The sequence below is a fragment of the Botryllus schlosseri genome, chromosome 2 (genome assembly GCF_051294905.1).
Source record: "Botryllus schlosseri isolate E-star chromosome 2, Bs_hap1, whole genome shotgun sequence".
NCBI lineage: Eukaryota > Metazoa > Chordata > Ascidiacea > Stolidobranchia > Styelidae > Botryllus > Botryllus schlosseri.
This window is the reverse complement of record NC_137237.1, coordinates 33,756,130-33,828,218: the sequence shown is the minus strand read 5'-3', so window position 1 is coordinate 33,828,218 and position 72,089 is coordinate 33,756,130. Positions and strand designations below refer to the sequence as shown.

Below are 72,089 nucleotides of genomic sequence, written 5' to 3'. Positions count from 1 at the left end.
AAACTTTTGTAACGAAGCTGGTAACATTTTTGTGATTGGCAAGGTGCATGCTCGTTTATTGTCGATTTTTTATGCTGTCAGCGCCGTGCATAGAGTGGTTTGGAATTGAAATGCAAGAAATTTCAACAAAGATGTTATAATTTCGTGAAATTGTAATATATGAAAAAGGTTCACAGTACAGAACCTACCAAGGTTCGTTTGCGAACGTGAACCTCTAAATTTCCGAGGTTAACGCACAGAACGCGAACGTTAACCTCACGTTCACACCATCCTAATAAGTAGCCTACTCCAGTGTTCATGCGGATCCATACGTATACTCTGAAATTTGAAATGCGGCTCCAACATCCAAAAAGGTAAGGAACCACTGACATAGGTGGTTACTGACACTCAACGTTCAAGATAGGAACACATCCCACAAACAATTAGGCCACAGTAGCTCATGTGGAACGAATATACAGATCACTGCGAATGGTCGATGCGCACGCTTGTCTTTTTCTGTTCAAACACGGCCACGCGCAGATTTGGCAGAAAAGGTTACGATTGAAACGCACTGTACCCAGTTCCCATGACCTGTACACATTTATAAATACAGAAAATATTTCATCACCGTCCACCGGTATATCTCCCTGAATAACTCGAGACAGCTTCAAGTCGAGACATGACGCAAAGGGTATTTCGGAAGTACTTCTCTGTCGCAGTCACTCTACCTGCGATGGCATTTCAATTGTAGGGAACGCTTGTTATAACAGATTCGAAAGGTACGCGTCAATGTGTAATGATAATCCGACCGTGATCATGAGGATTATTATTTCCGCGGGATTACGTGCGGGAAAGGCTGAGGAAATGCCACAATTGACGATCCATTCAACCGCTCATTCCCGCAATTCCAGAAATTAATATCATCAAAATCAAATCCAAATCCTGCAATCACCCCACATGTCCATTGTCCATATATCCTAATACTACGCGCAGAGCCCAGTATTCGAACGCCAGCATTTATGACGTCATAGCAGTTGGAAAGTTTGAATCTGTATTTTTTCGGCCGCATGAAAATGCAGGGTTGTAACCAAGTATCAAGGTTCTGAGTCATGAGTTTACCTTACTTTTATGGTTTTAAATCGAGTGATGTCGAGTCATGTTAATTGTTTTCAAAACTAGGCCTGTAATACCTTTTATTTCCTTGGAATTTGCTACTTCTACATGCACTCAAGGTTGCATTTACGTCATTCCGATTCATACCTTTTTATTCGTTGCGGGCCAGACATGTTAAATCCAGTCAAATATTTCCACTATATAAATCCATAGCTTTGCTGTACTCTCCCAATACCTTCATTAGACTGCAATCAAATTGAGCAAAATACAATGATAGTCCCGTTGAAAACGCAGTTACAAACCACAGGAGACATATTTACCCTGTATTTTCAATTATCAATGTCAATCCAATTTGACGTCACGACGTGACGGCGTGAAGTCATGGCTAGAAAAACGAATAATAAGAACATTTTTTAAACATTTTTGTTTTTAAATTGAATATTGTTCTAAATGCAACCCTACGTAAGTCCCATTAAGACAGAATTTATTTAACAGCGCGACGAAATATGTTTACATTTGGTATTTATATTATATTTTTCAGAAGCATTCTATTCTTTGAGTACTAAAACGTTCGAACCACAGTTTAGACCCGGAGTTTTGGTATATGTGAATTGCTGTAGTTTCGGTCCATCTCGCACTGAAAACTATGTAGTATTCTATGTGCAGTGTGCACTTATCGTCCTCTCGAAATTTGGTATCGATGTCACAGATCCGTTATTAATGTGCTACTGGGGTCCAGGGCAAATGGCATATTTATAATAAGTTTGGCATTTGCTGATACACCTGATACACTTGGAAGTTGCAAATATCAACTTTTAATCAAAATCTGATGGATAAAACAATCGTTTTCCATTCAATTAGCATTGGATCGCGAGACACATCTGGCACGCGCAGGTCGTATGTTTACAATGAACGTACAGAAAATTAATAGCAACTGCCACCAATTTACTACATATGTACCAACTACACGACTGCTCAATCGAACACGTCACTATAGTCTTGGTGAAGTTGATGGGAAAACAAGCGTGCTTATAGATTGCACAGAAGTATGATGGATCATCCGCTGTTTACAGTAACCAGACCTACGCCCTGAACTTGAAGCCCCCAATATGAGACATAATTATCGGGTATTGTTAAAACAGCTGGAATATTATCTCGAAATGCAATGTACCCAGACCCGAATGCCGTTACGATACTGGAATTAGAAGGGGAACGCATATATTCCAAGACATGATGGAATTGGGAAATTATGACACTACGAATTTTTATCTGTAGGTTGTGGACAACACAAGGAATATGATTTTATCATGAATGCACAATTTTATTGGATTAGCATATCGCAAGTATGTTCAATAATGAAGCTGTATGACCTAGCAATTACAACTATAAGTGACAGTCAAATTTGTAAGGGCAATTTCTCAGTTCGCATTAGCATGCATGCATTTGACAGAGTCTTTAAAATGTGTGTATGATAGTTAGGGCTGGGCACAATGATTCGAGTACTCGAATCTGTGTCGAGTACTAATTTTAATGATTCGAGTCGAGTAGTAAAAGACGATTTTTTTCGAGTACTGAAATTATGCGCACCTCGCTATACTGAAAGTTAACGTATCAACGAGAATTGTAGTTTCGATAACATTTTTCATCGCGGAGGCCTTGAAACCTTGATTAGCCGTATCGCAGCATACGAAACATATAGTGCTACGAACGTTACCGGAAATAACACATTTCCAAGTCCTGATCATCTGACAACATTGTCCCAAAGTGCAATGAAATCGATATGGACGAAAAACACCAAAGTATCTTTAATGTGATGGTTAACAGGCATATTGTAGTCTTTGTGGTGGCATAAAAGATGCATATTTAAACCTTGACATATTCAATTATGTTATGAAGTCATACTGAGTGATACTCGAATACTCGACTCGAAGCAAAATACGTGATTCAGAATCGAATCACCAAGGTACTCGATTTTGCCCAGCCCTAATGATAGTGCGTTTGGGCAATGAGTTAAATGAAATAACATGTTATGTCCGTGCAGATATCATCTACAAAACAAAACGATCGTTGTGGTAAAGTGATGCCAACACAATAGTGCATGCTGTCAAATCCCAGCAACGCATCAACTTTTCCGTCCAACAACGAATCATGTATACGCCGATCTCATCATGCAGTATCTCATCATGGGTCAAGTGGGCCTACTATCGTCGTCGTCACTTATGAGTTTACGCAGTAAATCTGTGTGGGAAATTGTGTGTTGATCTTTACTGTCAGCGGCATCTGTTCAAAGAATCGCTTGTCGTATACGCGGCGAATAAATTTTACAGGTGTTCACGAATTAAATTGGTGAAATTCGACAAGAACATCTACAGTAATACCGTCCTGATACTGGACAAGATAATCGCATAAGGAAATCAATTTTGCAAATGTTGTTTGCGCTATTTGTCGGGATTCCCAAATAGTTCGTTCTTTCGGGAATTTCGTTAAGTAGACTGCTTGCAGTGTCAACGTAGATGCCATTGAGGAGTTGACATGGTATGACAAGTACGGCATTTCGATTGAGTGCGTCATTCCGAAATCCTTTATCGCTGCCGTGATCAGATATGATTCAAATCAGCTCATCACCCATTCAAATTATGGGGGTATTTGTAGAGATATGTTTTCTTTGTTGTAACACCGCCACACACGGGTATCGCGATTTCACGATCTCCACTGACGCTATACGCGTGCAATTGCGCACAGTGCAGCTATTTGCCTGAGTTAAATCGATACCCGTTATGTAACATGGTGACTATACTGTTTTATTGCACAGTAGAACGATCCACTTCAATTGATAATAATTGCAAGTTATCTTTCGCGGATTAATGACTCATTAGCGGACAAGTCTGCACGGCGTAGTCACGAGACTCACTGACTGCGTTGTAATCTCGGATGTGGTAATATCATCCTTACAGATGCAATGATTCCCAGAGTTTAAAGGCTATCTTCTGACATAGCGTAACCGCAACCCTAACAATCATTCAACAGTTAGCTGTCCATCACTGCGTCAAATGTTACTGTTCTTACGAACATGTCAGGCTCTGTCGATTACATGCCGTAGCCCACAAGCTTTTCTCGTAAATGATAAGATGTTGGCAACCGCTTTTTGCATGATTCATGTAAAGTCACGACTCATTACCGTTACCTAGTTAGGACAGCAACAAATGAACACGCCTTAAAACATCACATACTCTGAATCCAGACGAAAGGTGGTTCGAATGCGAGAAAACATTTCTGACAGATTCGTAGATCAAGAGTGGCTTGCCGAAATTGGTAAAACGCACACCTGTGCAGTAACTGCGTTGACACGCTTCAAAATCTCGGGGAGTCAAACTCCTTTTTGTGGATATAATTGAGTCACATGCGTTCGACCCTCATGTACTGTTATTTCGCTGTAGAGCTGTAGAAGTTATAAAGTTGTAACTACGATTGTAAGTCCGGGTAAATGAATCGCCACATACTGTACATATATTTTCTTGGAGATCGGGACAAGGACTATATTGCATCATTTGCAAAGCTAATTTTAGACCTTCAAATCCTAATCCGATACTGAAGTTGAGTTTGAAATAAAAGTTCAGATCCAAAGACGTAGTACAATCCGTATTGCACTAAAATCCCTGTTTTCCAAATGACCTATTATTGAAAAAAATCATTCCAACGTGGCGGGAATATTCCAAATCTTTCATAGATTTCTCGTTCATATCAAAATCCATTTTAGAAATATTCGTACAATGAAAACAGTCATAATATCTTCAAACCCTTAAATCCGATCCTTCAAATCTAAGCTCATCGGCTCATCTCAGATCAGTTGGCGTGTGAATATTGGAAACTCAGGGGATCATGGTAATCGTAATCGATTACGACGGATACAGCAGTCGTAATCGCAATCGATTACATTGATGAAGCAATCAACCCTTATCTATTTGCGATATCACGAGGACAGTGGAGTCGGCTCATTTTACCACAGACTCCGACTCCGACACCTAATATTTTCTTCGCAAAAATTCGGCTACGACTCCAAGTCCGATTCTAACTTTTCTGTTTATCTACTGAAAAAATAATACGTTTATTGCAATTTTAGTGTGTCCACGGAAATAAGTTTCGTATTTGACTGTCGCTCATGTGAAAAACTTGGTAACTTCTGTAACAGCAACGGCACTTCTTACTAATTTTCGGGAACATTTGGTTCGATTTTACAGGATGCCTATTTGGAGTCGGAGTCAGAGCATATTAACAAACTCCGAATCATACTCCTGCCTGTATGTTTTGCACCAACTCCGACTTCAAAGGGTGATACAAAATTTATGTGACTTCGAGTCCATCTCTAGAAAATATAAAAAATCTCCGATCCGGACTCCAGGACTCCGACCCCATATTTCTTTTGGATATCACGTCTGAATAACGTGTTGTTTGAAAGGCCAGAATTTTGCCTGCACTTTCCAGATTTAGCTAAGCCATTCCTTCCCGATTCAAATCTCACTTCCTGTCATATAATCTTATCTTAGTTATGTCTAGGGAGGGATTAGTTTCCGAATCGAGCATTAGGCGTAGAGCTGAGTATTCGAGTCATAAGAATAGGGATGATGTTGAAAGTTTAAATATGTACCTTTTATACGACCTTAAACAATATAATGTCCATTCAACACCGCATAATTTGATAGTTTTTCGACTGTACCTATTTCATGTAGAAATGCTGTGGGTTAATCACGACTTCACAAGTTCCGCTATCGTGCGTACCTTTACACTACATGTTTTGGATGATGTAATTCGACTAATAAATTCTTCAAGGCTTCCAGGATGAATATTCGAGTACGCCCACATTTACACCAGTGTAAGTTGATGTTGGTTGCTATTAAGAACTCGAATATTCACCCATACATCCCAAACCATAAATATTACGAACAGAGATTACGGATAAGTCAGGCATCGTATGTGTTATGCACCTACAAAGAAATTTGTGCGGAACAGTGTCCCTGAAAAATAGCATACTTCTGCGTGCAAACAACAACCATGACATGCCGTTTTGTAGTTAATCCAAAATATATCACTCGTCGTTATTTTTGTTACGACATCTGCTTTGCTTCCCATTATGTCATGCTTTGCGAGCATCCATTTCTTTTGATGAATTTCCAACTGCGAATGGGCAATTCGAAGAAACGATTCGACATTGATTCGAATCATCACTTACTTGTTTTAAGTATGCCTGGGCAAATCAAATACCTGAGTAATTCTATTCCCAGTCGAGTGTTAAGCTTTGAGCAAAGTCGCGTACGATAGCTGTTTCTAGTATAAAAGTTGGGTGATTGCAACCGTTGACAGTATACCATACGCATGTCGGTGAAACTTCAACGGTGGTATTATGATCATTCGAACAACAAAAATCCAATTCACTTTTGATAAAATGTCTAAATGACCAAAATGCATCAACAACAATTAATTTGTCTAAACATAAAAAAAAACGGTGTGAGTAATCGTGACAAGTAAAACTTAGATTTTGCTACATACCGAACCGAACGCCACTGCTCGACATTTGATTACCGTTGTAAGGATGTATATTTGGCAACCATATTCGACCAGCATTTGTTTCTCCTAAGCTGAAATCATTCATACATAGTTCGAAGAGTGCTAATTTTGTCACCCGGAAATATTTCACAATATCGATTGCTTGTACAAAATTTTGCTACGCCGCGAAAGTATTAAGAGGAATCGGGATAGTATTTGATACGATAAGCCTGTTTCCCGATCAAATCTGCCGTATTCAATATGCCGAGTAGGCTATACCTATTTTATGCATCGGTGTAGCGACATTGTCGACTGTATAAAATGGACACTCGCAAAAATCAGAAGATTTGTGTCATAGAATCATCGCCTCACCCCGTACTACACTCATAATTCTTGTGTTTTGGAGGTTTCCACAGCACAACGCCATGAAATAATTAGCGGAACCAGCGTAAGTTTGCACAGATAGCATGATTCGAAGCCGGCGAGAATTACCTACAATCATTCTCTCATTTTGGCTCATTTATCCGACAATAAAGAGCCCATCTGCTATATGCGACCCTTTCGCTTCCACACACATGCCGCAGTACCTACTGAAGTCCCGTGAATCAGCCCCAAGAGAAATATATTCCCGTGCTTTAGTCAAATACATGCTATAAATAAAAGATACTCTTGAGAATACCGAATGTCAACAACATTCCAGGTTATATTGAGTAAATATTTGTCTACTCATGCTTATAAACTATATACAAGTGGTTGTGTCGATGGGTCGCGTATCCTCTGAAGTTATGACAGGCATTTGAGTGTGCGGTGCAAATAATATCAGAAAGACAATGATCTCTTGATTTCGATAAGGGTTAATGCTTCATTAGGCATATACGAACCAAGAATGCATGCCATTCTACATTTCCAGTTTATGAATAATATATCAGGCGTGTGCACTGTGCAGCCTGCCGCCGTCGGGCCAAATGCGACCCGCGAATAAGTATCACCTCCGGCTAGTTCGGGACCCGCGAATTGACTTTCAAATTTAGCTTATAGTCTTGTAATTTTGAGCTACATGTAATGCCAATCGGACATCAGAGAAGGGACACATTTAAATAAAATCATTAACATATGCAATATGCATATATGCTGACTTCCCAGATAAACATATTAAACAAAATTCATTGAATTGAATAACATATTCATATGGCAATAAACTCGAATACATTTTCGGCTGACACTCGTCTGGGGTAATTGTCAGTTACTAGTAGAGAAATGGGTAGAAGATTGTACGTCAACAATCGTATCGCCAAATATGTAAATTTATAAAATAACCTTATAATATTTTGTGCGCGTTGTGCGATTAACCTCCAGGTGTACATTATTAGTATGTGTATTTTGTATATTACGATATCGAATGCTGTTGATGCGGATCGTTATCACCGTTACCTTTTCTAAATGAGATTCAGGGCGTTGCAATTACCAGAGAGCCTATGTGTTGGAAGTACGCAATTGAGTTTAATCACGCTAGTTTGAAATGGGTGAAGGTGGACTGAAGAATATGGAAGATTAGGCTCTATTCCTATATTTTGATAGTAAAATATTATATTTTTAACATGATTAGAAGATATAAACCTATCCCGACATCAATTCATGTCCGCAATATAATTTGATCTTTTATCGAGTCGTAATGTACATTGTACATGTCCGTACAGTTGTACATTGCAATACATGTATAGTTCAACTATAGTATGTCCGGTTTGTTGTGTGCTCTTAGCGATGTATTCGTGACAACCAATCTTTTCCATATATGCACCTAGTAGCGGAGAAATAAATGCTGATGTCTGCTGCCCCCATGCTTGAAATATACGCTGTCATAAATATGGATTGGTGTGACTAATTGTAACTCATGATGCGTAATTTTCGCAAGCACCACGTCGGAAAGTGACATGCTAATTGAGCTGCACAGTGCACACGGTCAACACTGGGAACGATAAAGCGGACACCGTCACATTCGTAAACGTGATTGTATTCAAGTTTTCGTTCACGTTATGTCTTAGCATATAGTATCGCGTGGAATTGTGGTGCAATCAGAAGTTGTTTGAGTGCGTATATCACGTGTGATGCTTTCGCCGAGATAAACTCGTTTGATTCATCACTCTACAATTAAGTATGATTGATATGATCTATAAGAGCATGGGGCAAGGGAGTAGCCGGTTTGCTGTTCAAGATCGAACGACAGTCACCTAAATGCATATCGGAGACAAGCGATAAGCAAGCTTTGATGATGAGCATGATTGCAAGACGTCTGCAAATCAAATGCGCTCACACTCTGATCAGTCCCATCTCTGTCTATTGTAGGATGTCTGTAATTGTACAGTATAATGCACACTGCACGATTGCACATGCACAGCAATTAACGGGGATAATTATGGGGCTGGGACCACGATTCGAGCACTCGTACTCTTCGACATTTGGCGAGATTGCGTAGTGCAGCGGTTCCCAACCTTTTTGGACAGGCGCCCCCCTTGGTGACGGTCAAAAGAATTGCGCCCCCCGATCCCCCTCCCTACACCCATCGTCATGTCAGAAAGAACACATCATCTAATACAGAGGTAGGAAACCTCTTTACGAATCACGGCCACATTTCGATTATTTATGTAGCCCAAGGTCGCATTCCTGGGCATCACCGTAATGAACTAACTGGACGCAAAATACGTATGTTAATCTCCCCATATCCATGCCCGGTGAACTCCGGACTATTCTACTTTTCACAACGGTCTATTTTTACGCGCCGAAATCACGAGTGGCAATATTATGAATAGTTGCTGGAATTGCATATTATCGCGCCGAGCGCGAAAACTTTTCAGATTCACGAATGAATTCCGTAATTAATAGTAGCAGTATTACATATTACTTTCAAATATTTATCCTTTCTCCGCCCATGTGATCAGATCCACCGGTAGGGTTCATGGAGGGAGTGCATTTGAAAATTTAGGGCAAGTTATAAATGATAATGCCTCTACGAGTGGGTCAATTGTTATTAGTCACTTTGTTACATGCTGTAATTTCTTGACCCCCATCAGGATTGTCGATTGTATCGGTAGTGGAAATATAATGAAATCGCCTAAATGTACCATCAATAAATTTCTTTTGCGAAGAGCACAAGATTCCGATTCCTGCTCAGAATGAGCAGGGTACAACTATATCAAAATCGAAAAATGAAGTTATGTTAAAATTGCGCGGATCGTGAAGAAAATTTCAAGATTAATTAAAATCTCCTAAAACATTTGGGAGTGAATTCGCATTAGGCGTCGACGGCCGCACAAATTCCCTTCTACAGCCGCAGGTTGCCCATCCCTGGTCTTATAGTATACATATGATAGGTCTTACGCCAAGTTTAAATCCGCATTCCCGTTGTTGAGTATTTAACATTTCTGACAAATTACCTAAACTTGTTTGAAAATAGCAAAGAACATTGAACAGGACATCATTTTATTTCAAGGTAGGTTGCACTGAGACTAATCCTAATGGTGGTAGTGGCTACATAGAGCATGGCGTCGTTCTGTACTACTGCCATGCTAAATTTGATAAGTTTTGGAATTGAATTAGATTCTGTTGATTTAGGGTAGCCTAATTGAGGGCGAAACCGGGCAACCTATATTGCATCCAAGTCTGTCTTAGGCAGTGCAGTTCGTCAGCTATTAACAACAGCTATCCACCGCACCGAGCTTCAGGCTACTGCCAAAGCTATGAATTAATGAATGACTTACACGTGTGAATTGCTCTAAATCTTGAAAGAATATCAAAAATTTGCTCAAATGAAGTTGAAATCAGCCTATCCTCCATTGAGCGCGACTGCTGGAGTTTGAATTTGGTGAGCATTCTTGCATACGAAATAAGTTTCATCTTCAACAATCGTCTTCTCAGAATGGTTGTGAAACATATGTCTAGTCAGAATTCATACTGACTTTGTCTATATCTCGCGCCTCCCTGAGAGCCTCCCGCGCCCCCCAAGGAGGGTGCACCCTCCAGGTTGGGAACCACAGGCGTAGTGGTATAATCCACAGCTACAATACCAATGGGTTACGGGTTTGCGTGCGGTCGACTCCAGAATTCGTACCTAAGTGTTGGAGGTTTATAGGCTCCTCCCCGTCATCTCATCCGTGCGAGCGATGTCTTATAAAAGCCTAGTAATGGGCCGTGCTACAAGTTGGAAGATACGGTCTGGAAATGAAAAAAATTAGCCTGGCGTAAATGACCAATGACTATAGTAGGCGACAAACACCATGAATACCACAAACAGAAACAACAACACCATAAACTTTTCGAAAGTTGTATTTTAATTCAGCGTATGCCCTTGCCCATCTTACGTACGCAAAAGAATGGCTGCATACCCATTGCACACGGCTATTGGCTACTTGCTCGTCGTAACCGTAATCTTCAAAGCGATCGCAGATCAATGCTTATGATACGGACTAATGGCGCGTGAATATATTCTGACCGTAGACACTTCGCTTTTCATAGCGCAAAAATCACCGCCGCTTACGGCTTATTTGCAACTTCATTCTTTTCAATGAAACTCGAATCCTTTTAAAATGAATTATCCCGGAATATTTTAAGGGCGCTTATTTGTACTCTACCATGCCACTCCGATGAATCCGTATCGTACCCACAATATTGCCAGCGAGGCCGCGAAAAATCTCAGCTAATCGCTCACATCTGCCATACGCGCTGTATCCATATTTATAGATGCGGTTGAAAACGAGAAATATTGCGGTCTTAATACGAATTATATGTAAACCACTCATCGACTTGGCTTAGCGGTTGGGTCGCCCGCGATTTAAGCCGCTGTATTTTAACGAGAACGACTGCGTCCGATAGTATTACGGGATTACGTCGGTCCGCCGTAAAATCACTTTGATTTTCAAGAACGTTTTGCTTGAGAAGGTACCCTCGTGACAATGTACTACGTTCGTTTTATAATAACCATTGCTTATCGACATTACTATAGTTACAATTGGAGAAAGAGTGGATGTGGATAGCAATTGAACAGATTGACAGCGTTCCGTTATTTGAACTGCAATCAAGACTTCGTATCAACCTCATTGATACTTTACATTACTCCGTTATGTTGTTTATCATACTTGAAGTCAAGAATCCCGTGTTAGGCGCACAGTAATGTACCCGGACAGCATCAATGCTATCCATATGTCTGGTATTATAAACGAAGCACACAACTTATCACTGCTTTATTTACAACTCGTTAGAAGTATCAAATTCATGCCGCTGAATTACAATCCAAACGTCAGCACATAACCTTGAGTATTCCGCCATTATTCCGCACGTTGACACAAATTTCAATGTGTTTCTTATCATGCGCGAAGTCACGAGTTTCATATCAGGCGTAAAGTGATAGACGGAGTATGTCAGTGCGAAGAACGGAATCGATGGTCCGAAATGTACAGGAGTGACTGCTGTGGATGATATTCCAAGTACCGTAGATAGTAGCGGTCATTTGCCGGAGTTTTATCAACGGGAGTCGTCGCATTCCGGGATGTAGCTTCGACATTCCTACCACCCGAAATGTATCTTAATCTCCCACCATGATGGCGCTTTGGCAGCGGCCGCAGATCAAAGTTGTTCTCGAGAGCACTCGAAGCCCAATGAATGGCAAGCACGGTTTAGGCGTCGATTACAATTGATATCAGACTCCAAATTGCGGGTTGGAATTCTAGTGCTCCTTACGCGCCTGGTTCGAGCGTGGGAATGGCATTTGGCTTGATGCATTCTTCTGTAAAACCAACGGTACAAATTGTGCGTCTGATATTCGACGCGAATCGCAACCTGGTCTGACCGCAACGTGTGGTTGATAAATCCTGCCACGATAGTACACATCTCAATAGTTTACAAAAACTTTGACCATGATAGGGCATGGTCGTGTTTTTAGTAGGCCATGGATAGAGTGATCAATGATCTTTTCCGGCAACTAGAGGATAGTATGACAATTGGATATGTATAGCAATCGTTTAATATGTATTCACTGAGCCTAACTTCTCAATACCTTGCGGTATTCCATCCAAATTACTTCAGAGATAGCTGGGATGTCTGTTTTGTTTTGGTCCAATATTGGCCTCACAGGCAACTCCAATCTCAGTAACTCGCTTGACCCCTTTCTGACGCGATCCGTATCAATGAAACGTTTTTCCGCAGTTATGGTGGTAGTATTTGTTTGTATACATCAGAACATGTATTAATCTCTAAATTCGGTTGTACATTCAATGCGATGATCTACTACTGACAATAATTCCATGACAACAGAACCAATACACCAAGCTTTATGCAGAGCAAAATCACCGGAGTATATCTATTATGATAGCATGCATTGAGATCGCCCCTCTTCTCACCATAAACATAAGGCTATCTTTTACAACAATCGGCGTCCATCAGCGAGTGTAATTGATAAATTCATAAAAGGCATTTGGTTTTATCGCCATGTTTCTCGGCGTCAGTAGTTTCTCCTGTCGTTACGATAAATTGAATTGGCACACTTTCAGTGCAAGGATACGCGCTCGTGGTTTACTGAGATACTCAAGCATCATCTCGAATACGTTGCAGCGCGGTGTGTCGTCTCCTCGAAATGAAGTACAGTACACGAAAGAGTCAACTAGACAATCAAGGAAGATTAAGTAAATCGGAAATTTAACTAATTGAGTGTCGGTTCAGTGAGAGGTGTGTGCCACGCGTTGTCGCTTAGACAGACAGGGCGTAGATCCAACCCATGTAATTTGGCTGCAGCAATAGATGATGCGTGGTATTTGCTGACGTTGTGATGCAGAAGTTACAAATATTGGGTCGTATAATCCGTTCGCAAGGTATGGGCATGGTTTACATGCCGACAAGGAGATTCACGATGAGTTAGATAAACATTTATACAGGTCAAGAGTGGCAAGTGGAAGGTTTTGCTATGCTAGATCGTTCGCCGGTGTGACTTACCTTGACTCTGAGAGGTCATGGTCGAAACGTGTTTTAGTTCAAATACATGCGTGGCAATAAGTGTATGTAACATATTTATACCATAGCGTTATCGCAGACCCCGCATAGCACTTGTGCGAATCCAGCATTTGACTCATATTGGCACTAAATTCCTCTTTTAGAACATTTCGAATGTTTGAAAACGAGTCAAATACAGCGATCCGTATGGAGTAATAATGTCTCAGAGGTGTGGTGCTGTTAAGGTGTACCACATGTTTGTGCCATGGATCTTGAGTGATAAATGAAAACGGAATCCACTTCAAATCCCTATCTCAAATGGCGCGTTCAGTTAATTTGCACCAACTGGTATGAAAGCTGAATTTTAAACCGGAAAGTGCCGATGACATTATATACACCACACGGAAGGTTGGAGATTGGTAGATTTCTCGATTTCAGTTACAGTGTGAAGACCTAGATAAGGCACATACCGAAATAAAACCAGCCATTCGCACACTCAAAGCAATAGTTCAAGCACGCGGACAATAGAACTACTGAGGCGCATTCTATTCGTCGGGCGCAAAGTGTTAGAGCCACTCTATGAGCCTTAGGACAGTGGTTCTCAAGCGCGAGTCCGAGAAGCATTTTCGAGGGTCTGTGAAACTTTTAAATTAGCAAAATGATTGATAACCAAATTTTCATTTTTGTATATTTGTATTACCAAACTCCAAATAGCCTACTGATACAAACATTTTCCTGTTTTGGAATGTTGCGTTGGGTTTTCGGAAAAAACATTGGGTAGCAAGGTCAATTAGGGTTATTTCGAGATGTTTGGAAAACAGTATTAGCAAATCAGTGAACAATTGTGTGAAATAGAAATTCATGAAGTTATTTTTCGAATCTCTCCCAATCAAGGGATTGAAACCTTGCCACGGAATAGTCTCTCCTGTGATATGCATAACTACTATATTTCAGAATAAATTCAAGGTGAGCTGCTAGATAGAAACGGCTAGGTTGGACGAGTGGACGTTCACTAATAAATCTGTTTCTGTATCTTGGTGCGATATATGTTGTAATCATACCCATGCAGGGGTGTCGTAGGAAGCGTTTTGCGTTTGAATTACATTCGTCCTCACCTGTCTTTGTTGAAATGGATTTTCATCACTCGTTCCTATCAAATCGAGGGCGCGGATTTACGAGACATGATCACTGACCAGTGACCACGTACTTCAATAAATGCAGATGTAGATTTCGCTTTGAAATAGTAAAAGTCGACTCAATTTCCACATATGGAGATATGTCATTTTCAATAGAAGTCATTTTTGTTGTTGTTCGTTACTAGCCCAGAGATGATATTTGCATAAGACTGATGACTGCGGCACGATAATGAGGCTAAATGCGAACTGAAACCTATGGGCGTCCGCGGGGTTACGTGACGGTTCAAAAGGTTGAAACAAGGACAAAAAGTTTGAGAACCAACTGCTTTAGGAACATGAGGGGAAAAGTTACGTTATATGGATCTCAATTGCAGGTTTACTGTTTATCAGTTACAGGTTAGTACTGAATGCTGCGATCAGCAAGAAATCCCGTACAAGATACTAACCACAAAAGTACTCCCATTTATTACTACATCATCCTTTCTTAGAGGCGGCACGTGTCTTGATCAGCTAGAAAAAACAGCGGTTTACCTCAATTTCCCATCGCTTCGTCGGCGGCACACGAAAAAACATATCCCTTAATTATAGCCGTTCTTTTCATTAAGCCCAGTGGGTGTCGCATGAGTATAAACTTGGAGAAGGCCGATTTTTTCAACGGTATAGAGTCGTCCCAAATGCTTTGCAATGCTATGCAAAAAGCACGATTACGGACGAAACATGTTGCGTGGTCAAGCACTATTTACACCCACCCATATGGAGCTATTTGTTAAATTACGTGGGGCAAAAGAGGCACGGTTATCCTCATACATACAAAGCAAGATGAAACCCTAATCATTATATTTGCCGACTCTGAACGCACAAAGCGGGAATGACTATTGATGACTGCATATTAATCACAACTGTTTAAGAATGTGCAGTAATGGCAAAGCTAACACTAAATTTCTGTTGGACAAAAGCTTTTGTGATACACTCCTCTATATATAGATCGCGAATCTCATTCATCCTGAGATACTAGACAGCATAGACACCGATTACAACTCAACCGACAACAACTTCCCGACGGTATGAGTGAATTCGCGAGTTTCAGCAATAAATATCCGCAAATAAATCAACATGCGATAATATACAGGGCACATAGATTTTGACTTCAGTAAAGAAATCTTGGTCGTTTGCGGTTAGGCAAGTTATTCATCACAGTGAAAGAGTATTAGTAACTTTCAGTCGCGTGTACCTGAACTTCAACATGTCATCTCTGTGTTGAAAATAATAGAAGGAACACAGTATTATTGCTGTTGGATAAGTCTTAATTCTATGACCGCACTGAATGCTTTGTCAACGAACGAATTTGTGAATGAGTCGTAGCCGGCCATGTATTTATAAACAGTTCACGATCGACGCATGTCGTTCAGACGAGTGCGGCCGTCGAGGCAGAAAGGTGTGTGTTATAGCGCGACTGAGTCATTTCGAGTAAAGAGTGATTTCATGTTTTATCAATGGAATTAGGGTGAGGTAAGCCGATTATCGCGGTATGTGAGAATTACGAGGGACATGCACGAGCGGGCCGTCAAGGCGCCATGTTTACAGTCGCCTGTTCGAGTATTTTAGTTGAGATCGGACTTCTAGCGTTGAATTTGCCACGGGCGAACGGGAAAATCGGTAATCTTTCTATAGTCTCATATTTTGAACGTATTCCGGGGTCCGATTGTTCAATTTCTCCTCGAAATATAGATAGAATGCCGTCATTGTAACGCGGCAGGGACAAGTGAACAGACTATTGATCGGAATATGCATGTGTCGATGGCGTATGACTTTAGGACAATTTCATGATGGTTTGTGTATGTTTTGACTTTCTAGCAACTCAATTTAAGCTCGTCGCTACTAACTGATACTGACGCCAGGTGTTCTCTTATATCAACCAAATGGCATGGAGTAGAGTGGATTAAGTGATATGAAAATATGAATGCTCTTGGTTGGATTAACTAAAGCTGAAAAGTGTAGATCCAAAAGTTTCCCGAACTTTTAACCGAGCATCTCAAACAGCTCAACTTATTTATCCGAATAATCTGTACCCGTTCCGAAAATGCTGTTGTGGTTAACTGCCTGACAAACGCGAAATTTGAAGAGTGTTTTACGGACTACGTACGTACGTGTGTGAAGTGAATACGTACGTGCGGTAGTCGCATCGTTTGCTACTGTTGTGATTTCGCACTCTTCGACATCTGCTATTATTTACTTTACCACTTTATGTTTGCTCTTGAATCCAGAGATGCTGCAGGTAGTTGTCAAATATTCAAAACTGATTCATTGCGACTAATTGTATCTTTGTCGATGAGCGGTAACCAAACAAAATTTTCGTTTGTTCATAGATAGTTTTCGTGTGTGATGAACTTATTTCCACAAGTACACGAAGCCGGCATCTAGATGACTTGTCAGTGTCCATAAAAAAAATTTGAAGTGAACTAAGCTCTTGAGTCTTGAGCATTTTTAGGTTGTGTTGATGAGTGACTGATTTGACTGATTGGAGAAACTATCGCCAATTGATCGGCATAGTACACCTGGGAACTACAGCATAGGGGGACGTACAGAGGTTTGTTTTGATTAAAAAGTCGGTAATTACCTTATCTTGCGGTCGGTAATGTATGCTCGCGGCAGGGCCTCTTCTGACGATCTCTGGCGGCGCTTGCGTCACGAATCTGAGAGAGATTACGCCACTGTGTGTGTATAATCTGTATATACACACCACCAATGCGGTCCTAGTAAGGGGTGGATCAGAATGGAATCGTAGCCGATTCGAAGTACAGCCCAATACCCACGCTCACATCGATTCTATTCACTGTTTGTCAATAATTGTAATAACGCTAATAACTTGGTAAATGAAATTTCAGTAATACTCGAATTATCAAAACCCCATTGTAGTGTTTTGAATGAGTGCTTGCAGTGCACATATAATTATATTGCACAAGTCCGGATGCACCATTCTTTCCAAGCTTTATGAAAGCTGTCAGTAAGAACGTCTTTTCCTGCAGAGCAAATTGAAAGTCCCTTGCTAATTCTATATTCGAAAATCATATTCGATTCGAGATGTTTGATTTGAATCGTGTAGTAAATGATTCGAATCGGCCAGTCCTCGCAGGATCGTCGTCGATAAGACTGAACTTTGAGAACAAAAATCCTGCCGGTCAACATGTGTAGTATTGAAGTAGAGGCAATATATATTTCCCTTTAAAATGTTCAAGCCCCCGGTTATGATGCAACTCATTTTGTGTGTCGCACGTTCGATATTCCAGGAGCTATTTCTCGACACTTCACATCAGTGAGCCTAATAAAATCTTGTCTAGCATAACTCAACTCTTCATGTGTTGTTATTCCACCAAATATCTTGACGTTACATCCATCGTAAATTCAAGTAACATGCTTGGACGCGAGCAGTATGTGTGTACTGTGTAGCTATCATATACCCAAACCCAACGTTGTGTTTTTCTCTAGCCCCTACAATTTTAGACCGAATTCATCTAAAATATGCTTCGCCGTGGTGGTATAAGGCTCGGTGCAAATATTTTTCATATTTCGAATGTTATAGAAATATAACTCGTTTTAAATGCCTATTGTCATTTGCGTCTAAGTGATCGAATTCGCTTTGCATATATAACCTTTAATGAAGGTAATAATTATGTGGTGGAATCGACTGTAATTTTAAATCGCAAACACTCATTAGGGATTGTGCTATCGCAACGCATCAATGCTATATTCCTTCGCCGTATACTCGAACAATGTTTAACCAATAGGCGGTGACGCAAACCCGGGGTCATGTACGTCCAGAAGGGCCAGAAGTCGACAGCTACTGCCTGCCGGTGCTTTGACTGTAGGTAAATTAAAGATCGTAAAAGCATTGCATGTAAGAAACTATTGGTTGATAGAATGATTGATGAACCGTTAATCTAGTTTCGATGTAGTCAGGTATCTCCCTTATAGGCCCGTATATTGTAATACAAGGCTATGTGTACAGTAGTATAACCAAACCACTAGTAAGTGACCACTGACCAGTGACCAGTGACCACGCCTTGTCTTACTACAGCCTACAGCGGAAGTGACTTTGGTAGTAAGTTGGCAGTTCGTGATTTAGCAAAAAAGCGTATCAGCCCGGCGTATAATGGTCTGGCCATAGAGGTGGAAGCACTATGAAAATCAAACAAACAAAACTAGTACAAATACGGATGGTTGGATATAAATAAGCAGACTTACGTGTTGAGGTGCATTTACGAAATCCAAAAGTCACGCCTTTGCGGTCGTTGATTTTATAACACCTTTTTGCTTTTCGGTAATGTGGTAATGTGGTGCGGGTAGCCCGAAAGGAAATCCGATAAGCTTTATTTAGTTCATGGGACAGCTAAACGTTTTCTTCTAATGGTCCCGGCTAGAAACCGCAATCCTCTGAAACCCGCAATAACGTGCGTTTTGAGATGGATTAGGGATAAAGTATAGCCTTCACTACAGTGTATTTAGGCTCCTAATTCTACGCATAGGCTTTAACCACCTGGTGAAGCGAATCTACGCTAATTTGGTACAGTGGCCATTATAAACAGCTACTCAAAAATTCATTGTTGATAGTTTAGTACCAAAAGCAGCGCCGTACTTTTCTACCCAATTTCTAGTAGCTAATTTCGACTTATCCTCAATTCCTCAAAATATATATTTATAGAAAGAAAGATCGGAAAATTATTCAATTAGGTAGTGTCGAGAAGTAGATTGATGAAAGTTGGTTAATATTCCATTCTTTTTATCAGATATAGTAAACGCTCATTTATAGCGAGCGTGCGTCAACCAAAATGGATTTTAGAACACGAGTCAGTTAGAACTCGGATCAAGCCCGGCTCATTGTGAACAAATTTTATCATGGGACCTTGCTTACTTACTATTGTCGTAGAGTCTATATTCACGGTGAGTTCGGAATAGGTATACCAAGAGGAGTATAGAAAACAAGCTGGCCAACAGCCAACATGTTACTTTGTGTGTGCTGCGCTTGATCTGTATCAGACGGCGTCAACAATCCTTTATCACTAGCTTGCATGTCGAAAGATACGATGATCGACGAGTGAATTAGGTGTCTTTACTAATTGAACCGTGACATCACGGTCAATTGATTACGTAATACTGAGTTTGTCTCGATTCACCTATAACGCCTAAAAGCGCAACTGGCTCAATTTGTTATTGTGATATGTTCACACAGAGGAGGTATTAAAAAATTGAAACTCCCGAACCGACTAACGAAATAAATACTCAAATAATATGATGTAACTGCTGCGCTCAACTATATCATCTTAACATAAACCAATGCATTCGATTGGTAAATGGATAAATTCATTATTAGGAACCGTCCCGCTAATGAGTTATATAGATAGTGTTCTCGAACGCGTGGCCCGCGGCGTAAGTGTTCAACACGGCGAGACAGTCCGCCTTAAGTTTCTTCCAAATGCTGACGTATACTTTTTGTTTCATCAAGTCTTGAACTTCAGTCCGTTCAGTTATTATTTTGCAATCCGCTGTTTCACTCGCATTATCTCCGCATTGACCGCACATAACGCAGATAGGAGGGCGATGTGTACCTTGTGTATACACAGCTTTCCGAATGTAAAGAAGTTGTTGAGCGCCAACCAATGTTTTGTTGTATAAACTGTCGCTCAGAGATTGCACATCTCTATCACTATGACGAAAAAAAATTTAATATCGGTAATGTTGATATTCATCTGTTCGAATATAATCATTCGACGGTAACTACAAGCTAGAACGCTTGGTAAATATATGATTGGGGCAATGAATTAATCAGATAGTATTTCAAATAGTATTTGATAGGAGATTATCGACAACAAAAAGTATACATTGCTCAGACTCTGTGATACCAAATCATGACTAGGACAGGCCGGTTTTAGAGATCTTGTCCGGATATAGAGTTGAATTACGAGCTTTGCCGATCCTTTTTCGGAATTTAATTTGATTTTTCAAGCGAGTTATGATCGACTTCAAGTCATTGTTGGGTAGTTTATGGAAGGAATTGATTAGTTGGATGATGTCGGAATCTGTAATCCTGGAAACGGTTTGAATTTCGCAATTCTGAATCCAATTCCGTCCCTGATATAGACCAGAGATGAGTGTATAGTTGAATTAGGGTTCGAAAACAACAAAACAAAAAACGGATCCGAAGATTTTTGGCCGGATTTTAGCGATTTTTGAATAAAACTCCATTCTTTACCGGATATGTATTTGGACATAATAATATACAGATTTCGATTTTGATTTGACTTTGGATTCGAATCAGAATCGGGAACTGGAAAGTTGAAATATTTTATTCACTCATCTTTGATAATGACCAATAGCGAAGTAATTTTGCAATACCGTTGAAAAGTGACTGATGCGCACGTTTGGAAATGACGCTTTTTTTAAATGTACGATTACTATTCTAGGTATGTATTTTCATCGTATCGTCGCACTGTGCATCGAGCTGTTTCTTCAGACGCTTTCGTGACACCTACGCCTACATTGCGGATTGCCACAATGCGAATCTAACCAAAGTTCCTCGCAAACCCTACAATGGTCCGGTAAGTGTCGGATGGTTCGCGAAAACCAATTGTGACTCTGACGCAAGACTGATTCAAACCGAATTTGAAGACTCTGACCCCAACTCCTTACTCCAGCACTTAAAAATATGCAACTGTATACTTATCAGATCACCAATGACGTGACACTGCGACTGCGTCACTTTGGCTTCTCGCGAGTTGCCAACGCGAATCAGCACTCGAATGATCAGTGACAATATGACTGGCGTTTATCGCGGCATGACCTTCGTGATGCCACCCTACCGCTCTGGCGTTGTTGCCAACTAGAGCAGACCTGGGCAAAGTGAGGCCCGCGGTCCAAATGCGGCCCGCGAAGCTATTCTGTGCGCCCGCGAAAGGTTGCTTGGAATTCAAAACATAAAACATGCTTTTTGATTGACTAAAACCATATAGGCTGTATCAAATGAACAGGAAATTCCTTTATTTGAAGCCTGTTCTTTGATATGCCACGATTGCGCTGCCTACGTACCTCGAATGCGTAATCCAGATTCAAAATAAGGGCAATGTGGCAAAGTTTGAGTAGCAATTAAAGTCACAAGAAATCACTCTTTCCATATAGTTTAGTTCAAACTTTTTTGTTGCCTTCATCATATTACCGTACGCATTATACGGTATGTGTTTCAAATTGTTACGTGATATGCTTCTAAATCCCTAATTCGTAAAACAAGTCAATCAGTGCTCTCTATTACTACATGACTCATGATAGCTATCACCCATAAAGAATGAACGGGCATGTCAAAAAAAGAAAGCCGAAAACTGAAATTCAAAGAATGTTCAGAGCACTAAATATTCGTATACAAGAGTCAGGGGTAAACCCGTCGTTTTAGTTTTTCCCAAGCATGTCGCAGAGATTAAAGATATAAATTAAAGTCGGTCTGATGACAACAACACGAAACACTCGGTCAAGGGAGGATGAATTGAAAAGAAAACGCAAGCTTCGCTCGACATCAAGGCTATTTAAGCTGCACTTGCACAGTGCACACGGCTCGGAGCGCAGCGACCAAGACCCTAAGCTTTGTACTATCGCATATGCATTTCAGTGCAGTGGTTCTCGAACTGGGGGGCGTAAAAGCAGTTGAAGGGGAGCGCGAAGCCGAAGGTTATTGAATGTTGTCTCGCGCTTTGCGCGATTTACCTCCAGCTTAAAGTTGTCGCTCTGTGTATTGTCCGTCTTTCATATTTCAGAATTCTCTCATCAACATTCATAACCTCCCATGCCATCCAACTATCCGTTGGGATCGCTAGCATTCTGGTTGTGCTTTTTCATATTTTGTGATATAAATAGCTGGTTCGTGGTACAGAACTTGAATATAGCTTTCAATACAATATCCATTGTATAATAATATTTATTAACTCGAAGACTTTTCGGGTGCCTCTTTTCAAGAGTTAACGGCACACTAAAGGGATTTAAACAGATTTAAAAGCAAAACCAAAAAGGCAAAGTATGACGCAACAATCAAAATCACAAACCATGAAATTCGCATTGTATCAATGGCAACAATAACAAACTATGAAGTATACGGACATACGGTACTATAGTAGCAACGCAATTCGTAAATAAACAGTTACACACACGAAACACATGAACTAATGGGAAATTTGTAGGTTATAGAGAAAATTACCGTATGTCCGTATACTTCATAGTTTGTTATTGTTGCCATTGGTACAATGCGAATTTCATGGTTTGTGATTTTGATTGTTGCGTCATACTTTGCCTTTTTCGTTTTGCTTTTAAATCTGTTTAAATCCCTTTAGTGTGCCGTTAACTCTTGAAAAGAGGCACCCGAAAAGTCTTCGAGTTAATAAATATTATTATACAATGGATATTGTATTGAAAGCTATTTTGTGATATCATGATAAGGGGCGCGCGAAAGTTCTCACTATCGTAAAAGTGGCCGTGCTTAAAAAATTTGAGAACCACTGTTTTAGAGTCTTAATAGAAGAACGTTGATGGGGGTTTAAAGAGATTTAAAACTGTATCACGTTTAATATTGTTTCGAATCATGACGGCAAATAATATATTTTTCAATTATTCGTCCCTTTCTCATCACCTAACATCATCACGTTCACTGGGCAGCATTTATAAACAATGTAATTTGGAAATAAAATTGAAATACACTCGGGAATATATAGCTAGAATATTTCACTCGGCCCGCAAATGTATTTTCTACTTCTCATTTGGCGCGCGGAGGAAAATAACCCCCCTCCCCCCATTAACTAGAGACTGGGATCTTTGGAGAAAGCCTGTGGAAATCGAACCCGAGACCTCTGACTTACGGTACCTGATATGTAGTCACTGAGGCACGAGAAGTACGATGGCTGTCGACCTACGGCGTGTAGTAATAATTCATAAAGCAGCTGACAGATATTTTAGAGCGAATGCCCAGATTACTACATCATAATTGGCGTATGGTACAAGGGGAGGGTCAGTCGCCTCTGCTCTTCAATATATGTTTCAAGGAATTGTGACTTTATATGGCATCGTTACGATGTATATATTGTATATGCGGACTTATTTTGCCTAGCATCCAAATGTTCTCCCAGGATCAGTATTTTAATATTCACCAAGTCTAAGGTCGTTTGCGTAACCAATGACCCATTTACACAGTATACAAAGCTACCGAGACAGTGTATGCTGATTGACAGTAGCCGGTCTCTCTATCAGCCGTTGATACTGTTTAAAAATGACGAGTCTCCCGTTCGACTCGCGCAAGCGATACCGGTGTTCCCGATACCCAGTGCCATTATTAAGATAATGAGTAGCGAGTAACCGCATAATTAGTTATGAGGACTTAATTATGTAACCCGATATTGGTGCTGAGGGATTGGCTCATTGCCAGGGTATGGTATGTGGGTATACTCCGTGGTTTTGAGTACAAAATAATCACTGCGGTTGAAACTATATACTTAAGAGACTTATTATTTTCGTACTCGACGAAAGCTACAAATCCGTCCATTCTCAAGTCCCAGTCCAAATATATGCATGTGTCGATACCGTTACAGAATGGGACACTGTAAAATCATGATGATAGATGATTCAAATAAAGTAGCAGTACCTTGCTACCCAACTTTTAAACCCACTGGCATATCCTAATGAGACGACAGGCTCCTTTTCACCGGCCCAATTCCCGACGCTTTCATTGTTGCGTCATCTGCACTATTTACATCACACATTGGATATTTGAATTCCCTTCATTGTTTCCCCTCGATGATTTTCTACCGCATTTCACAAATCCAACGCCTAACTACACGTCTCTCCATGTTCAGATCCGTGTCCTACACTTGCAATACAACAAAATCGCCACAATACGCTCACGTGACTTTATCGATTACCACGAACTGGAGAGAGTGAGTTTACGTGCGAATCTAATCCGAAGCATCCAAGATGGAGCGTTCAAGGACCTAAGCAGGTAAGGGTGCTCCGTGCTACAGCCTGCTTCAAACTCATGGGTGTTGGAGCAATGCATCGCATCCATAGCTATAGAGTTTAAATATATATTCAAGTCTATGATTGGTTATCAAGAGATGGTCAGTGTTTTTAGTAAAGTAGAAGTATAAGTAACACCGTAAATTCCTACTAAATCACAAACCTAAATAGCGATTTCCTAGATAGGGCGATTGAACCCACAGTTTATTGCGGTGACAATTCGCGATGCTTATAGTAGCCTAATTACGATATACAGAAACGATACCGGAGTTCGATAACTACATTGTGAAGGTGTCATTGCAATGAGCCTGATTGCATGTAGCGTATCGCCTTATACTACATGTTTTGAATGGTATGGTATACATGTAATCTAGATTTCGAGGTTACCTCGATGAGGAAACATATTAAAACGATAATTCTCGTTTAGAAAATAACTGAGTGGCATGGATGTAAGAATTCCGGTAGTCCAAAGCACATATTCTCACGACACTGGTCGAATTGTGAAAATTTACACTCTATATTGGGATTCGAGGCATCGAATCGTTGTGCTTAACCCTACATATAAGACAACAGTAATGACTAACGATCGCGGTAGATCAAATTATGACACGATATCAGCAGACAGGACGGCAAAAGGCAGTAGTGGACCAACACTGATATGCAGGCCGTGTTATTTTCGGCATTTCAGGAGCCAGATGCCAACACTGCCAAAAATAAAAATTTGAAAATGCCAAAAATAAGCAATTTTTGGCATATGCCAAAAATAACACGGCCTGCCAAATAGTGTATTTCGTTCATGGTGTTGTGTTAACAGGACTGCGTTACAAGCGAGAAGAGCGTTTGTTAAAGGCAGGTTTCTTAATCTGGGTCCAGCCCACCCATTAGGGGTGAAAGCATGGTGTCCTAAATGGTGTGGGCACAGCGAGATTGAACGGCTGACTGCATTTGGTTTACGTCATACTTTCCATTTGTCCAAAGGCAATTTTACGACCATTTTTGACCGGCTTGTCAAGCGCTAAATTTGATAAAACGGGTATCAATGAGAATCTGCCGCAGTACTGATTATTAAAATATAAATTATATTCTGCTCATGGAACTGGAACCCCCAAAATCAGCCACGATTTTTGCATTGTGATCGAGTTTAACATTGTGACGCAACAAACTGTCTGGCTATTTCTGAGCTGCATAGTCTCGTTTTGCCAGACAGGACTTCAGGACTCTTCCATGCGAGTTGGTAATATTAAAGCCCCCTGAAGTGACAAAAGTCCTCCGAAAATATATCGATAGACTGAAGGAGAAATGATAGTCTGGCTACTAAATAGAATGTGTTGAGAGGCAACACAGGAAACTCCTGGAAAAGGATCGGGAAGAAAATTTCTTCCGCGATGAGATCGATGGCACTGGCGAAGTGATCTCTTTTCATGATGCATGGAAGCCGGTTCGGCCCTCCAAAGATTTTGAAGCTCTGAAAACTTTTTGTGGATGACTGGCAACATTCTTTCCCTCAACGGTTACTGTTGAAGCCGATATTTCCCAGATTTGCTGGGCGAGAAATGAATTTAGGAGAAACTGGGCTGACCTGATTTTGTAAGCACTGTTACAGTGCAAACGATTCAAGTCTATTCAACAGCTGTAACAATCAGCTGTTGAGCGTGTTTGTTAGGCTTTTTTTTGCGTATTGGCACCGATTCCGATGGATACTGCACATTTTGTGGTTTCGTTTGATATTATTAACCTATGAAATCGTTAGGTTTTTTCTTCTTATTGTTTGTTGGCACTGATTATACGTGGATGCTGCACATTTTGTGGTGTCTTTTGACAAACTAGCCCAAATAAAGCGTTTTTGTGACTAATTCGAGGCTGAAACTATCTATTTAGAGGATGATGCCAAAACTGCAAAAAATAAAAATCGAAAAATGCCAAAAATAAGTTATTTTTGGCAGTTTTGGCATTTGCCCAAAATAACACGGCCTTCTGATATGTCAACGGAGACGTATCTCGGTCGCGCTCCACTGCTGACATGTCCATGTATAGAGTGTAGAAATCTGCACTTGGAGAAAATGCTGAATGACATTCAATTTGTGGACTAATATTAGTCCAAGTTTCTTTGGGATTATGAAGGCTTCTTTGCGGCATAATTTGATGTCGCAAGCATGCGGCATAATTTGATGTCGCAAGCATTCATATTTCCTCACAATGGAACCCGGCCGCAAGTTTGAATCTCAATTCCTATACTCCAGCAACCTATCCTAATATTTGAAAGCGCGGCTCGCGCTCCGCTCTGGAACTTATAGGGTCAGTTCATCGCCGACTTGAATGACCCCGAGTAGTTAACACTTTTCTAGTCTGTAGCATACGCTTCCTCTGCTCACTACCTAAGTTATTTCGTTTACAGACCAGTTCCTCTGACGTTACAACACTTACGTCGCTCTTATTACTTTTACTTACTTAGGAAAACAATAAAGCAGTGGTTCTCAACCTTTTTGTCTTCGCGGACCCCTTTGGACCGTCGCAGAACCCCTCAGACTCCCCAAGTTTTAGTTCAAATTTACCTCCATTATCGTACATCTGTCCTTTGCAAATATCAACTGTAGGCGAGTAATAAAAGCAACAAAATGACCAGTCTTGAAAATAACACTATTTATGTCGAAATTGGGAAGGATTTTATTATTTCAATACGAATTTCGTAGCTAAATTTCTTCAAATCCGTGGTCGTGTCTTGAAAATCCGCGCCGTCCATTTGATGTGAACGAATGTCGAATATCTATTTCTATAAAATAGGTGTGGCGAATGTACCCGCAACGATTCCGACGACACCTTTGGGTATGATCGCAACATATGTGGCACCCAAATTAAGAAAAAGATCTATAGTGAACATATAACGTCCAGCATAGTTATTTCTATCAAGCATCTTAACTTGAGGTTATTCTGGAATAGCGGCTGCGTATATTCTCCGAGAATATGGATTTTTGCGAACACATTTTTTTCCAAAACCCTAACTGAACATATCTAAACAGCAATATGTTTATATCAGTAGGCTATTGGCAATTAGGCAATTAAAATCAGTTTGAATATTACAATAATTCATCTCCGACGATGTTTTTGCGAGTTATGAAGATTTAGAAGTTATGAAGCGAAACTGCCTCGTGATTTCTCTAATTTGAAAAAAATTCAAATTATGTTGTCAACCATTTTGCAAATTTGGAGGTTCGCGCCCCCCTGAAAATGCTTCGTGGACACCTAGGAGTTCACGTACCCCCGGTTTAGGACCTCTGCACTAAAGCATGTACCTTTATTGTCTGCTTCAAGTAGATTCCGTATGTCATAAAACTGGCTAGCCATACTTCTACTCCAATATCGTTAAAATACGTCGACCATCCTATCTGAGATGAGCCGATTTAAAAATATGAATGCGAAAGTCCTGTATCCGATGTCTGATTTAGATCCAAATCCATAAGGTATAGCATACGGTAATACCTTAAATTTGTTCAACATCACATGGAAATTGGAACTGACTAGCAATACTACGCCCCAGTCCTAGCAGAAACTTTTCCGGTGTTTTTCTTTTCTAATGCAAATCCAAATCTATGTCCATTGATCATATCTGCAGATCTTTGGAATTGAGATATGAATCGGGAACAAATTGCACATTTTAAAATGCCACACTCTGTGGCCGAAGAGGACGAGTGAGCATGATTTTATAAAAATGAAGGTGTTTTCAGTCTCGGATTGATCTAATTTAGCCTACCCGTCACTTCGATCCCAAATGATTGAAGTCCGACCTTCGCATATTGATGTGAATGAAGGCCTACCTTTTAGAATATTCTCTACGGCCTGCCGCGTTGAAACGCGGAGGATTATATATAAGCCGCCGCGAAATTATAAAGGATTAGTTACAAGTTTTCAGTCAACAGTTCGCCATCGAAGGCCGAAGCCTGCGTGGTGTCCAATTTCAGAGGTTGGCTGTTATGTTAATTGCAGTCATGATCACGAAACCTTTTAGTGTAACGACCCATGTGTATATGTTTTTCATCCCTTTCCCCCTATGTGCTGGAATGATTCCAATATGCACCGCTAGACGCGTGAAACCATATCATTCACTTGCCTCATTAGTATAGTACGACAAAAAATATTTCGAGATTTGAGTCCCCTGTGTATTTTACATGCTTTTTCATTGTATTGTGGTCGGCTATTTTAGTGTGGAAAGTATTTTAATTGCGATGTATAACAGCATCGTTTTAAATGCAATTTACTACCGTATTTTCTAGCTAGTCTGCGCCATAACTTTGTTTCATTAATCAGCGATGACTTTATGAAAACTCTATCACAGCCCCCACTCAAGGTAGAACGTGGGAAAAATCTCCATTCAGACATGCCTGAACACAATGTATCAGGGGTTTCAAACATACGGCCCGCGAAGCAATTTTGAGGAAATGTAAAGAACAGTCGTAATTATTCAGCACATATCTAACAAATGCTTATATTTTTAGGAAGAAATACTTCCATCAATTATTCCAACAGCAAATGTCGAGTATGTTCATAGGCGACATTATAACCACCCGACAGCGGTGTTATGGTTTCACTCTAATCACGATTAGGAACCAAGTACCTGGCATTGACATCCAATTCCACAATGGGAAAATGTGGTCACTGAGGTCAGAGATTTGGGAAAAAATGCACCAAAAATTAATTCTTCACACAAGTGGAAACATCAACACGAAACCGTTATGCGCAGGTTACATGGAGAATATAATAGTCATAAAATGTCATTTAAATACTTGATGTCACACTGCTGCAACCGTTTTGGCTCAAAGGGTCCCTGGCCTCCATAGAAACCTGAATCGCGATTTAATCCTAGTGAACAAAATTCCAACGTCAGCGCAGGGTTGTAACCAAGTCACAAGGCTCCGAGTCACAAGTCAATCTCACTTTTATAGTTTTGACTCCAGTCAAGTAGAGTCATTTTCAATTCACCATCGAGTCAAGTCCGAGTCCAAGTCATCGAGCATGGTAATATGACTCGAGTCCGAGTCCAAGTGATTGTGTTGACTTCTCAGTTCCCAGTTATAAAGCCTTGTTAACTCGACTTTTATAACTCTGTTTGGTGATATCGAATGGTTCGCGTTTATAATCTACTAATTTTCCTCACTTTTAACATTTTCTGGTCGCGTTTTCAAGTACCAGTATCGATAGATGAAATCCCAATAGGGTGGCTAGTTTGCTATTCTTCGAAATCAAAATGAATTGTCGGTCTTGGTCGTCTGAGTCTCGAGTCATATGACTCGAGTCGAGTCATTTTCGTATTTTGAGAATATGACTCGAGTCAAGTCGAGTCATCAGAAAATTGTGACTCGATTCTGACTCGAGTCGAGTCATTACAACCCTGCGTCAGCGTATACGGACGAATCTCTTGTATTCCTCACAACGCATACCAATGGCTAATGATGGATTTCGACTATAGCAAAGGAAGCATAGAAATATGCAAATTTATATAGTCGCTAGAGCCACTATTTCAGGGGTGTATAACTATATTCAACCGGCTAACCATGCTAGTTTTGTCAATCCCATTGTCTGCGAATAAAGGTGTTGCGAGAAGGGAGCCTCTTGCTAGTAATATAATATAATATCACGTGTATAGGCTTGGTAATAAGGTGTTCAAGTAAAAAACACGGGCATGGATTTTGAGGTGACATTTTAGAATCTTTTGAGTAATCCGGCCCGCGAGCGATCTAAAGGATTTTGTGTGCAGTCTTTTTCCGACTGGTTATACGCGCCTGCTACTACACATAGAGCTTCCATTTTCAAATGTTGATGGACATCACCGGGATATATTTAAATTCAGGTTACGAAAATTGGACCTCTCGAAAAATTATCTTCGCGTGATCGAACCGAATTCGTGGGTGCGAATGTCGACCAGTTTGTCGCGGCTATCTCTGAATTCGAATTTGCTGGCCCATTTTCCGAACGTGTCTGCTATGTCGAAACTCAAGCATTTGAACTTGTCTTACAACGACCAAATAAGGGAAATCGACTCAAGTGAGAGATACTGCATTATATATATGTAGCTTGTGAGTGTGGCACATCGATTCGACAAAGATAGTTCGAAACCGAGTCGAATATTGATTGGAATGGTTCGAATCGAGAAGCTTAGTCAACGAATTCAATTATTTCGCGTGGTTGGATTCCACCCCATAACATTATTTCCGGAGCTACAATCTGTGTAATATATCTTTCTTATACGCTCCTACCGCCGTATATAAAGGACTTGCGATGTAGTATATACAAGACGTAGCCGAATTTGGGAAATGGATATCGTAACGTCGTCTGTTTTCACAGCGTCAGGTCATTGTTTAAAAGAATTCGCTCCCCGTAAAATATTCGAATGCACCTCCCAATTTTTCAGTATACATATGACTGTGAGTAGGGTTGAATTTATAACAAAAATCAATTTAAAACAAACATGTTTAAAACAAGGCCCTAATTTCAAACATGTTTTTTTTAAAGCCATGAAGTAACGGATATTCAATTGTGACGTCATAGTGGGTTGGCATTGACAATTAAAAATATAAGATATACATCGGCTATAACGGGTGGTAATTGTCCGCAGGCTCATAAAGAAATGTTTTTATAAAGTGTTCACACAATTATGGCTTAATTTTACAACTTAAAAAACACATCTTTTTAAAGGTCTTTATTTAAAACACTGTTTCAAACTTGTTTTAAACAAAATCTTTTAAAATACCGTTTATTTTAAATGCAAAGTGTAAGTATATAAGCCGCGGAAATGAAAATGTCTTAGAATGATGCCAACTTCGGTTCATTATATCGAATTTGCCGCAGGTATCGGTTCAGTATGAATAAACCGATTCTTATCACCTATTGATCTGTTGCACGGCGGTTAAAGAGAATATACAAAGAACTAACACATAGCGAGAAATCCCATATAGCAAGAAGGAATGCTGTGAGAAATGCTATGAGAAATAACATCGAAGTTGAAAATCAATATATTTATTAGAATTAGAGGTGGTATTTGTATTTTGTATTTGTGTTCTCGGTCAATTGAAAGCTATCCAGCCAAATTGCTGTCCGAGCAGTAAGACGTATCTGATCCAATTTCGTATTCCCAGAACATTTTCTAGGCGATAATGTAGTGAACACGAGTCCTACGGTGCGGCATGTCGTTGTGGAGAACGTGAGAATTCCTCCGCGATGTCTACATTCAAATACTTAATGTCCAATATGTCATTATGTCATGTACGACGTTGTCGCACAATATTGATCGGCCCCTCAGCCCCGTATGTAAAATAAGTTCATGTAAATATTATTGTAAATCAAATCATAGCGCACAGGCCAGTGATTTCCAGTCCGTAGTCGCACCCCCCGGGGTCGGGGCTACCTACTGGGGTCTGAATAGCATATGCGTGACAAAAAAAGGTGTATAAGTCGATAGTCATGCCATCAGCAAACTGCTGCCCAATTACATATAGAAGAAGCAGTTCCAAAGAAATGTCAAACCTGAGTCAAGTAGATATGAAAAATAATAACTGAAAAGCACTGAAATATGTCGTTTCATACGTAAATTTGGTAGATGGGTCGCATACCTTCAGCAATCAACCGGGTGGCCAGTTTCGAAAATGCAGGGACCAACACAAAATCACCAATAACCAAGGTTACCATATTTTCGGATACGGGAAGCAGGACACTTTTTACAAATCACAAGTTAGATTGCAGGGATAAAAGACTCATAAAACTGCTGATTCCAAAATTTTTACTAAAAAAATGTCATTTTTCCAGTCCTACCCCCGAAAGACCCGCTCGATCATCCATATTACAGATGTCGTGTTATTTATGACGCGTTTAGTTTTACCTGACGAAAGGCCTTGATGTCAAAACTATGAAGGAGAACGAATTCCCCAAAAAGAGGACATTTGGGTGTCCTCGAAGGACATTTTAGATAACCTGAAAAAGGAGGACAAATCCTTCTAAAAGAGACATATGGTAACCCTTGCAATAACGTAACAAACAAGGTGTAGCGTTAGGAAATATATTCAGTTACCGTGATACAGGTGCTCGTTGGTTTAGTTGTCATGACAAGGTCACTCGTAGAAGTCAGACAGACATGTCTCCAAACTTGATATTACTTTACAAAAGTGGAGAAGGAAGTATAGTCAAAGATCATAACGACTTAAAGGGGCACTGCACTCTAGAAATGATGTTGTATCAAATTGAAGCACAGATCAAAAATATAATTTTGGCCGCCGCCATTTTCTTCAGGAAGCCGCCGTGATGGAGCGGTAATTGAATGAATTTTGCATAAGATTCGTTACGCTGCAGCTACCGCGTTTCTTAACCAGTTTCGAAATTTCTGGCGCGATATCTTCACCGTCGCACATGCCCGACGCGACCTCCATATTGTAGACCAATTTCTTTATGTAGTATGTGGTAAACTAGGATTACCATGCGTTCTCCTTTAAGAGGATTTGTCCTCTTTTTTACTTTCTTGAAATTGTCCTCGGAGGACGCCCAAATGTCCCCTTGTTTGACAATTTGACCTCTTTTTTTGTAAATGTCGGGTAAATGTACGTGAGAATTGGACTGTGATATAGGAAATCAGCACTCAAGTCACGGTCTGGCGGGTCAATAGAGAGTTGAGCCAGAAAGTCGACCTTTTTTCGGAGTAGATTTCCCAATTTCGAAAATGTGTTCCCTTTTCAGATTTCACAAATTTGGTAACTCTATGGTAAACACAGTTTGCTTCCAAATGATACAACAGCACGGACTCTCAATGCCACTTGCAACATATGCCGTTCGATTGAATGGGGAGTTAATATAGATGTATAATCAAGACCGTGATAACACTTCATCATCCCCCCCCCCCCTAACGTTGGTCTTGAGCCCCCCGTACGGACCACCGTAGGGACCCAGCTGTTGCATAAATTGAAAAGAAATCACGAAATAATTTGGGCCCCCTTCGAGCTCGGGAGGGGGGCAGTTACCGTCATGTGGATATTTAGTATATTAACTAATGCAAAATTAACAAAAATGATAAAACGAAGGTGGTGCCGAATATGCCTCATTATTATGGATCTGAGCTACTAACATTTTTGTAGTGCATGCAGTAAGGTACTGTGACAATATCCGTTGGCCAAGAACGTATTCGGCGACTGTGACTTCATTCGGATGATTCCCTGCAGGGGCCAGCTGTTTCTAATATTTATAGTGAATTTGAATGTGTCCTCGAGAATGTTCATTGTTCAATCTTGGCTAGTGTCAGATCATAGGACACTAGCATAGTACAGCACAGTACCTGTACAACCACAACCGAGCCTTGACCAGTATGGTGATTATGCAAATACATACATATGTTGCAAGTAGCATTGAGAGTCCGTGCCGTTGTATCATATGCATTGTGGAAGCAGAGTGAGTGACACATCATGTTTTCCACGTACTGCACAAAGAAATGAAGCTACAATATGGCGGTCGCGTCGAGCAAGTGCGACGGTTAAGATATGCCGCCACAAATTTCGCATCGGGTAAAGAAACCCGGTGGCTGGAGCGTAACGAATCTTATGCAAAAATTTATTTAATTGCAGCTCCATTCAGGGTTGTAATGAATCGAGTCGTGATTTATTGGTGACTCGACTTGACTCGAGTCATTTCTTTAAATGCGTAAAATGACTCGACTCGAGCCAATATTTGTATTTACTCGACTTGTACTCGAGTCATTGTATATGACTCGAACCAAGTCATTGACTCGAGACTAGGACGGCCAATACAGACATTTCAGTGTATCTTCGAAGAATAGTAAAGTTACCACATTATTGGTATTTCGTCTATCAGTCCTGATACTTGGGAAATAGGGACAGAAACTGTTAAGACTAAGGAAAACTACTATATTACCAATTTGACCCATTCTATATCACTCAAGCAGAATTGAAAATAGTGGATTAAACCGGATTAAACTGAAAACTGAACAGTGAACAGTGAACATATGACTTGGACTCGGACACGAGTCAAAACACTGCTAACTCGGACTCGACCCTCTACTAGCTGACTTGGACTCGGACTTGACTCGGTGGTGAATTGCAAATGACTCGACTTGACTCGGGTCAAAACTATAAAAGTGAGATTGACTTGTGACTGGGCACCTTGTGACTTGGTTACAACCCTGGCTCCATTGCGGTGGCTTTCCGACGAAAATGGTTGCGTCCAATTTTTTTTTTCGATCTGTGCTTCAATTTGACACCACTTCATTTTTAGACCACAGCTCCCCTTTTAATATGTATTATAAGTGACTACTTTGGTAGGCAAGTACGAACTGAACGCACATACCCGTCGATGTTCATATCCGGTCTGTGATACGATATTGTGCAGTACACACTCGGGTATAGTCCGACCCTTAATTTATATGCATGCTAAAATGCGCGAGTTCTGTGTATTGATGATCCGTCCTAATTGTTTCCAGGGCTACTTCCTAGAAGTTTATTAGAGCTGGACTTGCGCTTCACTGGAATTACTCACTTCACACAATCTTCTTTCAAAAATCTTCATAGTGAGTATGTTTCATTTGGTGGACGTGGATTGGCTTAGGCTACTGCTAAAGTTTTCGTGTGGAATGCTAATGCAGATGTCCCAAATGGTTTCCCGACATTTGAGCATGCAAAACGGTGAAAATCGACATTTCAGCATGTAATACATGCGACACCTGTTCGTGCGAATTTATTAACGCCACAGCCCACAATCGACTCTATCGTACAAACTTGACAGACTCTCATCCCATCGTTAACCCAGAGGAGGCAAGACTTGTTTTCACGTTCGATCCGCATATCACAAAAGTTGGTTTCCAAATAGCCGGAACATAAAGAATCACAAACCCGAATTTGTACAGTGTACACCCGGCACTCGCGGCTCGTGACAATATCTGTTGGTCGGGCAGGGGCTGCGAGCGACTTTTATCGACATGATGTCACAATGGCGTTTTCCAACGTAAAAAAAGTAACGTTCTGATGGTCACATGAATTTCCCGACAACAGTGATTTCAACGTAGTTGCCGCGAGAGGTTAGCCGGTGAGCCGTGACTTGAAGTGTGGTAACAAATGTTTTAATAATTTTTTTTACAAAATGTACGTGAACTAAGAATCGTCTCTATGCCACGAATCAATCACCAGGCCATCCTCAGTAGATAGGCCCTAGTTTTGCTAAGCCAGTCCGAAAGTGCTTCGTACACGACCCTGGTGTGTTACGACCAGGTGATAGGCATCAATGGATCAATGGACAATTTCTAGGCCTCTAATTTTCGCTCTAAATCAGGGGCGGGCAACTTCTCCAGTCGGCGGTCGTGATATAGGAAAATTAAGAACTTCGCGGGCCGGATTGCTGATTCAATACATTATGCACCCATTTATTCACATATACAAGGAATAAATCGTATTTAATGAATGTATTTTAACGACAGCAATGTAATTTCAAAGCCATTTCCCGCCAATAATGATGAAGACAATGTGGATTTGAGAACAGCATTGTCATACAGGCACCACCATGTCTGCTCCTCTCTGATCAATCAATACGCGGTGCAATTCTTAATTGAGATTTCAAAGCGTTCGATAAGCCCGGTACCCCAAATTTACCAAGATATCAATTAATTAGGGTTTAGTAGGTGGCGGGATAGCGTGGTTGTTCAACTATGTGGAATATTTTATTTCGATATTGAATTCATTCGGCCCGCGGCCTCTACGAAATTTGAAAGTGGCCCCTCACTGCGCAGACCCTTGGAAAATAGTGCGTAACGACTAAGAAAAAGGTTATCAATTAGGATTTTTTTGCGCAAGCTAGATTTTCTGTGCGCAGAGACCATGTCAGCACTGCGCAAGTGCGCAGCTTAGAGGGAACATTACCCCCGACCCGTTTTGAGTTGGCGACCCCTGGCATAAGCGGTGTCTTACAGAAGCCTAGAAGTGTGCCGTACTACAAGTCGACGGTTACGGAATCAAAAATAAGAAATATCGGCCTGATGTAAATGACCATTGCAGTCGACAAACACCATGATTACAACAAATGGAATTAGGGTTGAGTACACCGTAAATGCCGATAATGCAATAAGTCTTGTCGCTTCGACGAACTTACGGGTAAGCTCCACCCCCACTCCCTGCGCATACATGTGTATAATGGCATACTGTCACTAAAATTTGACGTATGCGAGCAAGCAGTGGGGAATCTCGGAAGACTTGGGCCGCGGGCCACACTATCATGTAATACGGAAAACTGTCCGCGGGCCGGACAAAATCCCTTCGCGGTCCGGATCCGGCCCGCGGGCCGTATGTTGCCCGCCCCTGCTCTAAAGGCAACTGCGTAACTACGTACTGATCAATGATTCAACACGATTCATGTTCGCACTTGACCTTACTAATTCTAATGACTAGAACTCGAGAGATTGCGTAAGCCGAACTGGATAGGTCAACTAGTTCGGACCACTGACACGTATGCAATTGTTATCTCATAGATTGGGCCTGTCATATTGAATCCAAAACATCATTTTTAATGGTCTTTCAAGGACTAAGGATAGCAGCCCCGGAACGTCGGTCTTGGAACAACATAGGATATTTTGGCCTTGAAACTGGAGACTGTGACACAACACATACGGCTTACTGTCTGTAAATTTGCTGTGAAATCGCCGTTGGAAAATCTAGTAATCAATAAATACATGACTGAAAGCCGTAAACTTGGTACACTGTTACATGACATCATCGAGAAGTAGCATACGCAATCTCATGACCCATTCCGGCATGGTACACTGTCAAAATCAATACAGACAGACGAACACCGAAATTTGAGTAAATAGATCGAGGAATAGGGTGATCGAGTGATCAGCTTTTGGCCGACATCGAAAATGAAATAGCTATCGCATTTGACAGGGGATTGTAAGCAAATGGTTGAAGGCCACAATTTCACAGTGAAATGAACATTGGGGAACATAAAAGTATGTGGATATTTGACTGCAACCGAGAATCTTAGTTAGCTGTTTCATGCGATCATCGAGATATACCATCGATCTCGCTATCGAACGCAGAATAAATTAGCACAGACCGACACCGGCTTTTGCGTGAGATCCGCAATGATGAAGGTAAATAGCCTATCAGATCAGCGCGCATCTCTACCACACTCGACCTTGAAGACGAACTAACTGCCTCAATCATTGAGTGTCAACGTTGAGACTTGGCACCGCGCTCGATACTAAAATCAAGACATACTGTGCAAAAGCTCATGACAGATCTAGGTATGAAGCATCGTTAAAATCAATAGAGACCAATTGCGGCTTTTGCGTTAATCTTTTAGCGATGAATAAAGAGTCAGCTCTCACTCGACTTGGGAAACGAAATTACCACTCACATAGTTCAGCGACAAACTTCAAACTTGTTACTAACATTAAGACTTACCGTGCCAAATGTCATGACCGATCTCGGTATGGAACATCGTGAAAATCAATGGAGACCAATAACGGCTTTTGAGTAAATTCTGTTTACTGTATATGATGTATCAGCACACACTGAACTTCGGAAACGAAATTACAACCTAATCTTTTAGTAGCAAGCCTGAAACTTGGAGCAGTGTTAAATACTACCTCCGCGACATAACATACCAAGTTTCAAGAATTATCATGGTGCGAAACACCGTCAAAATCGACCTATACCAGCAAAGGTCGACTCAGTGCATATTATGGTAATCGAGTTCAGATATAGATACGATTGTTACATCACATCTCGCCCCACTTGCTCGGTAATTTTGTGAATGGGAGAGACCAGATCACCGTTTCTTTGTTATGCGCGGCTTTGAGGGAATAGATAGGGAAAGCGTGTTATGAGCGCTATACAGGGGCAGGCCCCGGCTAGGCATTCACAAAGCGAAAACACAGAAGAAGATTCGATTTTCGCTGAGACTTCGCTATGTATGGGCATTGGGCATTTACAAGCGAAAGCAAAAGAAGAATGCGGGTTTCGCTGTGATCTCGGTATATATTGATTGCTGAGCGTCTATAAATGGTAAATAATTCTTATTGAATAGAATTTTAGGTGGGGAAATGCCCCAGTTGTCCTATAGGACGAGCCGCCACTGACACTCAGAATGACGATTAGACAATTAAATAAAATGATTATTATTATTGTTGTGTGGTGACTGGTGATACTGTCGTTCTTAATCTGATATCGAGGTCTTTGGAAAGGAATTAGGCTTATATGACGCCAAAGTAGTCCCGTTTGCTCAAATGTCGCTCACTAGTTACTATTTTATGTGGCAGTTGCCCACGCGCATCGCGTATATATGCCGCGGACCATTCACAAATGAAATTCTGTAATAATGTGCATGTTTGTTGTGTAGTCAATTACCCATTGCATTTCAGAAATGAAGGCTCTCTATCTCAGCGACAACCTCGCATCGTCGTTTGTCACCTTCGAACCCGCCGTGTTTGACGATTTCACCTCGCTGCGTCATCTTGACTTATCTCGGACGTTTTGCAAGACCTTACCCGTGGACAGTTTCCGACACATGAAAAATCTGCGCACACTAAGCATGAGAAATTGCTGGCTGAACGCAACTCCCCTGTTCGTCCCTGTTGGAGCGAACGGATCGCGGCCGAAGTTCTACACACCCAGGTTGACGGAAGTCGACCTTTCGTATAATAGGCGGATGGTGATCCACGAAAATCTTAGCGCCTTCCCCGCGTCTTTGGTATTTCTGTCGTTGGCGAAAACCAGGCTGTCGACGCTTAGTTCAGACTTGTTCCGCAACCTGACTAAGGTAAGCAGACAATTAGTTAGGAACAGAGGAGGTGGTGAAAGCAGTCGTTGTTGGTACCAAAGTACGGGGAGAAGTATTGCCGTACGTTTTTACAAAATTACAAGCAGAAGTAACGGTTTCGAAGACATTTCAAAACTACTGCTAATGGAAGTACAAAATGAATATCTGAATGCAGTCGAATTTGTAGTTTCAAAAGGCTGATGTGGTTGAGCCGTCACATAGTTTAGTTGATATAAGGCAGCGGTGGGCAACATGTGGGCCGGATCCGGCCCGCAAACGGATTTTGAGCGGCCCGCAGAGAGTTTCAGGTCTCGCATGATAATGTGTCCCGAGGTTGGAGAAAAGTGGACATGAAACTACTTGTTCTGTTCGGGTCTACATACATTTTCCAGCAAACCATTTTCGACCACGGAATTGCACAGACAAAGCTCCGTTCTAATCTAACTGATGATCACGTGCAGTCGTTACCAAGGGTTTCTACATCCGACACGCAACCAGAGTTCAAATAACTTGTCGAGAACTTCTATCGACTACAAATCTCATTGACTCCCACAGCTATTGAAGTATATTACGTTACTAAATTCATTAAATCCCGTGGATAAAGAATACACGATTACTGTATCGATTTAGGAATCCGGCCCGCCAAACACTTCATTTTCGTATATCCTTCCCGGTGACTGGAGAAGTTGCCGTCCCTGATCTAAGGCGACTATACTTCAGAAATTGCTGGGTCACTACACGACTAACACAAATCATTGATTAAACTGCATATCCGTGCAATTTCCGTACATACATTCAGTCACCGTAGTACAGGGGTCATATCGCCAAGTCGTTATGACAATTTTACCAATAAAAGTGATGCAAACACATGTCAGAACAACTTTCTACTTAACACAATTGAAAGTGTCTAAAACCGTAAGCGCCAGTAGCGTGCCTGAACATCTCTCGTAAAGGAGGATGTACTAAATCGGAGGTGTCAAACTCAACTGTCGCCGCGGACCGGATGCAAATCTTTCAGATCGCTGGCGGGCCGCACCAGCGAAAAGATTCCGAACTATCACCTCATAATCCATTCCTTTTTTTTATTCGAATACTTTTTTATCAAGCCTGTTTTCACGCAGTAGTATATAACATTAAATAACTGATCATAGGGGTTTAATTCTGGCCGCGCACCTTCATAGGCAAACAATAGAATTGGCAATAATATGTCGATTGAGCGGTACAATTCAGTTAATAACGACAAGACATTGGTTCTAACGATGATATAAGTTGTTATAATTCTATGCTCCTTTTCTTTAAATCGTATACTGGCGTAAACCCGGGGTATGCGATATGAGGAATACAAAGTATCCCACCGTAAATGCGGACGTTGGAATGTGCTACATATTATTATATCCCGATTCGGGTTTCTCTCGAGCCTGGAGGCCATTTGATTCCAATCGCGGCAGTGCGACCACATATATTTTAATTGGGCCTATACATATGTGCAAGTGTTATGTTCTCCATGTACCTTGCATATAGCAGTTTCGCAATGGCCGTTTCGCTTTTGTCGATAGCTAATTTTGGGTCAATTTTTCCATAAAACTATGGACTCGTATGCAGTTTTTTGTCTTCTGGGAAATCGGTGTCAGTACCAGTAACTTTCTCCTAGTGGTGACAAGAAGCCATAAAACCGCTATCGGGTGGTTATAATGTGGCATATGAGCATATACTCGACATTATTTAACGAAATTATTTCTTTCTGCAGATATCAAAATTTGTTAGAAATGTGCTGGATAACACGTGCATTTTTCAATATACTCAAAATTGCTTCGCGGGCACGATGAGGCTCGCGGGACTTGGTTGTGACACCACTGAACTAAACACACACTATTGGCGAAAGGAGTGTGCATTTACACCAGGGGTCTCCAACACGCGGCCCGCGGGCCGCATGCGGCCCGCGAGGTCCTATTTTGCGGCCCGCGACCTGATTTGAACAAATTTCAGAAAAACGCTTAGTAAATCATTTTTAAACGCTGAAAATTATTTCAATTGAAACATAATGTTGTTGTTGTTCGAAGTAAGCCATTATACTGTGCCCAATATCACTATTCCTTACTAGTTGATACGGCTTCGACATGGTAATATCATTCCATGGATGAAGAATTTGCTGGTACGAATGGGCATAATATTGCCTTGACGTGCAATGGCCCACCACTGCCAAGACCGAGACGCGTGAAAAACGACTTCGGGCTCTCCAAAAGACCATGCTTTACGAGGAGATAGTTGTTTAGCAAGTAGGCCTACCGTGTCTAGCTAATCCAAATATTGATTCTTTAATCCAGGGGTGGCCAATCTGCGGTAGTAGAAGGGAAATTATGCGGCTGTCGACACTTTTGATAACAACCCTACGTTTTCTAAGATACCCCCTGCATCAGCTCTATCGGTGAATCTGATCACATTGGCCGAGAAAGGATAAATATTTTATAGTAATATGTGAAACCATACGAATATTGACGAAATTCACTAATAAACATGAAAAATTTTTCGCGCTTCGCGCGACTACAGACCGGGGTGTCCTGTGACTATTACAACATAACTACTAACGATTTCGGTCCGCATAGTAAGCCGATGTGCATAAATTGATTAGTTCGGAGTGTACCGGCAATGGACATGGACAGTTTAACGTGGGCATTTGGCCCCAGCTAGTTTATCACGACTATAACAACGGGTATGCGGCCGCAGGCTACATGAGTAATCGAAAAGCGGCCATGAAGAGCAAAAATGTGGGCCACCCCTGTTTTAGCGGCTACAGAGTGTCAGGTATCGTGTACAGCTCATAGTTCAAAATATAACGAAATTGGAAATTGATGATCATGATACTTTTGTTGTATTTGTGTTTGTTCAATAAAATATTATTTCTTTTGTGGTGACTATAACCGTCGCCCATGTTAGAGAGCACAGCATTGTAATAACGAAGAGTTATCAGATGTGGTTGCTGAACTGCTTTGCCTACTTTTATATCGATATTGATGTCCTGCGGCCCGCGGCATCTCGGCATTCGGAAAAGTGGCCCGCGACCCATTTTGAGTTGGCGACCCCTGGCCTAGTGATTTATCATGGCTACGAGTTCTCGAGCAGCAGCAGCAGCCTTGAGATGAGTAAAACGATTTTGTCTGTTCCAGTAACTCAAAACTTCACGCAGTCCATGCTCTTCTGTGCTGTGAAATATCTTTCCACCTCATCCTCTAACATATTTTCTTTGGTTTGATCTGAATAATCATCCTCTTTTTTGTTGGTGTAGTTGAGGGCATGAAAGTGACCAAGCCTGTGATAGCTATCTATATTTCTTTGCTGCTGTTTGTGATAGAAACTAGAATATTGTTCGCATACTACAAGCTACTAAGCCAGCATGGCTATCAATCGTCGCACAATACCTATACTATGACCGTACGGTGTAAGTAATGCGATGGCGGCTTGTCACTAGATTTCCCTGTGCGAGAGAGATATTCTTGTTAACTCGCTGCAAAATGCCGCGGAAAACTGTCATTTTCAGGAAAACAATAAATTAGATTAGAATTAAAATTAGAGCCTAGGAACATTTTACAAATTAGATTAGAATTAGAATTGGATCATAGAAACATTTCACAAATTAGATTAGAATTAGAATTGGATCATAGAAACATTTCACAAATTAAATTAGAATTAGATTACTGGCATTTCGCTCTAATTTAGTGAATTTAGTCAACTAGAATTATCTAGTTGTCCAAGTCTGGTAGTTATAAACGAGTAAATATGGCAAGATGTAGGTAGGCCTATATCAAGACTAACGAATGTGACAGTTAACCAATGGACATAGGAATTACAAAAGATAAAAGACATGGATAATCAGCAGTAATCATCCAAGCAGAATGTATACTGTATACACAGTGTGCACAGCGTAAAATATGCATCAAAGCAAGAACAAATCACATAAAACATTTTAAAAAACATATGCCTGCTGTACAAAAATGAGTCCAATCCTATTAGCAATAATGCAAGAACGCTAGCCTAATATCGTATGCAGGGCCGTAACTGCCGCACCCCAAACCCCACAATTGGGGGGGGGGCGAGCTCGAAGGGGGCCCCAAATTTTTTCGTGAATTAGCATAGATTATAGAGTTTTTTTGAAACTGTATGCAACTTTTCCAAAAAATTTCGCGCTGGGCGCGATTTCAACTTACAAAATGTTATGAGTAGTTATATAGATCGCTGGTGACCTGGCAGGGGTTCTTATGGGTGCGGCGGTGAGGTGCCTGAAAACTCGTGGTGGTGATGGCACCCTTTTACACCCCCTCTCGGCGGTGAGGTGCCATGTGCTCTTATGGATGCGGTGATGATGGCACCCTTTCGGGTATAGGCTGCGGCGGTGATGTGCCTGAAAACTCGTGGTCGTGACTCGCCTTTTTTGCTATGGGCTGCGGCGGTGATGCGCCATGTATTCTTACGCGATATGTGGTGACTCGCCATGTGTTCTTATGGGTGCGGTTGTGATGCGCACTTTCAACCATCTCTCGCGTGGTGTTGAATAGTCACCAACAATAACCGCACAAACGGAAACGTGGCTTGCAAGAGGATTAAGCAGTGCGACCTATATTTCGAATGACCTGCGCGCTAAATTGTTTCACAGCCAACCGCGGTGGTCGTGACTCGCCTTTTTTACTATAGGTGGTGACGGTGATTCGCCTGTCGTGTATTCTTACGGGGTCTGTGGCGACTCGCCATGTGTTCTTATGGGTGCGGTCGCATGCGGCTATTGCGTCTTATGGCGGGGGGTGGTGAGCGGCTATTGATGCTAACACGAAACCCGGGGTGGCGAGCGGCACTTATTTCTTATGGCGGCGGGTCTTATTTCTTATGGGTGCGGTCGTGATTCGTACTTTCGGTATAGACTGCGGGCGGCATGTCGTACTTTCAGCAAAAAAAGGTGTGAAATAGTTTGCCAAGTCTAGGAATCACTTGCAAGGTAATATTTTGGTATTTAGTTTACCACAGAGCCGGCGTAGACGGCGATTCGAATATCAACAATAACAACGCTCACGAATTAACACTTCAAATAGCTGTGAAATAGTTTGCAAAACCCCGCGATCGCTGACAAGATAATGTCTCGGTCATAACCATCTTTCACGACTTGGTGTCCTAACCATACCGATCGCTCACGCGGTGAAATTTTAGTAATCAGTTTGTCACAGTACTTGATATCGCTGGTAAGATTTAACAAGTAACGAATAACAGACCGCGGTAACTTGAATAGCGACAAATTGTCACTTATTTCCGCTCTAACTCTAATCCTTTGTGAAGTGAACGCTTATTCAAAAGGGTGTGATATAATTTTAAAATCCAACGACCACTCACCGGATAATACTTCAGACATAGCAATTCCGCATACCCGCCTACAAGGTAATATTTCGGTAATTAGTTTGTCACAGAACCGTCGCAGGCGGTGATTGGAAAACCGACAATTTGTCACTCGCCCGCGATCGCTATATGTTTCACGCCTCCAGAATAGTGGCTGACTTTAGTTGCGTGATAAGATCCATGAAAATATTCAATCAATGTGTTAGTTTATCAACTTGAAATGAAACTCACTACACAAATCAAGTCGATTCGTATCTGAATGTTTTAAATCGGTACAACTCTAATCCTTTGACAAATCCCTTACCGCGTTTTTGTTGAATCGAACGTAACCCGAATATTACTGACGCCGACTTTCAGCCGCATCGAATTATTCGCACATTCCGCGCCACTGTTTTCACACTTATAGAATCAATACCAACTATAACTCTACAAGAATCAAGAATCACAAGTATGTGCATTACACAGTTATTGTCTTTATTAACTTGAAATCAAACACTTAACAAAAACACACAACTAATCATTTGGCAACTCTAGCATTACCAAAAAATTCCAGTATTGTTGATTGAAAATCCTTGAGTCATTATTATCAAAAATGTTATAGTACCGCATCGGAATCCATTTCGCGGGATGTACTAAAGGTAAATCCAGATAATCCAAAATGAAATATTTGGACTTTGACATAGTCTGAATTGAAATATATTGACAAACATGACTACCAACTTTGATCCAGTCACATTTCAAGATCATACTTTGAAACAATCCTTGAAACTTACAACTTTATTCACGACTAAGTTTTCCGTTTATCAAATAGAGTTTCAGTAAATACTATCGCGATATTTTAATGTGTTACTACACACAATAGAATCAATCAATGTTGTTGTAAATATTTCTAACTTGACAACCACTTGTGCATACCGCGATCGACTTGCGACGCGATGAGTTAAATCGGAATATTTCAATCTATTTGTCGAAACCTTGAACAAACTATCAGGTTATTTTTTGTTGTAATCGAGTGAACGGAAATAGTATTACGTCTCAACATTTTAGCATCTTCCCATAAACAAAGAGTAAAATACAAAAAACCTTGTCAAGTCAATCCGTTTGTAACTTACCCAACCAAAGCAAAAACTATCCTTATGAAAAGTAGACAAGACTACGCCAGTAATTACTACAATCCAAAATCCATAACAAGCTCGGTTGTATTCATATCCCTACGACGCGTCTTTTGTTTTTCAACTGTAAAAGTCGTTACTATTTTGCAAGACAAAGTAATTACTACTTGATATATTTTATAAACCAAAGTAAATACTACTCGGTGTGTGGTTTGAGATTAACATATTACATTTGAGTATACCGGATTTGAATGCCTGACCAACGTAGTTGAGAATTCATTTCTTACAATCAAACGCCGGTTTTACATTGAAAGGTATCATACTGTAAACATAAGGATTGACACATTGATTTGATATATGAGATTTTGTAATGCTCGACCACGACTTGATTATTAAATTATTCACGATAATTAGACCCGATGTTGTGGTAAAGGTTATTAGAAAATATCACTTTTGGCATCGAGTACCAGTCGAAGTGGGTGAACAATAACACCGAAAATGATAAATGCGTTTCGTGCTACTATTGATACAAGTTCATTTCTATCAGGTGAAATAAACGCCATCACAAAACTCAGAGCATGCAAAGGTCTTGATTGATATGAATTTCGATTTGTGTCTTATGATTTTAGAAATATTATGATTCGTTAAACCAAAGTCGTATGTCCGATTATTAATTGATTGGAAACTTGATCACGTACCTCGATCATTACAGAAGATTATAACCCCATTGTCCGACAATCTTTTACAAAAGGATCGAAACCAAGTAACCCAAAGTCGTTGCCGTCGCATAAACAATTTGTACGACGTTTGATAATTGTACCCTATACGTTGGTGTACTAGAGATATTTGTAAAACACACTCTGGTAAAGAAATCGAAAAGATATCCTACACCTAAATCTGATAAAACCATTTTGCACTTTTTGTTCGTCAGTAGTATCCATTTTAATTTTCCCATTTCCTCTCGTCAAAGTAGATGTAATCATAGTCACTAAAGAACTTACTTGGATGTGTTTGAATTCTAGACATAGTTATGATTTACTCAACGCAAGACCCAAGAACAACCGTAGTTAACAACCGTGCACACATATCCAAAATATCGCACACTCCGCTATTCCTAAAGTACAAACACCCGATACAAAATATCACTTGTTGCGGCATCATCTTCACAATATCACCATTCTGTTTGTGTCAATTAGTTACTTTGTATGTTATCCCACAACTCTTACAAAAGTACGAAGGATATTAACATCGCACTAAGTAATTACCTTTACTCGATATTCTCACATTACGAAACTAAAGAATGGTTGGTTAGACTCTACAAACTGTTTCGATATCACAAGACCTTTATTGTCTGAATGGGTGTTCATGTATCTTAATAATCAAATAGTTCAACACAGAACTAGTACTAACAGAAACATCAGAGTTGTTTACACAAAAGTTTGTATGTGTACAGTATGCGAACACCATGTGTAAGTCCAGCGCAATTGCAGTATCCATTCGAGTTCAGTCAACACAAATTTATTACAACGGAGCCACGTAAACTTTCGTGAAAGAAAAGCATACTCACTTCCAGAGGGTTATGTCAACACCATAGCAGTTCCCCAACAACAAAGTACATATGTTTCTAGCCACGGTCCTTACATCTTTCACATAGATCAATCTACTTTGCTAACGAAAAGTGCTGAGTCATCACATGATCGCTCTCACAACAAAACAGCTAGTAGATATTATCATTCAAAATATTCCTAACCCTTTACACACCAGTGACAAATCATACAACGAATATGCTTTGCGGGTCGAATTGTTGTTCAGTGTCAAGTCTACCTGTTGAAACGTACATTAAACAGCGCAATCCAATTAAAACCACGAATCTATTTTCATTTCGTCACATACAGAAAAATAAATTTTCTTTCTCCAACACATACTTGTAACCAATCGCTTTCATTAAACACACAACACCATAAAAGTATTTACTTTCTACAACATAGACATTCCGATGTAGTCAAGAAATATTTTTATTAATCAAAATCATCGATTTCTGTTCACGGCGTTAGTGTGTGCATGTCATACCTGTGGGCCTCGTATTAAAATGGACACGACACGACTGAATGTAAGGGGGCAGAAGTCTATCACATCGATTTACATGTAGTCTTCGCCACGGTTTCAAAAAACGAATCATCTCTTTTGCATTGATCTAGACCGAGCAAGTTAGTTAATGGCCATGATTGTGTTTGTCATATGCGAATGATAGGGTTACTGTCAAATCTACATACAACAATCTTCTGACGATCATAATAGCAATTTCATTTTCCACCCCTTCATAATTGTACAACTCGGTAACTACGTTTAACAAGACCAATCACACTACCGGCGTTGAACACAAGATACCTACCCAAGTAAAAATATCATTCTGGTTTGGACAACTGACGTTTACCTGTGTAAAATTATCATTTTCACTTGGAGGTCCACCGTTACCTAACTAAAATACCATTGTCCTTTGGAGATTTATCGTTTACCCAGTGTAACAATCCCCTTTTCACTTGGAAATCTATTTTTGGCCTGAATAACAAACCCCTTTTCACTTGGAAATCTATTTTTGCCCTGGATAACAAACCTTTTTCATTTGGAAATATATTTTTTCTCTTGGTAACAAACCTTTTTCACTTGGAAATATATTTTTTCTCTTGGTAATAAACCTTTTTCACTTGGAAATATATTTTTTCTCTGAGTAACAAACCTTTTTCACTTGGAAATATATTTTTTCTCTTGGTAATAAACCTTTTTCACTTGGAAATATATTTTTTCTCTGAGTAACAAACCTTTTTCACTTGGGAATATATTTTTTCTCTGGTTAACAAACCTTTTTCACTTGGAAATCTATTTTTTCTCTGGGTAACAAACCTTTTTCACTTGGAAATATATTTTTTCTCTGGTTAACAAACCTTTTTCGCTTGGAAATATATTTTTTCCTTGAGCAACAGACCATTTTTACTTGGAAATATATTTTTTCCTTGAGCAACAGACCATTTTCACTTGGAAATATATTTTTTCCCTGAGCAACAAACCATTTCACTCGGCGGGTCGTCGTTTACCTGAGTAAAATATCATTTTTCTTTGGAGATCTGGCGTTTACCCATTGTAACAATACATTTTCACTTGGAAATCTGTCGTTTACCTGAGTACCAATACCGTTTTCACTTGGAAATCTGTCTTTTCCCTGGGTAACAATACCCTTTTCGTTTTGAAAACTGACAACCACACCGGTCAATTTGATATTTTTTGTATATTGTTACAACAGACAGCGACAAAATATACACCAACAACGACTCCGATACATTTGTCTAATCAAATATTCACTTGCTCTGATGCATCCCATCAAAATCATTGGTTACTCACATACAATAACAATGTGCTGTTGTACATCGACATGTATGTTTTCGGAATTGGTGAATAAAGGCGTTTCCGATATGTCCGGGTTTGTGCTTTGGATTTTCCAGAGTCAAAATGTCTGAATAAAACACCTCCTCGACTTTGGTAACTGGTTGATACACGGATAATGGTGTTCGGAAAACGGATGAATTTATGTTCCCCATCGCGCTGACAACATCGGGTTACTTGTGAGTTTCCTCGGGTCTGTTTACTATATTGTGTCTTTACTGGTCAATACATGTCGCTCCAGTCAGCTGAAACCGGATCACCAATATGAGAAAGTGTGGGGGGCCGGATCCGGATATTCACTCATGACCCAACGACCGATATTCAAGTAAACATGTTACAGACCGTGTTTTGTCTCCATGAAAAATACCAATGCATACACCATCACATCAAGTACGTCACGATTGTTCACAAGTATTCGCGTAAACCAGGTGTACATACAATGTGTCGGTGTACAAACATCACGGAAAACAAATTCATGTTCTCAAGTCTCATCATGCGACGACTCTGTACATTCAATGTGGGCATAGATGACACACGATATGATACAATGGATAGTGCATTATGCATACCGATATATTCTCAGTCAAATATGCGAACCATACACAACCATATACCCTGATTTTCGCTGAATATCCACAACACCAACAAATCTGTACATTTCTTTTCCCTTGACCTCGATGATAGAGTTGTCATCCCAATGTACCAATCGAGTGTATGGTTCATCAGGTGTAAAATCCAAATCAAATGTCACCAAGGTATCGTTTTTCATTTTCAATATTTCCACCGCTGCATCTTGTCTGTGTCGTAAAACCACGGTGTGGGGCCAGAGGAATCTATGGAACGTTACGCGTAGTCCCATATTCACTCGTGGATATAGTCAGGTAACGACAACGTTTTCTCAGTGGTCTGTGTGGGTACACCGTTTCAATACGTAGCTGGATCAACTAGACCAAAAGTTTCCAACCGCGGTTTATGTTGACCTGTAGAATTACGAGACAGCGCCCTCTTGTGGCGTGATTACCACGAAATCAGTCTTCGACTCGCAGAGATTCACCTTGGATTACATTATCAAATCGTAATCGAACTCGAGATTCACACACACACACACAGAGTCCATGTTTACGATTTCAATGCGGAGTCACTGCTCACGATGTTTATCTGTAGTCGTTATGTGGGAGTAGCGACATCTGACATATTCATCGCGTGAAAGATTGATAACGATGGTGATCGCCAAATACATTATGTCGGGTGAAACACTGCGGTCTCGGCGAAAAAGTTAGCAGGTTATGACCAACAATGCGCAGGGATTGAGTGAGTTACGCAACACGATTATATTGAGGTCTTGATCACGATGCAAGTCTACCTGAGAATCCGAACAATCTTGCAAAATCAAGGTGTGAACCCGTGAAAGGGTTGTACTCGTGTGAGATTGATTTTTCACAAGTTGGGTGGAGGTTGGTTCATACTAAGACCATGTTACGTCCAAATATGGTTGCTTGCCTGTCCCCAAGTCATCTATGCCCACATTGAATGTACAGAGTCGTCGCATGATGAGACTTGACAACATGAATTTGTTTTCCGTGATGTTTGTACACCGACACATTGTATGTACACCTGGTTTACGCGAATACTTGTGAACAATCGTGACGTACTTGATGTGATGGTGTATGCATTGGTATTTTTCATGGAGACAAAACACGGTCTGTAACATGTTTACTTGAATATCGGTCGTTGGGTCATGAGTGAATATCCGGATCCGGCCCCCCACACTTTCTCATATTGGTGATCCGGTTTCAGCTGACTGGAGCGACATGTATTGACCAGTAAAGACACAATATAGTAAACAGACCCGAGGAAACTCACAAGTAACCCGATGTTGTCAGCGCGATGGGGAACATAAATTCATCCGTTTTCCGAACACCATTATCCGTGTATCAACCAGTTACCAAAGTCGAGGAGGTGTTTTATTCAGACATTTTGACTCTGGAAAATCCAAAGCACAAACCCGGACATATCGGAAACGCCTTTATTCACCAATTCCGAAAACATACATGTCGATGTACAACAGCACATTGTTATTGTATGTGAGTAACCAATGATTTTGATGGGATGCATCAGAGCAAGTGAATATTTGATTAGACAAATGTATCGGAGTCGTTGTTGGTGTATATTTTGTCGCTGTCTGTTGTAACAATATACAAAAAATATCAAATTGACCGGTGTGGTTGTCAGTTTTCAAAACGAAAAGGGTATTGTTACCCAGGGAAAAGACAGATTTCCAAGTGAAAACGGTATTGGTACTCAGGTAAACGACAGATTTCCAAGTGAAAATGTATTGTTACAATGGGTAAACGCCAGATCTCCAAAGAAAAATGATATTTTACTCAGGTAAACGACGACCCGCCGAGTGAAATGGTTTGTTGCTCAGGGAAAAAATATATTTCCAAGTGAAAATGGTCTGTTGCTCAAGGAAAAAATATATTTCCAAGTAAAAATGGTCTGTTGCTCAAGGAAAAAATATATTTCCAAGCGAAAAAGGTTTGTTAACCAGAGAAAAAATATATTTCCAAGTGAAAAAGGTTTGTTACCCAGAGAAAAAATAGATTTCCAAGTGAAAAAGGTTTGTTAACCAGAGAAAAAATATATTCCCAAGTGAAAAAGGTTTGTTACTCAGAGAAAAAATATATTTCCAAGTGAAAAAGGTTTATTACCAAGAGAAAAAATATATTTCCAAGTGAAAAAGGTTTGTTACTCAGAGAAAAAATATATTTCCAAGTGAAAAAGGTTTATTACCAAGAGAAAAAATATATTTCCAAGTGAAAAAGGTTTGTTACCAAGAGAAAAAATATATTTCCAAATGAAAAAGGTTTGTTATCCAGGGCAAAAATAGATTTCCAAGTGAAAAGGGGTTTGTTATTCAGGCCAAAAATAGATTTCCAAGTGAAAAGGGGATTGTTACACTGGGTAAACGATAAATCTCCAAAGGACAATGGTATTTTAGTTAGGTAACGGTGGACCTCCAAGTGAAAATGATAATTTTACACAGGTAAACGTCAGTTGTCCAAACCAGAATGATATTTTTACTTGGGTAGGTATCTTGTGTTCAACGCCGGTAGTGTGATTGGTCTTGTTAAACGTAGTTACCGAGTTGTACAATTATGAAGGGGTGGAAAATGAAATTGCTATTATGATCGTCAGAAGATTGTTGTATGTAGATTTGACAGTAACCCTATCATTCGCATATGACAAACACAATCATGGCCATTAACTAACTTGCTCGGTCTAGATCAATGCAAAAGAGATGATTCGTTTTTTGAAACCGTGGCGAAGACTACATGTAAATCGATGTGATAGACTTCTGCCCCCTTACATTCAGTCGTGTCGTGTCCATTTTAATACGAGGCCCACAGGTATGACATGCACACACTAACGCCGTGAACAGAAATCGATGATTTTGATTAATAAAAATATTTCTTGACTACATCGGAATGTCTATGTTGTAGAAAGTAAATACTTTTATGGTGTTGTGTGTTTAATGAAAGCGATTGGTTACAAGTATGTGTTGGAGAAAGAAAATTTATTTTTCTGTATGTGACGAAATGAAAATAGATTCGTGGTTTTAATTGGATTGCGCTGTTTAATGTACGTTTCAACAGGTAGACTTGACACTGAACAACAATTCGACCCGCAAAGCATATTCGTTGTATGATTTGTCACTGGTGTGTAAAGGGTTAGGAATATTTTGAATGATAATATCTACTAGCTGTTTTGTTGTGAGAGCGATCATGTGATGACTCAGCACTTTTCGTTAGCAAAGTAGATTGATCTATGTGAAAGATGTAAGGACCGTGGCTAGAAACATATGTACTTTGTTGTTGGGGAACTGCTATGGTGTTGACATAACCCTCTGGAAGTGAGTATGCTTTTCTTTCACGAAAGTTTACGTGGCTCCGTTGTAATAAATTTGTGTTGACTGAACTCGAATGGATACTGCAATTGCGCTGGACTTACACATGGTATTCGCATACTGTACACATACAAACTTTTGTGTAAACAACTCTGATGTTTCTGTTAGTACTAGTTCTGTGTTGAACTATTTGATTATTAAGATACATGAACACCCATTCAGACAATAAAGGTCTTGTGATATCGAAACAGTTTGTAGAGTCTAACCAACCATTCTTTAGTTTCGTAATGTGAGAATATCGAGTAAAGGTAATTACTTAGTGCGATGTTAATATCCTTCGTACTTTTGTAAGAGTTGTGGGATAACATACAAAGTAACTAATTGACACAAACAGAATGGTGATATTGTGAAGATGATGCCGCAACAAGTGATATTTTGTATCGGGTGTTTGTACTTTAGGAATAGCGGAGTGTGCGATATTTTGGATATGTGTGCACGGTTGTTAACTACGGTTGTTCTTGGGTCTTGCGTTGAGTAAATCATAACTATGTCTAGAATTCAAACACATCCAAGTAAGTTCTTTAGTGACTATGATTACATCTACTTTGACGAGAGGAAATGGGAAAATTAAAATGGATACTACTGACGAACAAAAAGTGCAAAATGGTTTTATCAGATTTAGGTGTAGGATATCTTTTCGATTTCTTTACCAGAGTGTGTTTTACAAATATCTCTAGTACACCAACGTATAGGGTACAATTATCAAACGTCGTACAAATTGTTTATGCGACGGCAACGACTTTGGGTTACTTGGTTTCGATCCTTTTGTAAAAGATTGTCGGACAATGGGGTTATAATCTTCTGTAATGATCGAGGTACGTGATCAAGTTTCCAATCAATTAATAATCGGACATACGACTTTGGTTTAACGAATCATAATATTTCTAAAATCATAAGACACAAATCGAAATTCATATCAATCAAGACCTTTGCATGCTCTGAGTTTTGTGATGGCGTTTATTTCACCTGATAGAAATGAACTTGTATCAATAGTAGCACGAAACGCATTTATCATTTTCGGTGTTATTGTTCACCCACTTCGACTGGTACTCGATGCCAAAAGTGATATTTTCTAATAACCTTTACCACAACATCGGGTCTAATTATCGTGAATAATTTAATAATCAAGTCGTGGTCGAGCATTACAAAATCTCATATATCAAATCAATGTGTCAATCCTTATGTTTACAGTATGATACCTTTCAATGTAAAACCGGCGTTTGATTGTAAGAAATGAATTCTCAACTACGTTGGTCAGGCATTCAAATCCGGTATACTCAAATGTAATATGTTAATCTCAAACCACACACCGAGTAGTATTTACTTTGGTTTATAAAATATATCAAGTAGTAATTACTTTGTCTTGCAAAATAGTAACGACTTTTACAGTTGAAAAACAAAAGACGCGTCGTAGGGATATGAATACAACCGAGCTTGTTATGGATTTTGGATTGTAGTAATTACTGGCGTAGTCTTGTCTACTTTTCATAAGGATAGTTTTTGCTTTGGTTGGGTAAGTTACAAACGGATTGACTTGACAAGGTTTTTTGTATTTTACTCTTTGTTTATGGGAAGATGCTAAAATGTTGAGACGTAATACTATTTCCGTTCACTCGATTACAACAAAAAATAACCTGATAGTTTGTTCAAGGTTTCGACAAATAGATTGAAATATTCCGATTTAACTCATCGCGTCGCAAGTCGATCGCGGTATGCACAAGTGGTTGTCAAGTTAGAAATATTTACAACAACATTGATTGATTCTATTGTGTGTAGTAACACATTAAAATATCGCGATAGTATTTACTGAAACTCTATTTGATAAACGGAAAACTTAGTCGTGAATAAAGTTGTAAGTTTCAAGGATTGTTTCAAAGTATGATCTTGAAATGTGACTGGATCAAAGTTGGTAGTCATGTTTGTCAATATATTTCAATTCAGACTATGTCAAAGTCCAAATATTTCATTTTGGATTATCTGGATTTACCTTTAGTACATCCCGCGAAATGGATTCCGATGCGGTACTATAACATTTTTGATAATAATGACTCAAGGATTTTCAATCAACAATACTGGAATTTTTTGGTAATGCTAGAGTTGCCAAATGATTAGTTGTGTGTTTTTGTTAAGTGTTTGATTTCAAGTTAATAAAGACAATAACTGTGTAATGCACATACTTGTGATTCTTGATTCTTGTAGAGTTATAGTTGGTATTGATTCTATAAGTGTGAAAACAGTGGCGCGGAATGTGCGAATAATTCGATGCGGCTGAAAGTCGGCGTCAGTAATATTCGGGTTACGTTCGATTCAACAAAAACGCGGTAAGGGATTTGTCAAAGGATTAGAGTTGTACCGATTTAAAACATTCAGATACGAATCGACTTGATTTGTGTAGTGAGTTTCATTTCAAGTTGATAAACTAACACATTGATTGAATATTTTCATGGATCTTATCACGCAACTAAAGTCAGCCACTATTCTGGAGGCGTGAAACATATAGCGATCGCGGGCGAGTGACAAATTGTCGGTTTTCCAATCACCGCCTGCGACGGTTCTGTGACAAACTAATTACCGAAATATTACCTTGTAGGCGGGTATGCGGAATTGCTATGTCTGAAGTATTATCCGGTGAGTGGTCGTTGGATTTTAAAATTATATCACACCCTTTTGAATAAGCGTTCACTTCACAAAGGATTAGAGTTAGAGCGGAAATAAGTGACAATTTGTCGCTATTCAAGTTACCGCGGTCTGTTATTCGTTACTTGTTAAATCTTACCAGCGATATCAAGTACTGTGACAAACTGATTACTAAAATTTCACCGCGTGAGCGATCGGTATGGTTAGGACACCAAGTCGTGAAAGATGGTTATGACCGAGACATTATCTTGTCAGCGATCGCGGGGTTTTGCAAACTATTTCACAGCTATTTGAAGTGTTAATTCGTGAGCGTTGTTATTGTTGATATTCGAATCGCCGTCTACGCCGGCTCTGTGGTAAACTAAATACCAAAATATTACCTTGCAAGTGATTCCTAGACTTGGCAAACTATTTCACACCTTTTTTTGCTGAAAGTACGACATGCCGCCCGCAGTCTATACCGAAAGTACGAATCACGACCGCACCCATAAGAAATAAGACCCGCCGCCATAAGAAATAAGTGCCGCTCGCCACCCCGGGTTTCGTGTTAGCATCAATAGCCGCTCACCACCCCCCGCCATAAGACGCAATAGCCGCATGCGACCGCACCCATAAGAACACATGGCGAGTCGCCACAGACCCCGTAAGAATCAGACATGGGGTGATTACTTTATGAATGTAATCGATTGCGATTACGATTACTTCGGAATCACGCGATTACGATTACGATTACGATTACAGCAAAATCAGGCAGTAGTCGATTACGATTACGATTACATTGAAAAAGTAATCACGATTACTCACGATTACATTTGTTTTGCTTAGGACTATAATCTTAAATGATATATGGGAAGACAATACAAGGATTGCGACGAAAAGGCTTAATGAGATATCAACTTTCTTCATACATCATGCGTCATTTGCTTATTACGTCATAATATATCAATTGCCCAACTTTATAGTGGATGATTTATCGCATCCAACGATTTGCATTATTGCCAGGTCTTTACCTGCCGCACCCCAAATTCTTTAATAGAGTGGGGAGCGTGCTCGAAGGGGACTCAAAAGTATTTCGTAAACCAACATATGTTATAGAGTATTTTCGAGAATTTAATTAATTCTTGAAAATGTTTTTCGAGCTTCGCGATTCAAATGGCTCTAGTACAGGGGTCATCAACGCGGACCAAATGAGTCGCCCGCGGTCGCTGTAGTAGTGGTGGCTTTTGGGGTGGGCGAGGTGGGCGGTCGCCAGGGGGGGCTGGTCGAAGGGCTCCCCTATTTAGATTATGCGCTTTTTTCAAGGATAATAACGAATAAACATGGAAATCCGTGTAAATCAAGAATAGGATTCCGTACAGATGTGTCAATCATCATCAAATCTCTGCATTTGTTAGAAAAGTCCCGTATCCCGATAATCATCACGTCTCTGCATGCGGTAGATTAACTTAGTTTTGATGTAGTCTATCCTTGCACACATGCAAAAATAGACCTGGCCGAATCCAGCACCTGGCCAAACCTTGATAGATAGATAATAATAACAGATGCGAAAGAGGGGTCTGGGAGCGAAGCCCCCCATAAGTTACGGATAGATACTTATAGGGGGCCCCCGGTAAGTCTCGCCCAGCCCCCCCCCCCTACCCGTTCGTATGGCCACAACTGCGCTGTAGCAAATATCCAAATGAGAGATTTGAAAGTTGAAGCTCGTTTCGTATGAGCAGCAGTTGAACATGGGTCGGCCGACGCCAAGGAACATACGAACGCAGTCGCTCGGGGCATTGCTTGCCTTCGCCCACGCGGCGGCTCGACGGGAATCTATAGTTAATATTCCCGAGTCTAGACGCGGAGATTGGCGCTTCTGCACGCACTGCAGCAACGCAACTGAGCTTGGAGGAGCTGGTGTGAGTCCCTGCGAGTGAGCGTTCTTTTTTCTTGGTAAGGGGCGGAAACCCGGCCCAGTGCTCCGATTGTCTTACTCTAAGTGAAGAAATCCAACTGAACATGGATAAACGACGGCAGTACGTGGTAACCCGTCGGTCGTCGCAATAATCAGTACACACTACACAAGAAGTAGCTTTTTGTTTCGAAACAGTTGGTGACCCCTGATCCAGTAGATAGCTGGGTTTGAAATGCATACCTCTTCCCCTCAAGAAAAAACATACATAGGCTATATTTTACGGGAACAGGCATTTCGGAGCCGGTCATTACCGCGTCACGATCCCACAACACACCAAAAGACATATGCAGTTTCGGCCAACACGCAACTCCACGGGATGTGATACCAAAGAAATACCTTGGCCGAAACTTAGGGAATTCGTCCATTGTCAATAGCCGCGCTGAGTGGGCGTGATTAATAAGTCCTGTCCTTCCAATCTGAGCCCACAATGCAAATGTCACCCGGCGCATCCACAAAGGAATAAAGCCATGACAGTTTGTGTGTGCGTCTCACAAAAGATATTCTTTTAGTCTGCTACGTTTGGGCGAGTACAATATCTTGTGATTATACAACGGACTGGAGGTCGCGAATTAACAACATACAGTAATTATAACAACATACCAGATGCTATGAATATGAATTACGTGCCCCAGCTTTGCAGGTAAATCTGACACTCGGGGCTCAGAGAGGTTATAAATGAATAGTAATATAATGCAATTACCAATATTATTGACGAAATTCAGTTTTGAAAATTGACGAACGGTTGGACAGGGGAATTGCTGTTTTGGCTGAATTGCTGATTCTAGCTACAACCCACGCTAACATGTCAGGCTATATAAGCGGATGGTTATGGCGGCTGGTCCAAATGCTAAGTAACGAACTGTGAAATAACGATTGACGCCCGTTTCAAGTAGTTATATGAGAATAAGATATAGTTAACATAAAAGTTCTGCCTTCAACTTAATACATATACAGTGAGCTGCTGTTACGAGAAACGGCTAAGCACGGCTCGGTTATGATATATATCAGCAGCTGTTTATTTGTAATGCTTCGTTGTGGAAACTGCAATGTCTTATTCGACGAGTACAAAATTCCGAATCTTCGTCAGGTGCACGTGCGTCGTGCGTACGTAGGCCTGCTGCTCGCCAAGCAGCAATGGTAAACTGCGTTTAACTAAGCACAACCAAACATTAATACATAAGTTACTATTTGAATCTATAGGCAGAGTGGTGATCAATATCTTGCTGCGAGGTAGCGGCTTCTGTAGTGTATTGATAACCTGATATGCACCACGAGAGGTGTTCTTACAATCACACTACAATGTCCATCGCATGTCTGTTTACTAAGTGTGGATACTTGTTACGCAATCACGAGCGGAGCTAATACTTTTGACGTAATAATGAGTCAGTGGCGTTTGAAAACAGACGTTTATGCTATCGCTAACGTGGTATATTATCTCATTCTTGTTCTTTCACAAAAAAATCGATTAGATATGGGAAGTAGTCGATTACGATTACGATTACTTCGGATTTTTTTCGAATGTAATCGATTGCGATTACGATTACTTCAAAATACTGTAATCGTCGTAATCGATTACGATTACTAATCGCGATTACCCCATGTCTGGTAAGAATACACGACAGGCGAATCACCGTCACCACCTATAGTAAAAAAGGCGAGTCACGACCACCGCGGTTGGCTGTGAAACAATTTAGCGCGCAGGTCATTCGAAATATAGGTCGCACTGCTTAATCCTCTTGCAAGCCACGTTTCCGTTTGTGCGGTTATTGTTGGTGACTATTCAACACCACGCGAGAGATGGTTGAAAGTGCGCATCACAACCGCACCCATAAGAACACATGGCGAGTCACCACATATCGCGTAAGAATACATGGCGCATCACCGCCGCAGCCCATAGCAAAAAAGGCGAGTCACGACCACGAGTTTTCAGGCACATCACCGCCGCAGCCTATACCCGAAAGGGTGCCATCATCACCGCATCCATAAGAGCACATGGCACCTCACCGCCGAGAGGGGGTGTAAAAGGGTGCCATCACCACCACGAGTTTTCAGGCACCTCACCGCCGCACCCATAAGAACCCCTGCCAGGTCACCAGCGATCTATATAACTACTGTTATGATTATTGGGTAGGCTACTCTTCCCCCAAGGAAAAAGACGCAAGAATTATAGAACTGGTCATATCGGCGCTGGCCATTACCGCTCCACGACGCACCAAGACATATACAGTTTTAGGCCACGTAACGCGCGAGTCCAAGAAGTGTGCCAGAACGATCGGCAGCGAGAAACCTTGCCCGAAAAGGACTGCCCTTATGGTGACCGAAAATATCGTTTGTATATACGAAATACATATAGGTTTATTTGTCCATAGGCGCCTAAGTGACTAGCGCTGAATGTTTTTTGTTATAGCAGACAGGAGGTCACGAAATAACATCATGTAACGAAGTCATACCAACGAGTCCGCCCGTCAGAAGATGTTTAATTATTATTTGCGGGCTACAGTTTCAAAGACACATCACTCAGCTCTACCGGTAAATCCGATTACGTGAGTAGAGAGGACAAGAGATTGATAGCAATATATATGCAATTCCCGATCTTATTGGCCGATTTTATCATGAATTATCAAAAAATGTCGCGCTTAGCGCTAGCTAACTGAACAATACAACTGTAATTTCGTGGCAAAAGCGGACCAACGTGATTGGAGGGGGGGTCGGTTTACCACCCTATGGGAGCCCAAGACTCAAGTTTTTGGGGGGCCTGGCGAAGTGCTGTTTCGTTCCTGCCAACGGGTAGGACACCCGGAGATTTTCAATTATTATTGAGGGGTCATATACCTTTTCAAGCACACCTTACTCAGCTCTACCGGTAAATCAGAATACGGGAGCAGAGAGAGGATAAAAATTGATAGCAATATACATGCAAATACCGATCATATTGACCGATTCAGTCATGAATTATAGAAATTTCTCGCGCCTCGCGCGATTAAGCAAGCAAAGCTGACTCCCTAAACGGACACCCAATGTATAAACAGCGTCATATTGACCGATTCAGTCATGACTTATGCAAATTTCTGGCGCCTCGCGCGATTAGGCAAGCAAAGCAGATTCACTAAACGGACACTGAATGAAGAAACAAGGCATAGCCAATGTACAGTATATAAACAGTGGATGGTCGGAGGTGGGGTCTGGGGGGGGGCGAAGCCCCCAGAAGTTCGGTTTACCACCCTATGGGGGGCCCAAGACCAACGTTTTTTTAGGGGGGCTGACAAAGTGCTGTTACGGCCCTGATCGTATGAAACCATTTAGCTGCTTTAGTCTAGGAGTGTCCACTGTGCATGTGCAGCCTGCGGAAACGCGACTACTCCTTGAGCCGACATCTCGGCAATGGGCATCTTTCACTAGGATACACGACCTAGACATATTGTTTCGGGCAACATACGACTTCATGCGATAGGTGCGCTGCCGAAATGATTGGCGACGATAAAACCTCGAAATAAAATAACCGCCGCATGTTGGCCGAAACGTCCGACGCTGTCTAGTCGGCAAAATGTCCAGCGCCGAATAGTCCAGCGCCAGCAGCTTGAGCCGCACGTATGAAATGAGACCCCCGAGGAAAATAATGATAACCGTATGGAAATGCCAATTTGAAATCGTGTTCGTCTCACGAAAGGAAATATTCTTTTAGTTTCGTATGGTAGCCTACGTGTAAGCGATTTCAATATATCTGGAGCAACGGCAACCTTTGCCGCTTTACAGCGACCGTTGGGAAGCTATGCAGACAGAACTAGTGTCAGACGAACGTTAACGTGACATCATGTGATACTTTGCATTATGACGCAACAATGTCGTCTGGAACAGGATGCCGCAGCTAAGGATCAAGTGCGCAGCTATAGAATGTAAACGTTTACATTCTATAGCGCAGCAGTGAGAGTGTCAATGTGAAATCACTTGCGCAACAATTGCCAATACGCTTGCATTTTGCGCTTACCATCCCTTGCTGCTGAGCTGCGACACGTTGTTCCAGACGGGATTGTTGCGTCATAATGCCAAACTAGGTTACAATGCAATATTCATTGCGTATTGGGGGATTCCAGGATCACGAACAGAATAAATAGTTTGTATTATCGTAATCAGTACCGCGGTAGCTTTCGATTGATACCAAATTTCGCGTTCGGCAAGCCAGTATAAAATAAATTTTGCCGAACATTGCCTTTAGTTAAATGGAAAGAATGACGTAACCCAGGGGCGGGAAACTTCTCCAGTCGGCGGGCCGGATATGGGAAAATTAACTACTTGGCGGGCCGGATTGCTGCATTGATACATTTTCGCTCATTTATCCACGTATACAAGGAATAAATCGTATTTAATGGATGTATTTTGACGACAGCAATGTCACTTCAAAGCCATTTCTCGCCGATAATTACGAAGGCAATGTGGATTTGAGAATAGCTACTCACACTCGTATCTACTCACAGCTGATCAATGCACACACGGTGCAATCCCGAATTAAGATTTCAAGGCGTTCGATAAGCCCGGTACCCCAAATTTACCAAGATATCAATTTTATTAAGGTTGAGTAGGTGACGAGATAGCGTCGTTGTTCAACTGTTTGGCCAAATTATTCTCGATATTGAATTCATGCGGCCCGCGTCCTCCACGAAATTTGAAAAGTGGCCCGCTACCCGTCTTGAGCTGGCGACCCCTGATTTACACCCAAAGGGCCGAAAAGGATGGTACACGAAAACAGAACTTAACTCAGAATGATATCGGGGTCATAAATCCTACGAGCCCTCGTTCATACCTTCACACGTTCCAATGTGCTGCATGCGTAATTTGGATTAAAATGTTGTACTCGGTTTGAACTGCGGTGTAAGTCTGTGGTAGCATCTGGTTTCGTGTGCCATGGGTCTACTGTATATCCACACTCGTATATCAGGGGTGGTACACGGTTGGAAATACACGCTCTTTACGCTAAGCGCGATTACAATATCCGAAGTAAAGAGTACAAACATGGACAAAACCTACTTGAGTACTCCGAAAAACGTAGTTGTAACCCATTCATGATGAGCTTTGTATTTTCTAGCGATATACGGATATAGGATGATGGGTGCACCCTGCAAACTGCACATTTGGGCTGTTTAAAAAAACTGTTTTCTTCAGATTTCATCCATTGGCTATGTGATAAAATTGTTAGGTTCGTGAAAACAACGCTGCAGACCAAATTTGACTCAATTCCAAACAGTAGAAGTGATTTTTTGCAGTAGAAAGTTTCGAATTTATCATTAAAAAATAAAAATTTTTCGGTAATCCCGTAAAATTGTTAGGCTGTCAGTAAAGAAGATGCACACCAGATTTGCCTCAATTGACTTATTGCAGTAGAAAAAGTTGGGATTTGAAATTAATGGTATTTACGGTGGCTAACTCTTTAATTATTTAATATAAAATCGTGGAATTTGAATTTTTCTACTCCAATAACTTCGCTCCTAGTGGTTGGAATTGAGCCAAATGTGCTATGCATTATCTTTACTGACAGCCTAACAATTTTATATGGTTGACAAAAAAAAATTTGCAAATTTTTTATTTTCATTTTTCAATGATAAATTCAAAGCTTTCTGCTGCAAGAATCTCGCTTCGACTGGTTGGAATTGAGCAAAATTTGGTGTACAGCGTTGTTTCAACCAACCCAACAGTTGTATCACATAGGCAGTGAAATCTTTAGAAAAGTTGTTTTGAACAGCCCTACTGCACAAGCACACGCCTATTGAAGACACTGGGATATTGAAGTGATACTGATACATTACAACAAAAGATATGTATATAAAGATGTATATAACTAAAGAGACAATTTAAGTAATGGTGAATATTATTCGGGCGTGAATATTGGAGTACACGATTGTAACCAAGTCGAATGGTACCGAGTCATAAGTCAATTTGACCTTTATAGTTTTGACTCGATTTAAGTCGAGTTATTTTCAATTAACCACCGGGATCAACTCAGGCAGGAACGGGTCGAGTTCAAATAAGGTTCAACTAACTTTCGTAAAACTCTTAGGTGATATCGAGGGCCTCAGATTCATAATGTACGCATTTTTTCTCTCTAAGCAGGTTAGATGAAAGAAATGTTTTGGGTATATTTTTCAATTATCGATCCTGATATACGAGACTTAAATAAGTGATATTAAATTGTGTCGAGTTATATGACTGACTCGAGTCATGCGCAATGACTTGGGCACAAATCGAGTCGGTACACAGATTGACTCGAGTCGAGTCGAGTCGAGTGGCGTTACTTTTTAATAAAACGACTCGAGTCAAGTCAAGTCAACAAAAAATGCGACTCGAGTCATTACAACCCTGATGTATCCTGATCTGTTGTGATTTGAGGTAGCGAATTCTTATTTATAGAAGTCTTCAACGATATAGGATTTTAGTGGGTTTACTCAGTTCATGGGGAGCTTTCACCCTTTCAGTAAGTAAATTGCCGTTTGACACTAATCGAATTAACGTGCTATTATATACGAGCGGACGTAGGTAGTGCGTCGCCGCCATAATTCTGCGGCGGATATTAATTACGATCTTTTCGGCAAGTAGATAATGAGATAGAGACGGATTTCTACCTAAATGATTTGCGGAGTTACCCCGTGACTGACTTTTCATTTTCGTGCACTACGATACGTAAACATGAGCAGCGTCAAATATCTCTCCGTAGATGTACTTGGTAGAATTCTGATATAAATTCTACCATGTATTTTGAGGAATTATGATATGACGAAATATGTTCCGCATTCGCTTGAGAATCAGATTGCTCTGGATTTAAATAATAGCCAAAGTACGTCATTTAATCACAGATGTTCTGTGTATGTAATTCTCAGGTAATCCTCAGTCATCTCCACTTGATGAAACATACCCAGTAGTTTAGGGTCTGAAATGGCTATTGGTGATTTCTACACTCTTGTATCACACCAGAAAGCCGCAGTAGCCCTCGAGTCTCGCGAACCAGAGGACTGTTGTTTCATTCCCGCTGGCTGCCGCCCGAGAACCCAAAAGCTGATGCAAATCTCGGAGTTTGTGCAGTGATATGCCGGGTCAACTCCACGCTCAGACTTAGAACGAAGTACCTTTTCTTCTAATTCATATAAGATTACTGGAAATACCCGATTCCGTATAGTTAGGCATAAGCTGCTGTCACGTAATAATCTACTATCGAAAGTTTAGCAATGAACGTTCTACCCCAAATTAACGATATCTGTCATAGTGTGAATAGACAATCCAGGCTCCTCAGACCTTTCGTTTTACCAGTGATATATAAAACCCTGGTTTTACACTCAAATTTAAGTAACATGCTTTGTAAAGAGCTCTTTCTTCCTGTAATTGAGAGTAGTATTTTTCGTCTTCGCATCTACTTGCGCTTGAAATACACCAATAACTGCTTTAGACCACCTCTAGCGGAAGCAGATGTAGTTGCGGATTGACCGATATCTAACTATCTCATCAAACTGATTTTCATGAAATAGTTTAGACATGCCTTGGGAATAGTTACTTCTACTCATAATTGCCTAAAATTTACACCGTAACCTCTATTTCGAAGGTTTATTGCTTTTCGAGGCCTAATGTAGTATAAAATGCTGTGCTAGCTCGGTCACAGGCCCTCCTTTTACCTCAGTGACTACGCATACTACTGTGACCGCCTCTGTTCTTTTTAATCTGTAGACTTATAATGTGAAGTTGTTCTCAATTCCATTCGCAGCTCAAACACCTCGACATCACCCACTCGAAAGTGGCCAACATCAGCGCGGACGCGTTTTGCGATCTCTCCAGCGTCGCACATTTGAAATTGTCCCGCAACCCGTTCCAATCCGCACCGACTCTTCCCGCAACGTTACGCGCCGTAGATGTGACCGGCACTAAATTAAAGCGCATCACTCGAAACATGACAAAGCGATTGGAATACGCCACCGATGCTAACTTCAGCCACAACGAAATCGAAGACGTTCAGGATCATGGTTTCGGAACAATGGTAGCTCTGCAGATTCTAGATTTGTCCGACAACAGACTGGGAGCCGTCAAGAAAAATTATTTCTCGCTGAAAACGCACCTGGACCCGAACTGCGAGCCTGCATCTCAAAACGGATCGTCCCATAAATCAGGCAGTGACGGAAAGTCTGGGTTACGGAGTATGGGGAAACTTGAAAAGCTTAAGAAATGTGCCGCCGAAAAGACGATGTCCGAGGGCGGATTGATTAACTTGCGGGTTTTGAACCTCCGGTCTAACCGAATCGCGTATATTCACGAAGAGGCCTTCAGGGGCTTCGATAAAATAGAGGTAAGCGCGTTCTTTGTACGATGTAGTGTTAATTGTACGGTTACCATATATACCATATTAACTTTCTTGCTCAGCTCCCAAAATACAGTTTTTCTTTCGCGTTATCAGTTGGTTGACCAAGAATATAAAAAAGTCATATTTCCGGCTCAGCTCCCGCAATAGCCGCCGGAGCGTTACATCAGTGCTGATTTACTGTATCTCAATCGAATTTTGACCTATATTTATTAAAAGTTCTCAAAAAAGAGGACTAAATCTCAAAATAGAGGACATTTGTGCGTCCTTTGAGGACACTTTCAAAAAGTCAAAAAGGAGGACAAATCCTCTTGAAAGAGTACGCATGGTAATCCTAGTTAATTGTATATATTCGTGATGCATACATCTGTAAACATGCTTGTGAGTAGCGTAGTGGCAGAGGTGATAATAATTGTCCCCATTGCCTTCAAATATTGCATTCATTTCAGTATTAAATCCCTACTCCGCTAAAGTCAATTTGTGTATTGACTCGACTTATACTCGAGATATTGTGCATGACTATAACCAAGTCATATGACTCGAGACTACTACGGCCAAGACATTTCATTGTAACTTCGAATAGTAAAGTCACCACATTATAAGTATTTCGTCTATAAGTCCTGAGCACGTAAAACTTGTAAAATATATGGCCAGAAACTGTTAGGACTGAGGAATATTACGATATTATGAATGCGAGGCATTCTATATCAGTCGTGCAGAGTTGAAAAATGTGCGTTGAACCGAATTGAGCTCAAAACTGAACAGTGAACATAATGTCGTGGACTCGAACTCGAGTCACAAAAATATGCCTTGGACCCGGCCCTCTACCCACTGACTTGGACTCGGACTTGACTTGGTGGTGAATTGAAAATGAATAGACTTGACCGAGTCAAAACTGTAAGAGTGAGATAAACTTGTGACTAATGTTCCCGCTAATTTTTGACGAGTCTGCGCACGCTCACCAACTTACTGCGCATACCCTTGGACAACAGTGCGTATAACGACTAGAAAAAAGGTCATCACTTCAGATTTTTTGTGCGCAAATTAGATTTTCTGTGCTCAGAGATCGTGTCAACACTGCGCATTTGCGCACGTGCGCAGCTTAGAGGGAACATTGCTTGTGACGACCGACTACCGGAGTGCGGTCGAGAACTGATGACTTCGCGCACTTCCGGAACAGTAGATTTTATATGACACCATTATACATTCAGATTTTGGATTTGGGAGAAAACCTGCTGAGGGCCGTAGACTATCGAGTACTCCACCACTTAAAAAGCCTACTTGAGCTGCGCCTGGACGCAAACGAGCTTACCCATCTCGGGACCGTAAAACTCCCACATCTCCAAACTCTCGACGTATCCTTCAACAGACTGCGGCGTTTCCCCGACTGGAAAGAAAACAGAGTCAAGGTTTTAAAAGCGTCGCGAAACCAATTTCGAAACATAACCGCAGGCTCGTTGAAGGGAGCTGAGCGTCTAGAGGAGATTGACTTGAGTCTGAACGAAATTTCGCAAATAGACTACAGTTCATTTCAAGACAGTCCTTTATTGCGACTTATAGACTTGGACGATAACTCCGTCGATAAATTCTTGGACGTCCGAATTCCCAATTTGCAAGTGCTGAGCATCTCAAACAATCACATCGATAAAATCGATCGAACGTTTGAGCAAATAGCTCCACTGTTGCATACTTTGAAGATGGAAAACAACAACCTCTCTTTTGTAAACCCTGAAGTTTTCGACGGTGTCTTTTCGCTGCGCGTTGTAGATTTCTCTCATAATATGTTTAATTGCGACTGTAGCCTCAAGCCTTTTGCTGAGTGGATGGGTCTAAACGGGGACTTAGTACAGGACGCGTACTCTTACCAATGCAATAGGGGCGAGACCGTGATGTTCACGCTGAACGGAGACATGGATTGTGAAGAGACGGGCCAAGCCGAAGTAAGAGAAATGGTTGGTATCCGCATAAACATAGATACATCATACTGCCGGTCTATTTCGTGACTGATTTGAAAGTTATTGAAAAAAACCGTGTGTTAAACCCGGTTCGTGAGCATTAAATCAAGGCTGTCAATTCGTCTGTCAGTATGCCGGCTGTCATACGCCTTTGCTAACCAGGAGTGTCATCTTCGCCTTTGAATGCATTTGCACGATGTTTTCATCCCCAAATCATATTGTTACTGGGTGATAGTCTGACTATATCTGGTGCCGTAATTTATTCGCGTTAGTCGCGATGATGCATCCTGCAGTTTCGAAAGGAATCGCATATATGCGACCCGTTCACCTAATCTAAATTATTGAATTACGTGCTTGAATGCTTTCAGACTTTCGATTAATTTCTACTTCCTATTTGAGTAGTGCAGCGGTACCTTCAAAATTTCTACTTTCTACTTTCCACTTTTATTGAGTAAAATTCTACTGCGTTACTGCAACTTCCACTTGAGTATAGAAGCTGACTTCTTTGGCCAATCCTATGAACTGTACAATTCTCCGGTCATACCTCCGAATGAATTATTTAAGTTACATGAACCGAATGTGATAGCATCGTTATCAGTATTTCATTCCAGGCATAGTGGTTTGGTGATCGTAACATTTACTTACAGATATATATTTTCAGAACGACGCCAGTGAGGATGATGATGACGATGACGAAGATGAAGAAGAAGATTCATGCATATGTATCGACCCAGAGATGTAGGCGATTGAGTGTCATCACGTAGCCCGTTAAAAGAAATTCTAAGATCGATGATCTCGTGTCGTTGGTTGCGATGAAGGCTAGTTTATCATACCTCAGAATGCCGCCCGAATAGTGAAAGCATTCGTATATTCGCTGTTATTTATTATCAATTCTATTGTCTGTTTCCACCCTCAATTATTTCGTTTTAAGTGCAATATTATTTCGCCCATATCGATGTCAACTGTTTTCGTTCTGTATGTCTTATGATTTTTAACTTAATATATATTTCACCACACATCACACTGTCCTCGCTATGTAGCACGACAATCGCGTCAGAACTCGCCAACTCCTTGAATGATAACAATCCTACTTAAGGACTAACCTACGGGCCGTGACATCTTGGTACGCATTATGTATTAGCCAACTTTCGTCTCTATTTGATATTTAACAGGACGATCATACATGACCAGTCGTTATTTGATATAATTATTAAACTGCCAATCCTTAGCCAAGGCAGCGCATGAATTGACCTACAAAGTATAGCGCCTCGGTGAAATTGTATTGTAGTAACAACGTTTCAGTGTAATGCAAAATCAGACAAATGTGGTAACTCAGATGACATGATCGAAGAGGGCAATACCGGTAAAAACGAATGGCTGCCGCACTAGAAGTTGAGTTATGGTACTGAATCTGAATCAACTGATGAAGTGTCTCGTTATATACATCTATTCAAGAGGGCGGTTTTATCGAGGTTGTTTGGACCTAGAATTCATTAACAAATTCAAAATATTAATCATCGTTGGATTATGTATTTTCAGCCGGTCAAGACACACACAGTGTACAGTACCATAAAGTATAACTTTTGTTCTCAACCCTTTTGACATTGCGGCACGCTAGCATTTCCACTACCCTGAGTCGCGAGTATAGCGCTGTGGTACTTTGCATCACTGCAGCACAGATGGGTTGCGGGTTCGCGGTTGACCGATGTCGGCTCTACAATCCCGGCCATGCTGAGCGTTGTAGTTGTACCGAGGATCCACCTCGCAATGTGATCTGCGTAAGCGATGTCTTATAAAAACTTGCTTGCTTGCCTTGCTATAAGTTGGGATTTTAGGAATCAAAATATGCAATATCGTTCCCTAATTTTTGTTATACGTCGACATTATTCACCACATTTTATCGCGGCACCCCTGAGCAGTCTAATCGGCACAACGATTGAGAACCACTGCAGTAGAAACAATGCGATGTAATTTAGTAATGTAGTTTAGTTATAAAGTGTATTTACATGTGATGAAGATATGTTGGAACAGTTTTCAATCATTCTTCTAGTTCGCTCGCCTTTGCAATCGCGGACCAGCTCCCATACAACTTACAATCGTTTTGACACATGGTAACGTTAACGAAACGTCACTTATAAGATGGACTATATTCATGATCTTCGTATTTGGGAGGGACAACAATTATAAGATGTGCTAGAGTCACCCTTCCATATCAGAAAACTATGGAAACTCTCGGAGCGACTAATAGCTTCGGCGAGGTATGCTTTATTCCGAACTGTTCATCGTATTACCATTGAGGGGTCACGGATGATAGTAGGAGAATAAATTTGGTCGCGCGAGGAAAAGTTATTCACAAGCCCTTCCCTAGGTCATTGAGTGAACAGACCTTTTGCAAATACTGGACTCAAGAATCATGTAGCGCTGATGGGAGTATAATGAATCCTTTGCAACTCAACAAAATAGCGATTTCGTCTAGATAATGATAGAAATGATAAGTTGGTTGTAATAACAGGACTGGTAACTATATACATATATGGATATCCGCTGATTAAACCGAAAATATATACGTGATATAATCTTACCCACCCGCAACATATACATTATGCCTGGCACATTTTCTAGAGTATGTTATATGTCAGACGAAACCGTACCGCGAAGATTCGATTTCATCCAAAACATTCGCTTTTCGCATCGTCGTCACAGGCATGATCAGTTGACCATTGATCAATTACAAACAGCTATCTGAAAAAACATCTGAATAGCAAGTTGTCAATCAATTATCGCTTGACTACTTGGACTCAGTCGAACAAAATCTCATACCTAAAATAATTGATTATATATAATAATACTACTGCATTTTCATTGCATCCGAGCATGGCCCGTATCGAAAGACTTGGTGGTTTTTCAATGTGGGCAGCATGTAGGCCAGAGGCGGGCAACATACGGCATGCAATGGGAATTTTAGCGGCCTGCTGACAGTTTCCGGCCATACGTGATAATGCGGCACGCTGGCACAGCCTGCCGCGATCCCACACTATAATTGCTCACTTTTTCAAATTTTAGTGACTTTATGTTAGTTCTTCGTTGTATTTGTGTTGTGCGTTCACGCGTCACTGAATGAATACGAATTTGTTAACTTGAGAAAGATCGTCATGAAACTACTTGCTCTGTTTGTTTGTTGTATTTATGGTGTTTGTCGACTACTATGGTCATTTACACCAGACCGTATCTCTTGTTTGTTATTCCATAGCTGGCGACGTGTAGCACGGCCCACTTCTGTGATTTTTATAAGACACCTATTGTACGGATGAGTTGGCGAGGAGGAGCATAGATAAACCTTCAACGCTTGGGTAGGAATTCTGGAGTCGACCTCGGCCGGACCCGAACCCGCAACCCATTGGTGTTGCAGCCGTGGATTATACCACTGCGCTATCTCGTCACTCTACTTGTTCTTTCGGGTCTACATACATTTGAGGGGTAACAATACAAAGCTACGTTGCAATCTGACCAATGTTCACACTCAGTTTTTAATTAGGGTTCCCACATCATAGAATTTGTTGACAACTTTGATCGACCACAGATGCCTTATTGACTTCAACAACAACGAAGTACATTACGATAATAAATTTATTGAATACTGTTTTAGGTCTCTTCTCTATATGCTTTAAAATTAAAGTTAACAATAAATACGATATATCCCCCGTTTTTAGGTAGATAAATCCGCGATTAAGGTATCGATTCAGGAATCT

General features: G+C 40.7%; 1 protein-coding gene across 4 annotated transcripts; it reads left to right on the top strand.

Annotated features, from left to right (window-relative positions):
• The first annotated feature begins 13,525 nt into the window (after positions 1 to 13,525).
• On the top strand, positions 13,526 to 69,361 carry LOC145434483 (podocan-like protein 1). 4 transcript variants are annotated; one of them, XM_080311843.1, is made up of 9 exons: positions 13,526 to 15,140; positions 21,203 to 21,337; positions 24,623 to 24,765; positions 30,625 to 30,818; positions 35,248 to 35,334; positions 39,175 to 39,572; positions 65,798 to 66,373; positions 67,597 to 68,337; positions 69,002 to 69,361. In XM_080311843.1, the coding sequence occupies exons 1-9, from the start codon at positions 15,102 to 15,104 to the stop codon at positions 69,080 to 69,082; spliced, it is 2,394 nt and encodes a 797-aa protein (XP_080167969.1). In that variant the 5' UTR covers positions 13,526 to 15,101; the 3' UTR covers positions 69,083 to 69,361. The 4 variants fall into 4 exon arrangements, with proteins under 4 accessions (XP_080167969.1, XP_080167970.1, XP_080167971.1 ...); XM_080311844.1 differs by lacking the exon at positions 13,526 to 15,140 and adding an exon at positions 15,176 to 19,682 and having other exon boundaries at positions 67,597 to 68,325; XM_080311842.1 differs by lacking the exon at positions 13,526 to 15,140 and adding an exon at positions 16,022 to 19,682.
• Positions 69,362 to 72,089: the final 2,728 nt, after the last annotated feature.

What these genes read in the sequence shown, in the direction of transcription:
- LOC145434483 (XM_080311842.1), top strand. Translation starts at nt 19,638, where the DNA reads ATGGGACCTTGCTTACTTACTATTGTCGTAGAGTCTATATTCACG. An exon ending in TCGTAGAGTCTATATTCACG is followed by an intron (nt 19,683 to 21,202) that starts GTGAGTTCGGAA and finishes TTACTATTCTAG; the next exon opens with GTATGTATTTTCATCGTATC. An exon ending in GCGTTCAAGGACCTAAGCAG is followed by an intron (nt 24,766 to 30,624) that starts GTAAGGGTGCTC and finishes ATTTAAATTCAG; the next exon opens with GTTACGAAAATTGGACCTCT.